This window comes from Indicator indicator, chromosome 22 (assembly GCF_027791375.1).
Source record: "Indicator indicator isolate 239-I01 chromosome 22, UM_Iind_1.1, whole genome shotgun sequence".
Lineage (NCBI taxonomy): Eukaryota > Metazoa > Chordata > Aves > Piciformes > Indicatoridae > Indicator > Indicator indicator.
The window spans coordinates 18489165-18557609 of record NC_072031.1 but is presented as its reverse complement, the minus strand read 5'-3'; the positions used below and the strand labels follow the sequence as shown (position 1 = coordinate 18557609).

Below are 68445 nucleotides of genomic sequence, written 5' to 3'. Positions count from 1 at the left end.
GTGAGAGTGGAGAGGAGGAAGAAATTGTTTGCAGTGAGGGTGGGGAGACACTGGCACAGGTTGCCCAGGGAGGCTGTGGCTGTGCCCTCCCTGGAGGTGCTGAAGGCCAGGCTGGATGAGGCCCTGAGCAGCCTGTGCTGGTGGGAGGTGTCCCTGCCCATGGCAGGGGGTTGGAGCTGGATGAGCTTTCAGGTCATTTCCCACCCAACCCACTCTGTGATTCCCTGAGGTGCTGGAGCAGTAGCTCCTGGTGCTGAGCTGTGGCATGGAACCCCTCTGCCCCTGGAGGAGGGAAGCATCCTGGGAAGACAGCACCATGGCTGTGTGCTCACAAGCTGGGGTAAAGAGCCTCTCTTTACCTCTTCTAGCTGAACAGCAGCAGACATTAATGACCCTCCCCCAAACCCCACTCCCCACCTTGCTTTGTTCCCACCCTGCCAACCAGGAGCCCAGCCTGGCCTGGCTGTGCCACCCCCACACAGCTCTGCTTGCTGCCTGCCCTTCCAGTGCCCTGTGCTCCCCTGGCAGGTGTGATCTGGGGTGGAAAGATGGCATAAAGCCTGTGCCAGGGTGCCTGCTTCCCCACATCATGCCTCAATATGACTTGCCCCTCATGCTGCTCTTCCAGTGCCAGGGGAACCCCAAACCCTGCCCCCACTGACAGCCTCCCCTGGACTTCCTCCCTGGCAGTTTCCCCCCAGCCCCTCACCCCCTCCCCCATGAATGCATTCAGCTCATGCCCTGTTTCTGCCAGAGCCACCCAAAGGCCCTTTCAACCCTAAGCAGGCTGCCAAAAGGAGGAGCTGAGGGTTTGCTGCATCCCAGCTGGGAACAGGAACAGCTCCGGAGCTGAAACTTAAAAATAAAGCTATGGATCCTTAAAATAAACCTGACATGAGCTCCTGCTCTCAGCTGGCATGGGAGGGGGTGGCTCCTGCTGCCTGCCTCTCAGCTGCACAAGCTGGAGGTGGAGCTGCTTGGGTGAGGTGGGGCTCTGAGCTCCCCTCCCCAGGGTTCCCAGCCCCCAGTCCTCACTGGGATGGTGGAAACCCTCATTGCCCTCTCCCTGTCATGGAGTCATGGAATTGTCAGGGCTGGAAGGGACGCCAAGGCTCAGCCAGTTCCAACCCCCTGCCATGGGCAGGGACACCTCACACCACAGCAGGTTGCTCACAGCCACATCCAGCCTGGCTGCAAAAACCTCCAGGGATGAGGCTTCCACCACCTCCCTGGGCAACCTCTGCCAGTCTCTCACCACCCTCCTGGGGAACAACTTCTTCCTAACATCCAATCTGAATCTCTCCACTTCTACTTTTGCTCCATTCCCCCAGTCCCATCACTCCCTGACACTCTACAAAGTCCCTCCCCAGCTTTCTTGTAGCCCCTTGAGATCCTGGAAGGCCACAGGAAGGTCTCCTGGGAGCCTTCTCCTCCCCAGACTGCACAACCCCAGCTCTCTCAGTCTGCCTTCCTGTGGCAGCTGGGGTGGGTGCAGTGGTGACAACCATTTCCTGTCCCCATGGGAGCAGCTCTGCCTGCTCCCCTCTCCCACCAGCAGGAAGGACCTGGCCAGCTCCCAGAGAAGGGCACAGGATCTGGAGCTGGGGCATGCACCAGAGGGCCTCACACATGTCACAGCTCAGGGCTGTGCTCTGCCCTTTGGCCCTGCTGAGCAGAGGAGCTGGGGAGCAGCTGTGGCCAGAGGCAGAGGTGCCCCTGCCCATGTGTGGCTGTGCTGCCCCTGGGCACCTGGGCAGATCCCCACAGCCCAGCTGCCTGATGCCAAAAGGCATCCACCTGTGCTGCTGGGCTGGCAAATTCCTGGCTGGGAGAAGTGAAGCTGCTCTCCCAGTTGGAAGTGGAAGCCCAAGCAAGCCATGGCCCTGCTGCCAGCCCAGCCTGACACGCTCCTGGCTACCCCAGGGAGGAGCAGAGAAGCCTCCACAACCTGAGGCACTCCTCCCTGCCAAACCCACTGCAGCAAAACACTGCCTGGCTCCACTCCCTGCTCTTCAACAAGCCCAGGGGAGGGCCAAGCTCAGCTCCATGGCTCCAGGCCAGAGCTGCCAGCAGAAGGATGAGTAACTCCCAGGCAGCTGGGCTGCAGCCAGGGCTCACAGACTGGGTTCTGGACTCACCTTGCAGGGATGCATTCTGCAGGGATGCAGTTTGTTCCCTAGCTGTGTGTGGAAAGCTCTGGCTTGCCAGGGTGAGGACGTGGGGCTGAGTGCCCCGCACTTCCTGAGGAGCAGCTGAGGGCTTCTTCAGCCTGGAGAAGACTGAATGCCCTCTACAGCTCCCTGAGAGAAGGCTGGAGCCAGCTGGGGCTTGGGCTCTGCTCCCTAGGCTCAGAGGCAATGGCCTGAAAGTGTGCCAGGGGAGGGTTAGGTTGGAGAGGAGGCAAAATGTCTTTGCTGCAAGAGTGGTCAGGGACTGGAAGAGGCTGCCCAGGGAGGTGGTGGAGTCCCCATCCCTGGAGGTGTTCCAGAACCCTGTGGCCATGGCACTTGGGGACAGGGTTTGGTGGCCATGGTGGTGGAAGTTGTCCCTTGCCCATGGCAGAGGACTTGGAACTAGATGGTCATTCAGGTTCCTTCCAACCCAAACCATTCCATGACCCTAGGTTGGATTTAGTTACTCCTTGACACCTCCCCCTGTTCCCTGCACAGTCCCTGCCACACCTGTGAGACACCTGTGAGGTGTCAGAGAGAGGTGACAGGGCACTGATGTCTGCAGGCATAGATGATCTGGGAGCCCACTGCAGGCTGCTTGTCACTCAGACATGGAGTGGTGGCAGCCCCAGGCAGTGGTGGCAGCCCCAGGCAGTGGTGGCAGCTCCAGGCAGTGGTGGCAGCTCCAGGCAGTGGTGGCAGCCCCAGGCAGTGGTGGCAGCCCCAGGCAGTGGTGGCAGCTCCAGGCAGTGGTGGCAGCCCCAGGCAGTGGTGGCAGCTCCAGGCAGTGGTGGCAGCTCCAGGCAGTGGTGGCAGCTCCATGATGCTCAGCCCTGCTGTGGTCTCCAGCACAGTCACAGAACTGTCAGGGTTGGAAGGGACCTCAAGGCTCAGCCAGCTCCAACCCCCCTGCCATGGGCAGGGACACCTCACACCACAGCAGGTTGCTCACAGCCACATCCAGCCTGGCCTTCAATTCCTCCAGAGGTGAGGCTTCCACCACCTCCCACAGCTTTGCTGTGAGCCTCTCTGAGACCAGTCTGCTCTGCCTGGAACCCCCTTGGCCTTTCCCCCCCCCCCCTGGATCATCTGCTGGCAATCTGAGACCTCTTTGCCACCCCCTGGGGGAAGCTGCTGCTGTGGGGAGCCTGGGGCCAGCTGCAGGTCCCCAGCAGAGCCCCCACTGCCCCATTTCATTCCCCACTGTGGGCACTGCTCTGCCCCAGCAGGTGTGCCAGCAGTGCCTCACTCCCCTGGCTCATGTTCAAGGTGCCCTGACCCAAACCCACCCCTGGGCTCCCACTGAAGTTCCTCTGCCATTGGTAATCCCTCCCTGGAGCAGGGCTGGGGGAGAGCAGCTTCTCCCTGTGCCACCCTGGGCAAGAGGCATGGACCAGGCCAGCATGCAGCTGGCTGCAGGAGGGCTCCTCCTCCAGCCTGCAGTTCATTAACCTTGTTTGTCTCCATGGCATCAGAGCACATCTTCAATGAGAGGCTCCTGAGGAGCAGCTGAGGGAGCTGGGGGTGTTGAGCCTGGAGGAGAGGAGGCTGAGGGAGACCTCATTGCTCTCTGCAGCTCCCTGAGAGGAGGCTGGAGCCAGCTGGGGCTTGGGCTCTGCTCACATGCAACAAGTGACAGAAGAGCAAACAGCCTCAAGTTGTGCCAGGGGAGGGTCAGGTTGGACATGAGGAACAATTTCTTCCCATCAAGGGCTCTCAGGCTCTGGCCCAGGCTGCCCAGGGAGGTGGTGGAGTCCCCAGCACTGGAGGTGTTTAAAAGCCTCCTAGAGGTGGTGCTGAGGGAGGTGGTGCTGAGGGAGGTGGTGCTGAGGGAGGTGGTGCTGAGGGAGGTGGTGCAGTGGCAGTGGCTCAGCAGCAGTACTGGGAGCTCTAGGTGAGAGGTTGGACTGGATGAGCTCCAAGGTCTCTGCCAACCTCAGCAGCTCTCTGGTTCCACAGTTATCCTCCTTGCAAAGCACTGTGCCCACACTTGGCATCTTCTGTCAGCTGCCAGGAGCAAACCTGTGGTGGCACTTCCTGGCAAACAGGGCTCCAAAGCAGTGCAGGTCCTACCACAACACTCCCAACCCCTTTACAAATGTCCCTGCTGGCAGCCAGCTCTCTGGGGCTGTGCCCAGGGACTCAGCCAGCCTTGGGCAGCCCTTCTGCCAGGTTCTGATGCTTAGAAGGGCACAGGAAGGGGGGGGGGGGAGGACACGACACATTTTCTTCCCCTGGCAGAAAGGAGCTGAGGCACAGAACCTGAGGATTTGGTGAGATGCTCACAGTGCTGTTTGCCAGAGCTGAGGCTTGAGCTCAGCTCTTCTGTGAGCTACAGCTTCACAGAATGCATCAGGCTGGAAGGGAGCCTCCAAGGGCATCCTGTCCAACCCCCTGCAGGCAGCAGGGACACCCCCAGCCAGAGCAGGCTGCACAGGGACACAGCAAGGCTGAGCTTGAATGCCTCCAGGGATTCTTCCACATTCCTGGGCAGCCTGATCTGGATTATTTCCACTCTGACTGCAAAGAGCTTCCCCCTGATGTCCAACCCCAATCTGCCCTGCTTGAGCAGGTGGAGAGGTGAGCAGAGGACCAGAGAGGCCAAGTGCAGCCTGGACACCAGGTGCTGCCCATGCAGGGGGTGGATCTGAGTCTGTCTGTCCCTGAAGTGTGCTGGAAGCTGGCCCATGCCCTAGCCAGGGATGGCACAAGGCAGGGAGGGTGGGCAGATGGTTTCCAATGCTGGGCAGCTACAGCTCTCACCTGGCAGCATCCCCCTGTGATGCCCAGCCAGAGCCCACCTGCTTGTAGGGGGCAGGGGGGCAAACCTCTCCATCTTTCAGTGGGGCTGGAGGAGAGGGCAGCCCCCAGCACACTGTGGTGGCCTCAGTCCTCCCAGCAGCAGATGATCTGGAGTGCTCAGCATCCTGTGTCACAGCAGGGCCTGGCCAGGGACAGGTGGCTCCTTCCACCAGGCTGGGAGCTGTTCCTGCAGGGGGCTGGGGGATGGCCAGGAGGCTGTCCCCACCCAGAGCAGGCAGACTGGAGGCTGGGGAAGGAGCTGGTGAGACCATGGGGGAGACAGGAGCATGGCCATGGGGGAGAGAGGAGCAACCCCACAGAGCACTCTGCCCCCTGTGAAGCCCTCCTGCATCATGGCCCCACAGGAGCCTGTGGGGTGGAGGAGACCTTGGAGGTGACTGAGTCCAGCTGTGAACCCAGCACTGCCAGGGCACCACTGAGCCATGGCCCTCAGCACCACAGCTCCATGGCTTTGAAACCCCTCCAGGCATGGGGACTCCACCACCTCCCTGGGCAGCCTCTTCCAGTCCCTGACCACTCTTGCAGCAAAGACATTTTGCCTCCTCTCCAACCTAACCCTCCCCTGGCACAATTTCAGGCCATTGCCTCTCCTTCTGTCCCCTGAGCCTAGGGAGCAGAGCCCAAGCCCCAGCTGGCTCCAGCCTCCTCTCATGGAGCTGCAGAGAGCAATGAGGTCTCCCTCAGCCTCCTCTTCTCCAGGCTCAACACCCCCAGCTCCCTCAGCTGCTCCTCCCCAGCCCTAGTGGGCAAGAAGGGCAGCAGCAGCAGCCTGGCCTGGAGCAGCAATGGGGTGGCAGCAGGAGCAGGGCAAGAATTGTGCCTCTGGAATGGGCACTGGGGAGGACACAGCTCAAATCCGGACTTCAGTTTTGGGCTCCTCACTCCAAGAAGAACTTTGGGGGCTGGAGCAGGACCAGGAAGTGGCAACCAAGCTGGGGAAGGGTCTGGAGAAGAGGGCTGGGGAGGAGCAGCTGGCCAGGTCTGAGACTGCCCCCCCCCCCCCCTCCATTCTCCTGCTGGCATTAGGCCTAGTCAGGCCTAAGAGGCCTGAGATACCCCCCGCCCCGGCATTACCCGATAAGAGAGGACATCTCCCATGGGAGCAGAGAGTGAAGAAGAGAGGAAGAGAATGACTTTGCAGATGGCTTTATAGGGCACAGGACTTATGGGTAGAAATATTGGGTGGGCACCCAGGACACCAGAGGTGTATCTCATGCAGCAGTGGCAGGGGGCACCCAGCCCAAACTGCCACATCCCACCCCTTATTTCATACCCATAATTCCTGCACCCAAAACATATCATCAGATCAGAGACAGTTCTTAGATGACATGTCTGGCAAAGTCCAGGTCCTCATCTGGGCGTCCTTCCGAAAGGTCTGTCCCTCGGTGTGATGGTTTGAAACTGTCTTTTTAATTTTTCCTTGCAAAGTTCAGAACAGAGAAAGTGAAAGAATGTAAATAAGTCACTATTGGGTGTAAGAAAGCAAAATACTGATTGTTCTAAACACTTCCATTGGATAGATAGAAATGTTTAAGAACTATTACCCAAAACAAAGTAGGCATTCTGCACATTCTGCGTTCGGCAGTGGGGGCAGTTGCTGGGCTGTCTGGCTGCTGTTTCTTCTTCTCTTCTGGCTGAAGATAACACACTGACCTTGGCAGCTAAGTTAACAACTTTCTGCTTAACTAACTCTGCTTCTCTGTCCAGGGGGGTCTGGGGGGGAAGCTCCTGGGAGAGGGAGGCCCCTTTGGGAGGGTCCCCTTGGGGGGAAGCAAAGGGAGATCGATTGTGCTTTTTCTGTTGATTGTATATATTTGTGAATGTTGTGAATTTTGTATATTTGTACATATTCATTGCATTTCATTGTAGATTTTAGACTCTGCTTGTAAATACAGCTTTTCATTTGCTTCCAGACTGAGCTAGCCTGGTTATTGTTGGTGGGGGGGGAATTTCAGCTCACACCGACACACTTTTTATTTTTGGCGCCCAACGTGGGGCTCGATTGCTTGTTTGATTTATTTCTGCTCAGATTAGGAAGCAAAATGAAGCTGTTTTGGATTCTGAGTCATTCTATTTCATCTATTATCAGTGTGATTGTCTACAGATGGGCCATTTCTTGCATGATAGACAAGATTGTGAGATATGTGGCATATAAGTCGTTTCTTTGGGTTAAGAACAAGTTACTGAATGTTGGTGAATTCTGTTGTGGTCTTATTGGGCTAAGAAGCTATGGTAACTCAACTATGGATCTGCTAGCAGACACATATGAGTTTGTTACTCCTCTTACAACTACAGAGGGTCTTTGGAACCAGTGGTACCCTAGATATCTTGTACTAGCCTTAATCTTAATTTTGTTGCTTCTTGGAATAATCATATGGCTACTGATAGCACTGTGTCAAGAAAGACATAAGGCTACTTGCTCTTCCAACTCTGCTGTGAATGTGAAAACCAAGCCAGTAAATTTGGTGGCCACTGTAACCAGAAAGCGTAAAGGAGATGCAGATGCTGCAGGAGATGGTGCAGATGGAGATGAGGGTCCTTCTACTCAGGGTCCCTCTCTTAAGAAAGATCCTTCTGATGAGGAAGAGAGGGTTAGCCTTAAAACTCTGGTAGACCTCTTGAGACCCCACATGGATGATGGAGATGTAGGTCAGGATGTAGACCCTGGTAGATTAGCAACTGCTGGTAGTGCCTCTGAACTCAAAGAAATTCAACGGAGGATTAAAATAGGATTATGGGGACAGCGACCTCAGGATGATGATGATGATGATGATGAGGATGACATACAGTCAGCTAATGCACCCAGACAGGAAATTAGACATGTGAGGAAGGATTACATCAGAGGAGATAATGAGCCAGTCCTGTCTTGGCTAGCCAGGTGTTTTGATATGGGAGCCCCAGCATTGGTGGTAGGTGACAAGTCGGCCTCTCAGTTGGGGATGCTCTCAAAGGATACAGGCATAGACAGGCACCTAGGCAAGTGCATTGGTAAAGTTTCTCTGTGGGCACGCCTCCTACTGGCAGTCTCGCTGAGGTACCCCAGCAGAGATGATTTACCATGGAACCCTAAGCCTTGGACCACAATAGCTGAGGGAATCAAGCGTCTGAGAGAGTTTGCTGTGAGAGAAGTAATGTATGGAGATCATAAGACTCTGAATCCTGATGAAATTCCTGTTGGAACAGGCCTTGCCAAAAAGCTCATTAAGCTTGCTCCTCCTAATTATGCTACTATTCTGGCAAGCAGGATTGTGGCAAGAAATTATGGTGGAGTGCCTCCTACTGTTGGCCATTTCACTGACCAAATGAGGCAGTTGGAGGATAGTCTTGCACGTACTTCTTTGGTTTCAGCCATTGAAACTTTGTCTGGAGAAATGAAGAATTGCATGAAAGAGCTGAAGGAGGAACTTAAAACCTCCATATCCAACTTGATGAAGGGGGATGATTCTGATTCCTCTTCCTCCAGATGGATACAAGTTTCAGCTGTTAGGAACAGACGTGCTCCAAGAAGGCCATTCCAGAATAGGTCAAACCAAAACAGACAGCAGAGGCAATCACGTGGCAGTATCTGGATAACTCTGCGTGATCAGTTTGGTGAGAACATGAACAGATGGGATGGTCAACCAACTTCTGATCTTTTCAAGAGGTTACGGGAGCTGCAGAGGGGCAGATCCCGAGGTAGCAATACCAGGAGGGTAGCTGTCGCTTCCTCAGCTTTTCATTTGCTTCCAGACTGAGCTAGCCTGGTTATTGTTGGTGGGGGGGGAATTTCAGCTCACACCGACACACTCGGGCTCAGGTCACAGTTCATTCCAGCTCTTCTCCCTCATCCTGTGGAACCTCCCAGCGACGCAGAGTTCATTCTTCTGCACGGTGAACTCTTCATGGATCCGATGGACATCCTGGCCACCTGGAAACAACCTCACAACTTCTCAATCAAACATCAATCTCCATCCACTCAAGCGGCATGTCTCCACCCCTTGGGGCAATCGAGTCAGAACAATCAGGCTCCTCGACTCGACTCCTTCCACCCCTTGCAGGCAACAGCACGCTGAGATTTTTTTTTTCCAAAGCTGCACGGACCTTTCCCAAGCCCAGTGCTGACCGCTTCCAGCCGCGGCCCAAGCTAATACGGATGCACACCGCGCACAGGCACACCGCTCCCCCTGAGCGTACGCATGCCGAGGCATGGAGGCATCCGGCTACACAGCCCTCCCCCGGAGAGGGAGTGGCTGCACTGCAACCAGCCGAGAAGAGAGGCGGAGCCAGGTGCTAGGCGCCATTTTCGGAACGCGTCCGAGAATCAGGGGAGAGATAACAGCGAGAGCCGCCGTCACCTCTGCAGCCGCGGTACAGATCCAAACCGCCGCCACCCCTCGGGCCACACCAGCGGCTTTTCCAGCCAAAGCTACCGTCGCTCCCTGGGCCCTCGGAAGCAGCCTTTGAACTGGAGCCACCGCTCGCCTTCTTGATTACGGGAGCCACCGCTCACCTCCCGCTGCGGCTAGCCCCCACCGCCGCGGGACAAGCCGACCCTGGTCTGCTTCCGACTGTCCCTCCCCCTTCCTCGGCTCCGCGCCGCTCTGCTCGCCGCTGGCGCCGCGGGGAACAAAAGGGAAAGGGACAGGCACCGCATTCTTAAGCTTTTCCCCCGAGGCAAATGGCTACAAAATCACCGCTGCAGCTTGGAAGGGCAGACAGGATTCTACGCCATGGCTATGCACCAGGACGTCCCCTTGGAACCCATAAAACACCCACACGATCGCCCCAGCACAAAGCCTTGAGCCCAGCCACCAAAACCAACAACGCCCAGATATCCATTTCAACTTTTCCACCCCTGCACTTCTCCAGTCCAATTCACAGAGTTCCGCAGCAACCATCCTCTGCTACCAAAAGATCTGTGCTGGTTTGAGGCCAGCCAGAACACCTCTTGCCCCGAAAGGGACAAAAGAATGACACACACAAACGGATTGGAGAGTGGTGGAAAGTTTAAATGGAAAAGCAATTGGTGAAGCTACAGAAAAACTACACAGCATAGTGGCAAAGAACATCCCAAAGCATACAGAGTCCCCCACACAGTACCCAGAGGTTTCCCAATCCTTCCCTCCTCCCACCTGTGGGTCTACCCAATCCCTCAGGGCTCTTCCTTCCCCCCCCCACCCCCCACTGCTAGGCAAGTCTCAGGCTGGCCAGGTCTGAGACTGCCCCCCCCACCCCCTCCCTCCATTCTCCTCCTGGCATTAGGCCTAGTCAGGCCTAAGAGGCCTGAGATACCCCCCCGGCATTACCCAATAAGAGAGGACATCTCCCATGGGAGCAGAGAGGGAAGAAGAGAGGAAGAGAATGACTCTGCAGATGGCTTTATAGGGCACAGGATTTATGGGTAGAAATACGCTGTTTCCTGTGTCCACTCCTATTGGGCGGGCACCCAGGACACCAGAGGTGTATCTCATGCAGCAGTGGCAGGGGGCACCCAGCCCAAACTGCCACACTGAAGGACTCTGTCCTTTCTGACTTTGATTCTGATCCATGAGGTCCTGAATCCAGGCCCAGAATCTGGCTCCTGATGATTAAGGTACTGGAGGAAAGGCTGAGAGCCCTGGCCTGAGAGCCTGCAGAAGAGCAGCCCCAGAGGGCAGCTGAGCAATGCTCAGCAAGAGCTAAAGGAGCTGTGGGGGGCAAGAGGCTGGGGCCAGACTCTGCTCAGTGGTGTCCAGGGACAGCACAAGGGGCACAAAGTGTCAGGCAGGAGGTTGGATGTGAGCAGGAGGAGAAAGTTGTTTGGTGTGAGGGTGCTGGAGGGCTGGAGCAGACTGCCCAGGGAGGTTGTGGAGCCCTTTTTGGAGGCTGCTGGTGCTCAGTGAAGGTTGCAGCACTGCAGACCCTCAGCAACGGCCCTGGGGCCCTCTGCAGCCGGCAGCACTTTGCTCATTCTGCAGCCAGCCCCAGCTGTGGACTGCAGCCGCAGGAGGAGGAGCAGAGCTTTCCCTCCCCACCCTCACACACAGACATCCTCCCAGCCTCAGCAGGGCCTGGCCCTGTCCTCATCTCATGGCATTTTGATCATGCCTGGCTCTGATCTTTGGCCTTTCAGCCTCCAGCTCCTTGGCCAGCAGACAGGAAGCTCCTAAGAAGCTTTTTAATTGTGTCTGCAGCCAGGGCTGTGCTGGGAACTGCTGGCCCCAGCCCTGCAGGGATCTGGGGGCAGGCTGGGTGAAAAGAGCTCTGCACAGCCCAGCTGGGATGGCATTACAGCTTGTGTCACACCAGAGCTGAGTCATGCCAGGGACAGACACTGACTGACTCAGCAGCCTGCCCAGCTCATCCCTAGCCCTCCACTGCCCAGCTCCCAGCCCAGCACCCAGCCCAGCACCCAGCCCAGCTCCCAGCCCAGCACCCAACCCAGCACCCAGCCCACCTTTCAGCCCAGCTCCCAGCCCAACACCCAGCCCAGCACCCAGCCCATCTCTCAGCCCAGCTCCCAGCCCAGCACCCAGCCCAGCACCCAGCCCAGCTCCCAGCCCAGCTCCCAGCCCAAAACCCAGCCCAACACCCAGCCCAGCACCCAGCCCAGCACCCAGCCCAGCTCTCAGCCCAGCAACCAGCCCAGCACCCAGCCCAGCTCTCAGCCCAGCTCCCAGCCCAGCAACCAGCCCAGCACCCAGCCCAGCTCTCAGCCCAGCTCCCAGCCCAGCACCCAGCCCAGCTCTCAGCCCAGCTCCCAGCCCAGCACCCAGCCCAGCACCCAGCCCAGCTCCCAGCCCAGCTCCCAGCCCAAAACCCAGCCCAACACCCAGCCCAGCACCCAGCCCAGCACCCGGCCCAGCTCCCAGCCCAGCTCTCAGCCCAGCTCCCAGCCCAACACCCAGCCCAGCACCCAGCACAGCACCCAGCACAGCACCCAGCCCAGCTCCCAGCCCAGCTCCCAGCCAACACCCAGCCCAGCTCCCAGCCCAGCACCCAGCCCAGCTCCTAGCCCAGCATCCAGCCCAACACCCAGCCCAGCACCCAGCCCAGCAGCCGGCCCAGCTCCCAGCCCAGCAACCAGCCCAGCACCCAACCCAGCACCCAGCACAGCACCCAGCACAGCACCCAGCCCAACACCCAGCCCAGCACCCAGCACAGCACCCAGAACAGCTCCTAGCCCAGCACCCAGCCCAACACCCAGCCCAGCACCCAGCACAGCACCCAGAACAGCTCTCAGCCCAGCACCCAGCCCAACACCCAGCCCAGCACCCAGCACAGCTCCCAGCCCAGGTCCCTTGCAGCACTCAACTCCAGCCTCAGATTCTGCAGATGCCCTCACAGCTCCAGCCACCCAGATGCCATCTCTTGGTGCGTGTCCTTGAAGCTTCCTTCAGCTCACAGGTGAGGAGATGCTTGGCAGAGGCAGCCTTGCCCCAAGGGCATTGGTTCCTCTGGATCCAGCTGGGCAGAGGCAGCCCAGTAGGTGTAGCTGGGACCTGGGGAGGACAAGTGCAAGGAGTAATTTGTTGATGGTCCATCCTCCCCCAGGAGATCCAGAGAGGTGACAGCCAGCCTGGGCAAGCAAACAGACCCCCACACACCTAGAGATGTCATCATGAGGAACATCCACTGCTGTCCTCCATCATGACAAGGACTGCACCTCCCAGCAGCCCTGAACAGCAGCACAATCCTGCTGCCAACCATGAGACACTGCAAGGGGAAAGTGCTGGTGGTGCTGAGCCCAGGAAAGCAATCCTCCATCACTGAAACAGAATACCAGACCTGCAGAAGCCCAGCATGCTGGGGATAAAGGGACCTCTGGGATCACCCATTCCAGGCCCTGCTCCAGCAGGGCACCCACAGCACAATGCCCAGGAGCACAATGCCCAGGGGGGGTTGGAAGCTCTCCACACAAGGACACTCCACAACCTCTCTGGCCAGCCTGCTCCAGCCCTCCAGCACCCTCACACCAAACAACTTTCTCCTCCTGCTCACATCCAACCTCCTGCCTGACACTTTGTGCCCCTTGCCCCTTGTGCTGGCCCTGGGCACCACTGAGCAGAGTCTGGCCCCAGCCTCTTGCCCCCTACCCACAGCTCCTTTAGCTCTTGCTGAGCATTGCTCAGCTGCCCTCTGGGGCTGCTCTTCTGCAGGCTCTCAGCCCCAGGGCTCTCAGCCTTTGCTGCTCACAGAGCTGCTCCTCAGCAGCTCTGCAGCCTCCCCTGGACTCTCTCCAGCAGTTCCTGGCTGAAGCTTTTCCTGTCAAACCTCCTCGGCTAAGAGCATCCCTGGCTGCAGCTGCTGCAGGGACTGAGGGAGGTGCTGACCAGGAAAGCTTTAAGCTCATTAGCATCCACTGGAATGGGTAATTAGGTTGGTGAGTGCAGGAGGCACGGCAGGAGCAGGCTTCCTTCTGTAAGCAACACCAAGAGAGAAGGGAGGACCACCTCCACCAAGGGAGGACTCCCATCACCTCTCCAGGGGTGGATTAAGGAGAAGGATTGAGGAAGAAAGATCATCTGGATGCCAGCACTGCTGGGGAGAGCTCAGGCACACTCCAGAGTCCTCCAGGAGATAGGATAGGAGAGAAGCACAAAAGGTTGGGTGGTCTCCAGGTCCACAGGTGAAGAAGGACATTCAGCAGGAGCAGGGCAGGGATTGTGCCTCTGTACTCAGCACTGATGAGGCCACAGCTTGAATCTTGGGGACAGTTTTGGGCCTCTCACTCCAAGAAGGACATTGAGGAGCTGGAGCAGGTCCAGGGAAGGGCAACAGAGCTAGGGAAGGGTCTGGGGAAGAGGGCTGGGGAGGAGCAGCTGAGGGAGCTGGGGGTGTTGAGCCTGGAGAAGAGGAGGCTGAGGGAGACCTCATTGCTCTCTGCAGCTCCCTGAGAGGAGGCTGGAGCCAGCTGGGGCTTGGGCTCTGCTCCCTAGGCTCAGGGGATAGAAGGAGAGGCAATGGCCTGAAAGTGTGCCAGGGGAGGGTTAGGTTGGAGAGGAGGCAAAATGTCTTTGCTGCAAGAGTGGTCAGGGACTGGAAGAGGCTGCCCAGGGAGGTGGTGGAGTCCCCATCCCTGGAGGTGTTCCAGAACCCTGTGGCCATGGCCCTTGGGGCCAGGGTTTGGTGTCCATGGTGGGGTTGGGTTGGTGTTGGACTGGATGCTCTGGGAGGGCAGCCTTCTCTTCTCCAGGCTGAACAGCCCCAACTCTCCCAGCCTGTCCCCACAAGGGACGAGCCACGAGGATGATTTGGGGACTTGAGCACCTGCCCTGTGAAGAGAGCCTGAGAGCCCTGGGGATGTTTGGTCTGGAGAGGAGAAGGCTGAGAGGGATCTGATCAATATCTATCAATAGCTGAGGGGTGGGGGGCAAGGGGAGGGATCCAGGCTCTTTTGGGTGGTGCACAGTGATAGGACAAGGAACAATGAGTTCAAACTTGAACAGAGAAGATTTCAGCTCAACATGAGAAGAAACTTCTGTACAGTGAGGGTGACAGAGCCCTGGAGCAGGCTCCCCAGGGCGGTTGTGGAATTTTTTTCTGCAGACTTTCCAACCCCACCTGGATGCATTCCTGTGTGGACTACCCTAAGTGCTCCTGCTCTGGCAGGGGCTTGGACCTGATGATCTCTGGAGGTCCCTTCCAACCTCTGATATCCTGTGGGACTGTGATCATCTTGGTGGCCTCCTCTGGCGCCTCTGCAGCAGCTCCAGGTCCTTCCTGTGCTGGGGGCCCCAGAGCTGGAGGCAGTGCTGCAGGAGGGGTCTGAGCAGAGCAGAGCAGAGGGGCAGAATCCCCTCCCTGTGCTGCTGCTCTCCTGCTCTGGCTGCAGCTCAGCACACAGCTGGCTCTGGGCTGCCAGGGACCATTGCTGGCTCCTGGGGACTTTGTCACCAACTGACACCCCCAAGGCCTTCTCTGCAGGTGGGGTCTGAGCAGAGCAGAGAAGCAGAATGTGCTCATTCTTCTTCCAAGCCTGGCTTGGAGGTGTCTGTGGTTTATATCTTTGTTCCTTGGAGGCTCACTGTGATGGGAAAGGCTCATGGTTCATGCCTGCAGGAGGAAGAAGGTGCTAACAGAGCAAACCCCTCCAAGGAGCCTGGGTGATCCAGGGAAAACAAAAGTCTGAGGTGAGTTCTGCCAGCAGAAGTTTGCAGTCAGCAGGTGTGCTTGGCCTGCAGCCTGCTGAGCTTCTGAGCCCTCAGAGAGGCACCAGAAACCCAGAGAGCTTCTTTATTCAAACACCAGCCCAGGGAGAACTCCCTCTCAGCTGGCATGGATGCTGTCCCTCTTTCAAAGAGCTTGGAGCTTGCTGTGACCCTGACTGCTGCAGGCAGTGGAACATCTCCTGGGAGGCCAGGCTGAGGGAGCTGGGAGCAGAGGAGCCTGAGGGCTGCCCTCAGTGCTGGGGATAAAGATGTGCAGGGCTGGAGCCAGGCTCTGCTCAGGGATGGCCAGGGACAGGCCAAGGGACACTGGGGGTAAGCTGGAGCAGAGGAGGTGCCAGGGGAACAGGAGGGAAAATTTTGTCCCTGACCCCAGCACTCAAACTGTGCCCTCCCCAGTGCCCAGTCCAGGGGCACAATCCCTGCCCTGCTCCTTCTGCCACCCCATTGCTGCTCCAGGCCAGGCTGCTGCTGCCCTTCTTGCCCACCTGGGCACTCCCTGGCTCCTCTTCAGCTGCTGGCACCCAGCACCCCCAGGCCCTTCTCTGCTGGGCACTTTGCAGCCACTCTGCCCCCAGCCTGGAGCCTTCCTGGGGTTGTTGTGACCCCAGGGCAGGACCCAGCCCTTGGCCTTGTTGAACCTCATCCCATTGGCCTCAGCCATGGAGCCAGCCTGGCCAGGTCCCTCTGCAGAGCCTCCTGCCCTGCAGCAGATCAACTCTGCCACCCAATTTAGTGCCATCTGCAAACTGCCTGAGGCTGCCTCCATGCCCTCACCCAGAGCACTGCTGAAGACATCAAAGGGAGCTGAGCCCTGGGGAGCAGCACTGCTGAGTGGCCACCACCTGCAGTTACCTCCATCCCCACCACTCCTCAGCCAGCACTGGTGGCCTTACAGCTTGGTTTGCTGTGCAGGAGAGCAGAGGGAGCCCAGAAGAGAGCAGCATCCTGAGATCCATAGAGGAAATCAATGGCAGTCAGTTGGCAAACCACAGCTGGGGATGCAGAGCTGTGAGTGAGTGGCCATCAAACCTCCCTTAGCTGAGAGGCTCTGCAGAAACAGAGCTGATGAAGTTGTTCACTTGGTAATGAAAGCTCCTGAACAATCCAGAGGTGTTCCCTGGAGCTGGGCATGCTGCATCCAAGCACCTTCTGCAGGTGGATCCCTGCTGGCAGCTGTGCCCCAAGCATGGCCCAGATCTGCTTTTGGGAACACACAAAAGGAAAGGATCTGCTGTGCTCTGAAGCAGCCTGGGGAAACTGTAAAAGTGGGATGGGAGCTCCATTTAGACCTCCTGCTCTGGTGCTGGTGTAGAGTGCTGCTACACACCAGAATAAAAACATCAGCTGGTGTTGGTCAAAGCCAGATGGCTCAGGCTCATTCAGGACATCACCATGGCTGTGGGATGGCTCCAGAAGACACCAAACCCAAGCACAGCCCCATGGCAATGAATCTGAGGAACACCAACTCTACCCCAGCCCAAAGAGGTGGTGGAAGCCTCACCCCTGGAGGTTTTTGCAGCCAGGCTGGATGTGGCTGTGAGCAACCTGCTGTGGTGTGAGGTGTCCCTGCCCATGGCAGGGGGGTTGGGACTGGCTGAGCCTTGAGGTCCCTTCCAACCCTGACAATTCTGTGATTCTATACCAATGAATCTGAGGAACATCAGCTCTGCCCCAGCCCAATCCAGCATCCCCTCAGGACATCAGCAGCACTCTGGGGATAGTCCCAGTGCCTCAGACTGGTCACACAGTCACAGGGTGGGAGGCACCCCAGGGATCACCTGCTCCAGGCTTGCCAGGTCATAGCCTAGTTGAAATGAGCTGGCCCAGCACCCTGCCAAGTTGGAGCTGAAGAGAATCCCCTTTGGAATGGAGCCTGCCTGGCCCCAAGGACACAGCACCTCCTGGGGGTGCAGAGCATGAGTAGGACAGACCGACCGACCTCAGCAGGAGGCCATTCCTGCTCTTAGCAGCCTGCACTGCTGCTCCCCTTCATGTTTTGATGAGAGGAGGCAGGGCCCAGCAGGTTGCTGTGTGCCTGCTGTGAGCTGTGTTGGAGTGCAGCAGGATGTGGCCATTTTTCAGCCCATGCAGGTGTGGGAGCTGAAGGCTGAGTTGTGGTTAAGGTACTGTCAGATGGAAGGACTCAGCCTTGGGGTTCCCTGGCTGTTTACACCCCATGCTAGGCTTGCAGAGATGCTCCTCTGGACATTTCCTTTGCTTTCCCTCTGAGCACAGGAATCTTTCCACCCTCTTGCTCAAGCATCGTGCAATATTTACCCAACCCCCAGGTGAAAACCAGCCCCTGGCTAAGAGAGAGAAAGAGCTGAGGGCCTGAGATGGAAGTTCTGCTCTCTGACAAACCAGGCTGCTGTCCCCTGGCTGCTTGGGAAGGCTCTCATTTCTCCCTCATCATCAGAAATTCCAAGCAAAAGCCTTTCCTGTTGGGGGCAAAAGATGGCCTGAAGGTCAATGCTTTGCCTTCAGAACTGGACATCTGACATTGGTTCCCATTCACCCTCTAGGTCCCATCTGTGACTTAGCCAAAGGGCTCTGCTCTCATCCCACCACCCCCTGCTGAAGCTCTGAGCTGTGGGGCAGCAGCTGGGCTGCCTTGGGGCAGCAGATGATGGTTTAAAAGGCTGTGATGAGGCTCCCCACCCCCCAAACCCCCCCCCCCCACCCCCTGCCCCGAGGTGATTCATCACAAATGGAAGCCCTGCTGGTCTCCTGCTCTGCCAACCTCTGCTCTCTACCAGCCAGGAGTGGCATGGAGCAAGCTCTTGTGGCACAGCCCTCCCTGGCAATTTGGGAAGGCTGGGAAAGGCTAAAATTAGCTCTTTGAAAGCTTTCCACTGCTCCTTTATCACTCTTCTGTGATGCTCTGCAGCTGGAGGAAGGAGAGGGCAGCTGGGAGTCTTTCTCTCACTGGATGGCCCAGACCTCAGAGAGCTTCATCCTCGGGAGACCTGCACAGAGTCATAGCTTTCAGTGGATTGGAAGGAACCTTCCAAGGGCATCCTGTCCAACCCCCCTGCCATCAGCAGGGACACCTCCAACCAGAGCAGGCTGTCCAGGGACACATCCAGTCTGATCCTGGCTGTCTCCAGGGATGGAGCCTCAAACACCTCCCTGGGCAGCCTGTTCCAGTTGTCTCCCCAGCCTCGCTGTGCAGAACTTCCTCCTGATGTCTCCAGAGGTCCTGCCTTTGTCTGAAGTTTGTCTGATGGGGTCTGAGACAGCTTCCTCTGGGAGAGGGGAGGGATGGGCTGCAGGTGTCCTTCATGTGAGGGTCAGCTTGGAGCAGCTCAGCCTCCTACTGCTTGTTCTGGAGGTTGCCTTCCTCTGGTAAACTCTACAGCAGCATCCAATTGAATCCACAGCAGCATCCAATTGAATCCACAGCTGCATCCAAATGAATCCACAGCTGCATCCAAATGAATCCACTGAACCTCCAGTTCTGCAGACAAACAGCTTCCCACCTGGGATGAGCTGCAGAGATCCATCAGATCTGTCTCCAGACTGTAGAGATCCATCACATCTGTTTCCAGGCTGCAGAGATCCATCAGATCTGTCTCCAGGCTGCAGAGATCCATCACATCTACTTCCAGGCTGCAGGGCTGATGGTGCTGAGTGGTGCCTGGCTAAACAGAGTGGGAGCTGGAGCTGGGATGAGTGATCAGCTATGGAGCTCATCTGGGTACCCAACCTGCTGCCCATCCCACACTCCCAGCAGGGTGAGGTGGGAAGGGAGCTCTGGAGCTCACCCAGCCCAAGCCCTGCTCCAGCAGGGCACCCACAGCACAATGCCCAGGAGCACAATGCCCAGGGGGGGTTGGAAGCTCTCCACACAAGGACACTCCACAACCTCTCTGGCCAGCCTGCTCCAGCCCTCCAGCACCCTCACACCAAACAACTTTCTCCTCCTGCTCACATCCAACCTCCTGCCTGCCACTTTGTGCCCCTTGCCCCTTGTGCTGGCCCTGGGCACCACTGAGCAGAGTCTGGCCCCAGCCTCTTGCCCCCTACCCACAGCTCCTTTAGCTCTTGCTGAGCATTGCTCAGCTGCCCTCTGGGGCTGCTCTTCTGCAGGCTCTCAGCCCCAGGGCTCTCAGCCTTTGCTGCTCCCAGAGCTGCTCCAGGCCCCTCGGCAGCTTTGCAGCTTCCTGTGGACTCTCTCCAGCAGTTCCCTGTCTTGAACTGGGAAGCCCAGAACTGGACCCAGGACTCAGATGTTGCCTTGTTAGGGCAGAGTAGAAGGGGATGAGAACCTCCTTTGCCCTAGTGGCCACACTTTTCCTCATGCCCCCAGGACACCATTGGCGTTCTTGACCACAAGGGCTCATTGCTGGCTCCAGGAGGACTTGAGGTGAAGAGATCAGAAGTGGAGAAGTGAATCTCCCTCTGCTTGAGTCTTTCCTCGGATCTGCTAGCGAGCTGCTGGGCTCCATGTGCTCTGCCCCCTCTGGGGCTCCTGCCTCTTCCCAGCCTCCCCCTTGTTGCCCTACAACCCAAACCCCAGAACACCCTGAAGGAAAATCATCTCCTGGGCACCTGGCAACAAAGCTGGGAGGTCAAGCTGTGCCGTTCTCCTCAGTGCCAACCATGACTCTGTCATGCTCCTTCCACACAGCTCCTGTGCTCAGCCACAGCGCTCTGCCTACCTCTGCCCTACTCTAATGGCACTCAGGAATCCTTCCAAGGAGATGAGAGCTGAGGAAATGGAGCAGCTTGCTGCAGCAATTGGAGCAGGTATCCACTGGGACAGGACTGATCTGATTACAGAGAGCCCTGAAGTGTAAGAGAACAGCAGCAGCAGCAAAGAGCCTGTCTGGGGAGAGATGAGGCAGGAGAGAAGCAATCTGGCTGCTGGCTGGCAACACAAAGCTCTGCTGGGGCTGTGGAGATGCAGAGCTCTGCAGGGAGCTTAGGAAGGACCAGACCATGACAGTTCTCCTGGAAACACACCACCACCTGCCAACACCTTCTGGTATTCTGCAGGGCTCTGAGGAGCCACTGCCTGTGCATAACAAGTTCTTGAGAATCAGAGAATGGGTTGGGTTGGAAGGGAGCTTCAAGATCATCCAGCTCCAACCCCCTGCCAAGGGCAGGGACACCTCCCACCAGCACAGGCTGCTCAAGGCCTCATCCAGCCTGGCCTTCAACATCTCCAGGGAGGGCACAACCACAGCCTCCCTGGGCAACCTGTGCCAGTGTCTCCCCTCCCTCACTCCAAACAATTTCTTCCTCCTTTCCACTCTCACTCTCTCCTCTCCCAGCTCAAAGCCATTGTCCCTCATCCTGGCACTCCCAGCCCTTGTCCCAAGTCCCTCCCCAGCTCTCCTGGAGCCCCTTCAGGTCCTGGAAGGCTGCTCTGAGGTCTGCCTGGAGCCTTTTCTTCTCCAGGCTGCACAGCCCCAACTCTCCCAGCCTGTCCCCGCAGGGGAGGTGTTGGCTATAAAGCTGAGGGACCCCTGGGGACAGCAGGTCCTCACAACCTCTTTGGCGATTCCACGAGATGTCAATTGAAGCTGAGGAAATCAATCAAGGGAGAACAACGGTCCCTCAGGTGGATGAGAGCTCAGGTAGGAGAGGTTGAGAGGAGAGCAGATGGCAGTTTGCATTTCTGCCTGGGTTTAGAATGATACAGTCATGGAGTCATGGACTGGGTTGGAAGGGACCTGCCTTCAAATGTCTTCCAATCCAGCCCCGTTCACCCAGCAGGGACATCCCCAACAAGAGCAGGTCACTCACAGCCCCAACCAACCTGACCTGCACACCTGCCAGCCATGGGGCAGCTCCCAACTCTCTGGGCAGCATGGGCTAGCCCAGAATTGCAAGCTCCATTTAGACTCTCTCCTCATGAGAGACCAAATAGAAAAGGAAATTTGGTGCTAGGAGGTTGCCTTCATGTGCTAGTCCCCAGTGCTTTTGTTTGTCTCTGTGCGGCTTGTAAAGCAGCTTTTTTCCACATGCTTAGACATGGCTGTAACTGGTGACAGGAAAGAGCTAGGCCAGAATTGCAAGCTCCATTTAGACTCTCTCCTCACGAGAGACCAAATGGAAAAAGAAATTTGGTTCTAGGAGGTTCCCTTCATGTGTTAGCCCCCAATGATTTTCTTTGTGTGGCTTGTAAAGCAGCTTTTTTCCACATGCTTAGACATGGCTGTAACTGGTGACAGGAAAGAGCTAGGCCAGAATTGCAAGCTCCATTTAGTCTCTCTCCTCAAGAGAGCAAATAGAAAGGGAAATTTGGTGCCAGGAGGTTCCCTTCATGTGTTAGCCCCCAATGATTTTGTTTGTCTTGGTGCGGCTTGTAAAGCAACTTTTTTCCACCTGCTTAGACATGGCTGTACCTGCTGCCAGGAAAGAGCAAGCCCAGAATTGCAAGCTCCATTTAGTCTCTCTCCTCAAGAGAGACCAAATGGAAAAAGAAATTTGGTGCTAGGAGGTTGCCTTCATGTGTTAGCCCCCATGCTTTTCTTTGTCTCTGTGCGGCTTGTAAAGCAACTCTTTTCGACATGCTTAGACATGGCTGTAACTGGTGACAGGAAAGAGCTAGCCTAGAATTTCAAGCACCATTAAGTCTCTCTCCTCAAAAGAGAGCAATGGGAAAAAGAAATTTGGTGCTAGGAGGTCCCCTTCATGTGTTAGCCCCCAGTGCTTTTCTTTGTCTCTGTGCGGCTTGTAAAGCAGCTTTTTTCCACATGCTTACACTCTCCCCATCCCCACAGGGGAGCTTCTCCAGCCCTCTGATTCTCTTTGTGGCCTCCTCTGGCCCCTCTCCAGCAGCTCCAGGTCTTTCCTGTGCTGGGGTCCCCAGAGCTGGAGGCAGTGCTGCAGGTGGGGTCTGAGCAGAGCAGAGCAGAGGGGCAGAATCCCCTCCCTGTGCTGCTGCTCTCCTGCTCTGGCTGCAGCTCAGCACACAGCTGGCTCTGGGCTGCAAGAAGGGAAAAGAAGGAGAGGATGAAAACTGTTCCCCACAAATGCAGGAGCAGGCAGCCCTCTTGACAGCAAATTGAAGTCATTCCTGTGTGCTCTGGGTGCCTGCATGGTCCTTGAAGCCTGACAGAGTGCAGTGCCGGGCCCTGATGGAGAGGAACTTGCTGCTTCCCCCACCCAGGGAAGGGTAACTTCCTCACCCAACCTCCTGCTAATGACTTCAGCACACTCCCATGACCACAGTGGTGCTGAGCATGGGGAGAGTGTGCAGTGAAGTGAAAAGCTGCTTAATAGAGTTGCTGCTCCCTGTGTGCATCCAAACAAGGTTGGAAAGCACTTCTCAGGAGGTCCAGGCCACTGGAATCAAGCTGGGTACTCTGTCATGGGCAAATGAAGGCTCCTGTGGAGTTCCTTTCTCTTTGGTCCTTGCAGCCTGGGATGGAGGCCACAGCTGCTGTACCAGGCAAACCCACTGGCAAGCTCTGCTTCCTGCACCACTGCCTCCAGCTCTGGGCCCCCCCCAGCACAAGAAGGACCTGGAGCTGCTGGAGAGGGGCCAGAAGAGGCCACCAAGATGATCAGAGGGCTGGAGAAGCTCCCCTGTGGGGACAGGCTGGGAGAGTTGGGACTGTGCAGCCTGGAGAAGAGAAGGCTGCAGGCAGACCTCAGAGCACCCTTCCAGTACCTGAAGAGGCTCCAGGAGAGCTGGGGAGGGACTTTGGAGAAGGGCTGGGAGTGGCAGGATGAGGAACAATGGCTTGGAGCTGGGAGAGGGGAGATTGAGAGTGGAGAGGAGGAAGAAATTGTTTGGAGTGAGGCTGTGGAGACACTGGCACAGGTTGCCCAGGGAGGCTGTGGCTGTGCCCTCCCTGGAGGTGTTGAAGGCCAGGCTGGATGAGGCCTTGAGCAGCCTGGGCTGGTGGGAGGTGTCCCTGCCCATGGCAGGGAGTTGGCACTGGATGGTCTTTAGGGTCCCTTCCAACCCAACCCATTGTGTGAATGGCACAGAAGCACAACAGAGTTTTCAGTCTGACTCTTCACCCTCCCTGGTGCCATCAGGGTCCAGAGTCTGGGAAGAAGTCTGGGTCATAGATTCTTAGATTCACAGAATGGTTTGGCTTGGAAGGGACCTTCAGGATCATCCAGTTCCAAGCCCCTGCCATGGGCATGGACAGCTGTTAACAGTAATGACTGAGTCTGAAGTTATTTTCTCTCTCCTTCCCACTGTCTGCTCCTGTCTCCTCCTTCAAAGAATCACAGCATGGTAGGGGTTGGAGGGGACTCTAGTCCAAGCCCTGTGCCTGGGACAGGTCACAAATGAGAGCATTCAGTTGGGCTTTGAAAGTCTGCAGGGCAGGAGACTCCACAACCTCTCTGGCCAGCCTGCTCCAGGGCTCTCATGTAAAGAAGTTTTTCCTCATGCTGAGGTGGAAGTTTCTGGTTTCCAGCTTGTACCCACTGCCCTTTGCCCTATCACTGGGCACCACTTCAGAGTCTGGCACCTTCCTCTTGTCCCCCACCCCTCAGCTATTCATTGCCATGGATGAGGTCCTCTCTCAGCCTGCTCTTCTCCAGATTCAACAGCCCCAGGGCTCTCAGCTTTTCTTCACAGCAGAGATGTTCAAGTTCCTCAGCCCCCCTCATAGCCTCCCTTGGACTCTCTCCAGCTGATCTCTCTCTCTCTTGAATGGGGCAGCCCAAAGCTGCTGCACTTCCTTTGCAGTCCTTCAACTGCCCCTCCTCCACCCTGTGGAGGCATTCCCTATCTTGCAAAGCCTTCCACTATGCTTTTCACTTCTACATCTGCGTTTATTGCTCTTCCCTTCCTTCCTCTTGCAGACACTCTCCCCTTCCTCCCCAGCCACGTCCTGGCTCTGAGTCTGCTGGGCTTGGGTTGCAGATTCCTTGGTGGAGGCTCGGAGCTGGCAGTGCTTTGGAGTGCTCCTGGCCAGCTGTCTGTGACATGTTACAGAGGCTGAGCCCAGGGCAGCCCCTGGACTGCATTCCCCTCTTGTCTCTTTGGCTTTGCTTGCCCAAGCTGCTTCCCACGCACCCACAGCCCCCCTGCAGTAGTCACTTCTCATGGAGTCCTCTGGAAAGCCAGAAACCACAGAGAGGCTCAGGTGGGAAGCGACCTCAGAGGGCACCTCAAAGAGCCATGGGACAGCTCTCAAACTGCCCAAGGCCTCACCCAGCCTGGTCTTGAACACCCCAAGGAGGAGGCATCCACAGCCTCCCTGGGCAACCTGTGTCTCCCCACCCTCACTGCCAAGAATTTCTTCCTCCTCTCCAATCTCAATCTCCCCTCCTCCAACTATTTCTCAGATTTGTGATCAATACTGAGCAAGAGCTAAAGGGTGAAGGGCAAGAGGCTGGGGCCAGGCTCTGCTCAGTGGTGCCCAGGGCCAGCACAAGGGGCAAGGGGCAGAAAGTGGCAGGCAGGAGGTTGGATGTGAGCAGGAGGAGAAAGTTGTTTGGTGTGAGGGTGCTGGAGGGCTGGAGCAGGCTGGCCAGAGAGGTTGTGGAGTGTCCTTGTGTGGAGAGCTTCCAACCCCCCCTGGGCATTGTGCTCCTGGGCATTGTGCTGTGGGTGCCCTGCTGGAGCAGGGCTTGGACTGGGTGAGCTCCAGAGGTCCCTTCCCACCCCACCCTGCTGGGAGTGTGGGATGGGCAGCAGGTTGGGTACCCAGATGAGCTCCACAGCTGATCACTCATCCCAGCACCAGCTCCCACTCCCCTCAGCCAGGCACCATTCGGCACATCCAACCCCTCCCATGCTGGGACTCAGATTGTGACCAACCTTGGCTGCACACCTGATGAGCTGAGTGTAACAAAGGGGACTGAGGGTTGCCAGGAGCACAAACAGAAGGGTGAGGGAAGGTTGGAAAGCAAACCAAACCCTAGGCTGGATTAGCAGCAGAGATTGCTGTGGATCTTTGTCTGCCTTTCACTTTGCTTTCTCTTGATTCTGAATGCTGTCAGCCATCAGCTACATCAGCTCAGGGCTGAGCTGCTCAGCTACTGCCCCAACAGAACCATGGAGCTGTTCTTATGTCCATGAATGGGCTGGAAAACCCAGAGCTGGCTTTGCTGAGTCAACAGCACCAACCCTCAGCACCTCTTCCTTTGCAGATGAGTGTTCCTCTGCTCCTAAAAATCCTGCTAAGGACCTTCCTCCCTGGAGTTCTGCCAGGCCCTCAGTGGGGAGGGAAGCAGCTCAGCTCTCCAGGGAGTGTCACTGGCAGCCAGAACTCACAGGGAGCCACCCCAAGCCCCAAGGCAGCCACCACCTGCAGAGGGATTATTCATGTGTCAGACTGAGAGGCTGATGCCTGTGCCAGCCAGGAGCTTCCAAACCCTCTCCACTGTGCTGTGGTCGCTCAGGCAGGACAAAGGCAGAGCAGGCACCAAAGAGATGGAGTGGAAGAGAGGGCATCACAGGAGGCAGGGCTGCACTTGCAATGCCAACAGGCCCACAGGGCATCAGAGCAGAGGGCTCCTGCTGCACCTCTTGGCACTGAGGAGGTGCAGAAGCCAGGTGAAGATAGCTGTAGTAGTAGGGTGGCTGCCAGGAGGATGGAGCCTGCCTTTGTCCAAGGAGTCCCATGGCAAAGCCAAGGGCTGATGGGTTCAGGGTACTGCTGGGGAGATTCCCATTGGGCTCCAGAAGGAAATCTTTCCCCACGGGCACAGTCAGACACTGGAATCATCTCCCAAGGGCAGCAGGGGAGTGCCCTGCAGTGGGCACTTTGAAGGCTCAGCTTGGCAGGGTGCTGGCCCTGCTCATTTCAGCTGCACTGGGACCTAGAGAGCTTGGAGCAGGAGGTCCTTGGGGTCCCTTCTGTGTGAGGCTGTGTGTGAAATCATGACCCCTGCTCCCACCTCCTCACCTGATGGAGTTCACTTTCCTTACCAGAGGCTGCACAAATGTTTGTCAGCCTTCCCAGGTGGGCAGAGCCACTCCTGCTCTGCTTGTGCCCTGTGGGAAGCTCCCACTGCAGAAGGCTAAGAAATAGCAACTGAACAAGGAACCAGCTCTGGGCTGGAGGGTTGGGCAGGGGGAAATGGAATGAAATGCAACAGGGCCAAGGGTAGAGTCTGGCACCTGGGGAAGAACAACACCAGGGAGCAGGACAGGTTGGGGACTGAGCTGTTGGAGAGCAGCTCTGGGGGAAAGGATCTGGGGGTCCTGGTGGCCAGAAGGATGCCCACAAGCCAGCAGTGTGCTCTGGTGGCCAGGAAGGCCAAGGGCATCCTGGGGTGGATGAGAAGGGCTGTGGTGAGTAGGTCAGAGAGGTTCTCCTGCCCCTCTGCTCTGCCCTGCTGAGGACACCTCTGGAATATTGTGTCCAGTTCTGGGTCCCTCAGGCCAAGAAGGACCTCAGGGAACTGCTTGAGAGAGTCCATCCCAGAGGCACAGAGCTGCTGCAGGCAGTGGAACATCTCCTGGGAGGCCAGGCTGAGGGAGCTGGGAGCAGAGGAGCCTGAGGGCTGCCCTCAGTGCTGGGGATAAAGATGTGCAGGGCTGGAGCCAGGCTCTGCTCAGGGATGGCCAGGGACAGGCCAAGGGACACTGGGGGTAAGCTGGAGCAGAGGTGCCAGGGAAACAGAAGGGAAAATTTTCTCCCTGACCCCAGCACTCAAACTGTGCCCTCCCCAGTGCCCAGTCCAGGGGCACAATCCCTGCCCTGCTCCTGCTGCCACCCCATTGCTGCTCCAGGCCAGGCTGCTGCTGCCCTTCTTGCCCACCTGGGCACTCCCTGGCTCCTCTTCAGCTGCTGGCACCCATCACCCCCAGGCCCTTCTCTGCTGGGCACTTTGCAGCCACTCTGCCCCCAGCCTGGAGCCTTCCTGGGGTTGTTGTGACCCAAGGCAGGACCCAGCCCTTGGCCTTGTTGAACCTCATCCCATTGGCCTCAGCCATGGAGCCAGCCTGGCCAGGGCCCTCTGCAGAGCCTCCTGCCCTGCAGCAGATCAACTCTGCCACCCAATTTAGTGCCATCTGCAAACTGCCTGAGGCTGCCTCCATGCCCTCACCCAGAGCACTGCTGAAGACATCAAAGGGAGCTGAGCCCTGGGGAGCAGCACTGCTGAGTGGCCACCAGCTGCAGTTACCTCCATCCCCACCACTCCTCAGCCAGCACTGGTGGCCTTACAGCTTGGTTGTTTGCTGTCCTCATTAAGCTGATTAGCAAAGTGTTAATGATTCGTTCTCCTTGCAGGCTGAGGCCTCAGCTGAGCTCTTTGCCTCACTCCTGCAAAGTTTGCTGTGCAGGAGAGCAGAGGGAGCCCAGAAGAGAGCAGCATCCTGAGATCCATAGAGGAAATCAATGGCAGTCAGTTGGCAAACCACAGCTGGGGATGCAGAGCTGTGGCTAATTCATGACATTAACCACTGCAGGGGACAAAAAGGCACAAGGGAAAGCAGCTTCCTTCTGCCTACAGAGAGCTCAAAAGATGCTCTTCAGCCTTTCATACTCCACTGCTCTTTGGTATTAAAGATCCAGGTCAATAAAGATCCCCCTGGTAAAATTGCCTCTGAAGCATAATGGGAGGCACAACCAGATCCTGGCTCTGTGGGAGGCAGGGAAATTAATTCCCAGTGTGCCTGAAAGGAGTTGGAGTCAGGCTGCTCTTGGTCTCTTCTGCCAAGTAACTAAGGACAGGACAAGAGGATAGCCTCAAACTGCACCAGGGGAGCTGCAGGGTGGAGACCAGGAAGACTTTCTGCACTGCAAGAGTGGTCAGGGGTAGGTCACCAGGGCTGGGGAGGAGCAGCTGAGGGAGCTGGGGGTGTTGAGCCTGGAGAAGAGGAGGCTGAGGGAGACCTCATTGCTCTCTGCAGCTCCCTGAGAGGAGGCTGGAGCCAGCTGGGGCTTGGGCTCTGCTCCCTAGGCTCAGGGGATAGAAGGAGAGGCAATGGCCTGAAATTGTGCCAGGGGAGGGTTAGGTTGGAGAGGAGGCAAAATGTCTTTGCTGCAGGAGTGGTCAGGGACTGGAAGAGGCTGCCCAGGGAGGTGGTGGAGTCTCCATCCCTGGAGGTGTTCCAGAACTGTGTGGCCATGGCACTTGGGGCCAGGGTTTGGTGTCCATGGTGGGGTTGGGTTGCTGGTGGGACTGGGTGCTCTGGGAGGGCTTTTGAAGCCTTAATGATTGGTGGAACACTGCAACAAGTTGGCCAGGGACGTGGCTGAGGCCCATTCCCTGGAGATATTCAAGGTGAGGCTTGAGAGGGCTCTGACCAACCTGATCTGGTTGAGGTTGTCCCTGCTGACTGCAGATGGATTTGGACTGGATGAGCTTTGGAGGTCCCTTCCAACCCAAACCTGTCCTGGGCAGGTTGTTCCAGGGCTTGGACATCAATTCCAACACTGCCCTGGGCAGGTTGTTCCAGGGCTTAACCACTCAGTGAATAAATTGTTCCTCCGCCTTCCTGGAACAACGTGAGGCTCTATCCCCTCATCTCATCATCTGTTCCTAGGGAGCAGAGCCCAAGCCCCAGCTGGCTCCAGCCTCCTCTCAGGGAGCTGCAGAGAGCAATGAGGTCTCCCTCAGCCTCCTCTTCTCCAGGCTCAACACCCCCAGCTCCCTCAGCTGCTCCTCCCCAGCCCTCTTCTCCAGACCCTTCCCCAGCTCTCTTGCCCTTCTCTGGCCCTTCTTCAGCTCCTCAATGTCCTTCTCGGAGTGAGGAGCCCAGACCTGACCCCAGCACTCAAGCTGTGTCCTCCCCAGTGCCCAGCCCAGGGGCACAATCCCTGCCCTGTTCCTGCTGCCCACACCACTGCTGCTCCAGGCCAGGCTGCTGCTGCCCTTCTTGCCCACCTGGGCACTCCCTGGCTCACCTTCAGCTGCTGCCAACCAGCACCCCCAGACCTTTCTGTGCTGGGCAGTGCTCCAGCCCCACTGCTCCCACCCTGGAACCTTCCTGGGGTTGCATCTCTGTGTTTGGGTATAAAGATGAGTATCAAACCATGGCAGATCATGCTGCAGCTGTAATGAAGCTCTTCAGGATCTCATTCCAATACTCCACATGAAGCGTGGGCCAGAGCTTCCCAGGGACCCAGGCTGCTGGCAAGCACTGAGGGGGAGGCTCACGTTTCACTCCTCTTTCCTTTTTCTATTTGTACTTACAAAACACAGAGTAGAGAGCTTGGGGCTGTGCAGCCTGGAGAAGAGAAGGCTCCAGGGAGACCTCAGAGCAGCCTTCCAGTACCTGAAGGGGCTCCAGGAGAGCTGGGGAAGACCTTTGGAGAAGGGCTGGGAGTGGCAGGATGAGGGACAATGGCTTTGAGCTGGGAGAGGGGAGAGTGAGAGTGGAGAGGAGGAAGAAATTGTTTGGAGTGAGGCTGGGGAGACACTGGCACAGGTTGCCCAGGGAGGCTGTGGCTGTGCCCTCCCTGGAGGTGTTGAAGGCCAGGCTGGATGAGGCCTTGAGCATCCTGTGCTGGTGGGAGGTGTCCCTGCCCATGGCAGGGGGTTGGCACTGGATGGCCTTTAAGGTCCCTTCCAACCCAACCCATTCCATGATTCCAGTGGAGGTTTTGCCTTTGCACATAGTGCCCCAGGTTTTGCAGTGGAGAAGCTCTGGAGTCTGTCCCAAAGGAAACCCACAGCCTGGATGCTGTGCACACAAGGGAGCTGAGCTCAGTGATCCAGACATCCCTCCTCATCCCATGTTCCCATGCCATCCCAGCAGGAGCTGGGTTTGTGCTTCCCTGGTGCACAGCAGAGAAAGCAAACAGCTCCCTCATGTCCTTTGGAGAAGGAGAGGGAAATGGAAAGATTGGGCAGCCTGTGGTGGAGGGATGACAGTGAGGGTGTCCCAAGGGAGGGAGGCAGAGAGAAGTCCTCTAGGGATGGATTCAGGCACAGAAAGGATTCTGTGTGTTCAGCCTTGCCAGCAGCCATCAGTTTCCTTTCAGAGGAGGAGACAGTGTGAAAGACATGATGGAGGGATCCAGGAGCTTTTGCCTCTCAATATTTATCCCTGGAATCATAGGGCCCAGATCTCTTCAGTGGCATTTAGGGACTCCTCGGGAAAGAATCATGGAATGGTCTGGGTTGGAAGGGACCTCCAAAGCTCCTCCATTCCAAGCCCCTGCACTCAGCAGGGACATCCTCCACCAGATCAGCTTGCCCAGAGCCCTGTCCAGCCTCACCTTGAATATCTCCAAGGATGGAGCCTCAACCACCTCCCTGGGCAACCTGTTCCAGTGTTCCAGCAGCCTCCTGGTGCAGAACTTGTTCCTCACATCCAATCTCAATCTGCTCTGCTCTGGTTTGAAGCCATTGTCCCTGGTCCTGTCCCTGCAGGCCTTTGCAAACAGTCTCTCTGCAGCCTTCTTGTAGCCCCCTTCAGGTCCTGGCAGGCTGCTATTAGGTCTCCCTGGAGCCTTCTCTTCTCCAGACTGAACACCCCCAGCTCCCTCAGCCTCTCCTCAGAGCAGAGCTGCTCCAACCCCCTGAGCATTTCCATGGCCTCCTCTGGACCCTCTCCATCAGGTCCATGTCCTTCCTGTGTTGATGGCCCCAGAGCTGCTCACAGCACTGCAGGTGAGGTCTCAGCAGAGCAGAGCAAAGAGAATGCTCACACAGACAAGAACCCAGCTTGCTGCTCACCTTTCCCAGCAAACACCAATGGCTTGGACCCATCCTGGCACCTCAGCCTGCTGAGGAGCTGCAGGACCTCTTCTGAATGCCTTGGTTGGGTGGTAGGTAAACTAAAAAGCTATAAATTGAAGGCAAGAGCCTCCAGAGGAGACATTCAGGTGCAGGGAAGAGCCTTTGGCTTGCTGCTAGGACACCAGTGCTTGTCTGGCAGATAAAGCCCTGCTCTGTCTGCCTGCCTTGGGCAATGCTTTCTCTGGCTCCACTCCAGCACCTCCTTCCCTCCATCCCTCCCTCCTTCCCTCTCACACAAGGGTGCTCCTGTAAGAAGCAATCCTCCCCAAGGGTTTGAAATGCAGGAGCTCAAAGGCCATCAGCCATTGTTTGGGAGGGGTCGGTCAAGTTCCCTGGTTACTGCTGGGTGGGTGGGAAGTTGTCACTTGAATGGTGTGGGGGAAAAAGGTGCCCCACTGAGGGTCCTGGAAGGGAAGCTTTGCAAGCAGCCAGGGGCTGGGAAAGGCACAGGATGATTGTGAGCCTGTGCCTGGAACCTCTGGAGATCCTTCACAGCTCTGTGGCCTTTCCTGAGGCTGAGCATCATAGAATCATAGAATGGTCAGGGCTGGAAGGGACCTCAAGGCTCAGCCAGTTCCAACCCCCCTGCCATGGGCAGGGACACCTCACACCAGCACAGGCTGCTCAAGGCCTCATCCAGCCTGGCCTTCAACACCTCCATGGAGGGCACAGCCACAGCCTCCCTGGGCAACCTGTGCCAGTGTCTCCCCACCCTCCCTCCAGGCTGTCAGGAGGGGATGTGCACAGCCCTGGGACCGCAGGATGTGGGCATCATCCGGCTGCAGTGTGCCAGCTCCCAACCTCAACCCCCTGTGCCACCCCTTCCCTGGAGGGGACAGGGCAGAGGGGGGCTGGCTGCCACCCTGGGTGTGGCTGCAGTGTGCCCAGCCACACACAGCCCTTACTGGCTTGTACTCAGGCAGCCACTGGGGGCTGCTGAGGTTGTTGATCTCAGAGGTGATCTCCTTCCTGGGCCCCAGCTTGCTGACAGTGATGGATGGCAGGTCCTGGGGCAGAGAAGGGGCTCAGTGCCACCCTGCACCAGCTGTGCCTCCCTCACCTTGGCAGTAGCCAGCCCCATGAAAGGGTTCTCAGGGTGCCCAGGGAGGTGGTGGAGTCCCCACCCTTGGAGGTGTTTAAAAGCCTCCTGGAGGTGGTGCTGAGGAAGGTGGTTTGGTGGCAGTGGCTCAGCAGCACTGCTGGGTTGTGAGCTCTGGGTGAGTGCTTGGACTGGAGGAGCTCAGAGGTCTCTTCCATCCTCATCAGTCCTGCTTCTGTGGTTCTATGATTCATGTCCATCTGCTACCATGGAGCAGGTACTGCTCATGGCAGGGTGGGAAATCACACACAGCAGTACTGGGCACTCTAACCACATGGAAGGCAAGAAGGTTATCAGGAGTAGCCAACATGGATTTCCCAAGGGGAGATCCTGTCTGACTAACCTGATAGCCTGCTATCAAGGCCTATCAAGGTCTTCTATCAATTTCTATGAAGTTATGCCCAAGTGGGTAGCTGAGGGCAGAGCAGTGGCTGTCATATATCCTGACTTCAGCAAAGCTTTTGGTACTATCTCCCCTAACATCCTCATAGAACAGCTCAGGAGTTGTGGCACAGATGGGTGCCAAGGAGGTGGATTGCAAACTGGCTCCACAACAGATCTCAGAGGGTTGTCAGCAGTGGCACAGAGTCACCTTGGAGGCCTGTGGCCAGTGGTGTCCCCCAGGGATCAGTACTGGGTCCAGTTCTGTTCAATATCTTTATCAACCACCTGGCTGAGGGCATTGAGAGTACCCTCAGCAAGTTCCTGATGATACCAAACTGGGGGGGTTGGCTGACACCCCTCAGGCTGTGCTGCCATCCAGAGTGACCTGGACAGGCTGAGAGCTGGCTGCAGGCAAACCTCATGGAGTTTAATAAGGACAAGTGCAGGGTCCTGCATCTGGGGAGGAATAACAACAGGCACCAGGACAGGTTAGAGGCTGCCCTGCTGGAGAGCAGCTCCACAGAGACAGACCTTGGAGTGCTGGTGGACAGCAAGTTCTGCATGGAACAACAATGTGCTCTGGTGGCCAAGAGAGCCAATGGGAGCCTGGGGTGCAGCAAGAAAGGTGTCCAGCAGGGCTAGGGAAGTTCTTCTACCTCTCTACCCTGCCCTCCTGAGACCACAGCTGCAATCCTGTGTCCAGTTTTGGGGCTCCCCAGTTCAAGAGAGACAGAGCCCTGCTGGAGAGAGTCCAAGGGAGAGCCACGAGGATGATTTGGGGACTTGAGCATCTCCCCTGGGAAGAGAGACTGAGAGCCCTGGGGATGTTTAGTCTGGAGAGGAGAAGGCTGAGAGGGATCTGATCAATATCTATCAATAGCTGAGGGGTGGGGGGCAAGGGGAGGGGGCCAGGCTCTTTTGGGTGGTGCAGTGATAGGACAAGGAACAATGGAGACAAACTTGAACAGAGAAGATTTCAGCTCAACATGAGAAGAAACTTCTGTACAGTGAGGGTGACAGAGCCCTGGAGCAGGCTGCCCAGAGAGGTTGTGGAGTCTCCTTCTCTGGAGACTTTCCAACCCCACCTGGATGCATTCCTGTGCAGACTACCCTTAAGTGATCCTGCTCTGGCAGGGGGTTGGACCTGATGATCTCTTCAGGTCCCTTCCAGCCTCTGATATCCTGTGAGACTGTGACACTGGGCACGAAGAAGATTTGTAAAGGCAGAGCTTCTGCTCCTAAAACATCAGTGCGCTCCTTCTGGGTGAGGACTTCTGCCTTGAGATGTCCTCAGCACGGCAGACAGACCCCCGGAGCTGAAGTGTCCGTGCCCACACCATATGGGTTTGATGCCATCTCGTGGCAGTTCCCTGTCCTGCTTTGCAAGGGAAGGTTTCCTCTGAGGCTGCTTCCCGAGGCTGTTCTTTGCGACAGAGGAATAGAGTCTGGAGAAAAGGTCACAGAGATACAGAATCACAGAACGGTAGGGGCTGGAAGGGACCTCTGGAGGTCATCCAGTCCAACCCCCCCTGCCAGGGCAGGAGCACCCAGGGCAGGGCACACAGGAACCCAGCCAGGGGGGTTGGAAGCTCTCCACACAAGGAGACTCCACAACCTGTCTGGCCAGCCTGCTCCAGTGTTTGGTCACCTTCACAATGAAAAAGTTTTCCCTTCTGTTCCCCTGGCACCTCCTCTGCTCCAGCTTACCCCCAGTGTCCCTTGGCCTGTCCCTGGACATCCCTGAGCAGAGCCTGGCTCCAGCCCTGCACATCTTTATCCCCAGCACTGAGGGCAGCCCTCAGGCTCCTCTGCTCCCAGCTCCCTCAGCCTGGCCTCCCAGGAGATGTTCCACTGCCTGCAGCAGCTCTGTGCCTCTGGGATGGACTCTCTCAAGCAGTTCCCTGAGGTCCTTCTTGACCTGAGGGACCCAGAACTGGACACAATATTCCAGAGGTGTCCTCAGCAGGGCAGAGCAGAGGGGAATGAAGGTATTAAAGATGTAGTAGGAGACTGAGTGCTAAGAGAATAACAAAGGGTTGAGTTACATCAGCCTTGCAACAGTGGGACAGAAGATGCAAGGGGTGGTACCACTGCTCCAGCTGAGGACTGACAGGACAGGATTTGCTCAGCTGCCTTCTCACTATTTTAGCTTTATGACAGCAGAGGATGATTTGTGTCCCTCACTCCAAGAAGGACATTGAGGAGATGGAGCAGGTCCAGAAAAGGGCAACAAAGCTGGAGAAAGGTCTGGAGAAGAGGGCTGGGGAGGAGCAGCTGAGGGAGCTGGGGGTGTTGAGCCTGGAGAAGAGGAGGCTGAGGGAGACCTCATTGCTCTCTGCAGCTCCCTGAGAGGAGGCTGGAGCCAGCTGGGGCTTGGGCTCTGCTCCCTAGGCTCAGGGGATAGAAGGAGAGGCAATGGCCTGAAAGTGTGCCAGGGGAGGGTTAGGTTGGAGAGGAGGCAAAATGTCTTTGCTGCAAGAGTGGTCAGGGATTGGAAGAGGCTGCCCAGGGAGGTGGTGGAGTCCCCATCCCTGGAGGTGTTCCAGAACCCTGTGGCCATGGCACTTGGTGTTTAGTGTCCATGGTGTGGTTGGGTTGATTTTGGACTGGATGCTCTGGGAGGGCTTTTCCAACCCAACCATTCCATGATTCTGTGATTTGGCAGGAAAACTCAGCACATTTCAGCCCTTCATCCAGTAATTGGCCTGGATTGCTTTCCTTTGCCCTTTGAACTGTGGGAAAGAGACCACTTCAGAGCTGCCTGCAGGCATTCCTCAGCTGTCACAACATCAAAAACATCATTTGGGGATTGAATAATCCCAGAGTTTGCAAAAATAGCAGCAAACCCACTCGCTCCTGAAGGCTCTTTTCCTAGCCTCAGGCATCCTTACATTGGCAATGGCATCACACCAGAGCCAGCTGGATGCTGGATCCTGAAGGCAGCAGAGCTGGGAGGTTGCTGCAGATGAGTTAATTACTGCTGGGCTTCAGCTTGGCTAATTGACTCCCATGGAGCTCTACAAGATCACAGGCACTTGGGTTGCAGTTCTGGAGCTGGCTTGGGCAGTGTCTGCAAAGCACAGAGCCCAGCTGTGCACTGCAGGCTGAGGGTGGCAGGTTTGCAGACTCCACCCAGCTGAGTGGTGTGGCTGATGTGCCACAGGGAAAGCAGCCAAAAGGACCTGGACAAGCTGGAGAGGTTCAACAGGACCAAGTGCAATGAAGTTCAATATGAACCTCATTCATGAACCTCAGGGATAGAGATGGTGGAGTCCATATGCCAGAGGGACAAGCTGGAGCAGTGGGATTACAGGAACCTCATCAAGTTCAACAAGATCAAGTGTAGGCTCCTGCACCTGGATAAGGATCAGGATAATCCTTGATATCAATCCAAGCTGGGGGTGAGGAGGTTGAGAGCAGCCCTGCAGAGAAGGCCTTGAGGGTTCCGGGGGGGAGAAGCTGGACAGGAGCCAGCATTGGGCACTGGCAGCACAGAAGGCCAAGGGCAGCCTGGGCTGCATCCAAAGCAGTGTGGCCAGAGCTGGAGAGAGAGGATCCTGCCCCTCTGCTCTGCTCTGGGGAGACCTCACCTGCAGGGCTGGGGCCAGATATGGGACCAAGCACAAGAAGGACCTGGAGATGATGGAGAGGGGCAAGAGGAGGCCAACAAGATGCTCAGAGGCTGGAGAAGCTCTGCTGTGGGGACACGCTGAGAGTTGGGGCTGTTCAGCCTGGAGAAGAGAAGGCTGCAGGGAGACCTCAGAGCAAGCTTCCAATACCTGAAGGGGAGAGCTGGGGAAGGACTTTGGAGAAGGGCTGGGAGTGGCAGGATGAGGGACAATGGCTTTGAGCTGGGAGAGGGGAGAGGGAGAGTGGAGAGGAGGAAGAAATTGTTTGGAGTGAGGGTGGGGAGAGACTGGCACAGGTTGCCCAGGGAGGCTGTGGCTGTGCCCTCCCTGGAGGTGTTGAAGGCCAGGCTGGATGAGGCCTTGAGCAACCTGGGCTGGTGGGAGGTTCAATGACTCAAGGAGCATCTCCTGTTGCTATTTCAGCTTGCCTGGGGCTGATTCTCTGTGTTCTGTTCTCTGGTTCAACTTATTTTTAGTTGACAGAAACAGCTGTGAGGGGGAGGAGGAATCAGGAACAAAAGCTGACAGCATGATTAACTTTGTAACTCCAAACACTTCTCAGCTTAAAGAGCAACTACATATCCCCTGTGGTCCTGCTGCTCCTCTTCCAGGCCAGCAGATGCCGTGCCCCCAGGGATTACAGCATCTCATGGCTGGAGGTGCTGGTGGCTCTGCCTGTCGCCTGTGTCACTGCACAGGGCTCTGGGTCAGTCACAGAGTGCAGTCCTAGAAAGGCTCAGGTTGGAAAGGACCTCAGAGATCATCTGCTCCAACCTCCCCACCATGCCCAGGGACACCTCCCACCAGCACAGCTTGCTCAGGGCCTCATCCAGCCTGGCCTTCAACACCTCCAGGGAGGAGGCAGCCACAGCCTCCCTGGGCAACCTGTGCCAGTGTCTCACCACCCTCACTCCAAACAATTTCTTCCTCCTCTCCACTCTCACTCTCCTCCCTGCACTGCTTGCTTTGTTTGCCACCCATTTTGATGACTCCCTACCTTCTGAAGATCAGGGCTCTCCTCTGACTCCTTGCCTCAGCCTTTGAACTTTGACTCCCAATTGTCTTCCTAATTCCCCCTCACCTTCATGCAAGGCTATGAAGGGGACAGAGCAAGGCTCTGTGCAGTGGGGGGATGAGATGCTGCAGTTCAGGATATGTCCTTCCTGCTCTTCTTGCTTCAGGACTGAACACACTTAGGCTCTGGATACTCAGGGTGGAACTACATTAGGGGTTCAGAGGGCTGGAAGCCTTCTGCTGTGAGGCCAGGCTGGGAGAAGAGAAGGCTCCAGGCAGACCTTAGAGCAGCCTCCCAGTAGCTGAAGGGGCTCCAGGAGAGCTGGGGAGGGACTTTGGACAAGGCCTGGGAGTGCCAGGATGAGGAACAATGGCTTTGAGCTGGGAGAGGGGAGACTGAGAGTGGAGAGGTGGAAGAAATTGTTTGGAGTGAGGGTGGGGAGACACTGGCACAGGCTGCCCAGGGATGTGTGTGAGAAATTCAGTGCTGAAAGAGGCCAGAAGAAAGCTGGGGACAGACTTCTTCTCAAGGCCTGTTGGAACAGGACGAGGGGGGATGGTTTGAACTCAGAGAGAGAGATTCAGAGTGAAGAGAAGGGAGAAATGTTTGCCAGTGAGGGTGGAGAGAGCCTGGCCCAGGCTGCCCAGAGAGGTGGGAGCTGCCCACCTGGTGGTCATGAGTAGGGGTCTTAGGATGGCATAGAAGCATAGAATCAGTCAGGGTTGGAAGGGACCTCAATGCTCATCCAGTTCCATTCCCCCTGCCATGGGCAGGGACACCTCACACTAGAGCAGGCTCGCTAGAGCCTTAAATACCTTCAGAGATGGGTCCTCAGCCACCTCCCTGGGCAACCCATTCCAGGGTGTCACCACTCTCATGGTGAAGAGCTTCTGAGCCTGAATCTCCCCACTTCCAGCTTTGTTCCATTCCCCCTAGTCCTGTAACTACCTGGTATCCTAAGTAGTCTACCTCACAGTTGTACTTTTCACCTTGTACCTCTGAACTGGTTTGGCTGCTTGTCCTTCCATCATCTTCTTGCCAGCTGTCAGAGCCCCCTGTCCTTGGACAGATGCTTTCCTTTATATGGTAGTTGATGATGAGCTATTTTGTCAAGCCTACATCCTGATAATGAGCTACTTTCTCAGGCCTACTAGTTCTCATTTTAAAAGAATTAAAATAGTTTACCAAACACCTGCAAGGTCAGATTCAAACAGCTACAAAGTCAGATTCTAAAATGATTTTGCTATTATATTCTGCTACACATATTTATCTACTAATATTTAGTCTAATACAAAGACCTACTACCTATCCTCATACTAATACCTAGTCTAATACATATATTTATCTACCTAATCTAATGCCTATATCAGAAGGAAGAATAAACTGCAGCAGGACAGGTTGGGAGGGGATCTGCTGGAGAGCAGCCCCAAGGAGAAGGAGCTGGGGGTGCTGGTGGGCAGCAAGTTCTGCAGGGGACAGCAATGTGCCCTGGGGGGCAAGAAGGCCAAGGGAGTCCTGGGGGGCATTCAGCAGAGTGTGGCCAGCAGAGCCAGGGAGGTTCTCCTCCCCCTCTGCTCTGCCCTGCTGAGACCTCCCCTGGAATATTGCATCCAGTTGTGCTGCCCAGGTCAGGAGGGACAGGGATCTGCTGGAGAGAGTCCAAGGGAGGGCTGCAAGGATGCTGAAGGGCCTGGAGCACTGCCTGGGGAGGAGAGGCTGAGAGCCCTGGGAGTGTTCAGTCTGGAGAGGAGAAGGCTGAGAGGGATCTGATCAATGTCTGTCAGTAGCTGAGGGCTGGGGGTCAGGAAGGAAGGGACAGGGCCAGGCTCTGCTCACTGTGCCCTGGGATAGGCCAAGGGGCAATGGATGGCAACCACAGCACAGGAGGTTCCAGCTCAACATGAGGAGGAACTTCTGCACAGGGAGGGTCCCAGAGCCCTGGAGCAGGCTGCCCAGAGAGGTTGTGGAGTCTCCTTCTCTGGAGCCTTCCCAGCCCTGTCTGGATGTGTTCCTGTGTGACCTGCACTGGATTCTATGCTCCTGCTCTGGCAGGGGGTTGGACTGGAAAATCTCCAGAGGTCCCTTCCAACCCCTGACATCTTGGGATCCGTGATCCTGGATCCTGTGATCCGTGATCCTACGATATCGGTGCCGGGCCCGGGGCTGAGGCCGGCGAGGACAGGCCCGGCCTGAGGTATCGGCCGCGCGCCGCTGCCATGGCAACAACGCGGGGGGGTGGGGGGGATGGGCGCAGGCGGGGAGATGGAGGAGGGCTCGCTCCATGCGCATGCGCCATGCCCGCGAGAACCGCCAACTGTCCCAATTCGAATTCGCATCTTAGGCTTCCAATCACAGCTCGCGGGTCGAGATGGGCTCCCGCCCCCCCTCGGCCCTTCTGGCCAATCACGACGCCTACTGGTTTTAAAAAAAAAGTGCGCGCGGCCGGAGGGCGTGGCCCGGACGAGCTTGGCCAATCGCGAGAACGATACCTGCCCCTGTGGGCGGGGCTGGGGCCGGGGCGCGCGGCCTGCGCCTTCTCTGTGACCCGCGCTGGGCGCCACGGGGGCGGAGCCGACGGATGGGGCGTGGTCTTGTGCGCTAAGCCACGCCCCCCGCCGGCCGGTGCGGGCCCGTCCCCTCGCCGTGCCGCTCAGTCGGAGCCGGTCTGGGCGCGGTGCAGGTGGTCCTCGGTCGCTTCCCGCTACGCGCCGCGATGAAGGCGGGAGGTGAGTGCGGGCTTGCTCTGAGGGTGCCGCGTCCTTTCTCTCTCTCCCTCTCCCGCCCCTCAGCCCTGAGCAGTGCCAGCCGACGCTAGGCGGCCTCTGCCCGCAGCCCCGCTCCGAGCCCCTCTTGAGGAGGCTCTAAGGTGGCATGGAGCCGCGCACTGGGCAGCGGGACCCTCCCGGGCTAGGCCCCCACGGGGACAGCTCCGCTGCGGAGCTCGGCGCCGGCTCGGCGGCGCTCTGGCGGCTGCGCGCCGAAATTCAAACGGTGGCGGCCGCGGGGGGCGGCGGGGCCGCGGCCCGCAGCGGGGTTGGGGCGGCCTGGGGAAGAGGTACGGGGAGTCGGTATGGAGGCTTCTCGCTTCCCAGCGCCCCGCGGAGCGCTGCCTGCCGCCACGGCGGGGCTCGAGGCATCGCTGCCGTGCCCCAGGCCGTTCTTTAGCTTTTCTCTCCCCGAGGACCCCTGGCTGTAGCTGGTGGCTGGGTCTGGGCGCTCCTTGCTTCTCGCTCGGAAGCCAGGCGTTAGGAAGTGATCATCGCGTGTGGAGTAACCTTTAGGACACCTTCACCTTCTCCAGGTGCACGCTGATGTATGGCAGACCTCTTCCATACAGGACGAGAAGTGGATTTGGCTCTCGGGATGGCTGGCACAGGTTTGCCCAGAGCAGTCTGAGGGCTCTCCATCCTCAGAGACCCAAACTGACTGTCCCTGGTCTGACTACAGCTGTCCCCACTGGAGCCAAAGCAGCTGGACTGAGAGGTCTCCTGTGGGCTCTTCCAGCCTGAACCCCTCTGGTTTTGTGAAGCAGCAAATTGCGGGTTTCCCTTTGACTTCCTGTCTTTTGAAATTGAATTTCCCCTGCCCTGAGCTGCCCGGGTACCCCACGCTGCAGGGGCAGTCACATCTGCATTCAGGTTTAAGGGATGTAGCAGTGCAGGAGGCCAGATCTCTTGGGTGGCAATGCTAATGCTGAAGAGCCCCAAAAGTGCTCCATGGAGGGGAAGAGGATGCAGAGGATCACAGTGTTCTGCCCTATGCACACCTAAAAGGTTTTACTTCCATAGGGACAGGTTTTTCATGGGACAGGTAGCAGGTAGAGGCTTCTGGTGAGGTGTTGGCTGCTGTTTTATATAGTGAGGATGATGAAGGGACTGGTGAGGAAAAGGCTGAGAGACCTGGAGCTGGTTGAGCTGGAGAAGAGAAGGCTGAAAAGGGATCTTATGAAAGTCCATAAATATCTGAGGGATGGGGGGCAAGAGGAAGGGGCCAGGCTGTTTCCAATGGTGTCCTGTGACTTCCCTGCCCTCTCACTGAAGTTGTCTGGGAAGAGCTGGAGAGGAATATGAGATCTTTGAGGTTCCCCTAGGGAAGGTTAGAACCAGGAGATGTTAAACACCTAAAGCAGAGGAACAGATGAAAGGGGAGGAATATTCATGGTGAAAAATACTTAACTCTCTTTAAAGTCTGTCTTCACCTTGACCTTTCAGCCACATTCTGCTTTGTGGGGGAAAAAAAAAAAACAACAACAAAACAAACAACTTGAGAGCAGCTTTGTCATAAATGTGGTGCTAAGGGCCACAGATGAGCAAGGGACTTGGTAGTGTTGGTTGGACTCAATGATCTTTTCCAGTCCTGAATGGTTTAAGGTTGGAAGGGGCCTTAGAGATGATGGGCAGGGACATCTCCCAACTGGACTTGGTTGCTCAAGGCCAACCTGGTCTTCAGCAACCAAGTTTAGTGATCTTTATGATCATTCTATTCTCTCAGCTTATGCCTTTCACCCTCTAACCTAGGAAGACCTCACAGCTCTGATTTGGGTCTCTTCAGAGTTATTATGGGGTGGCTTGGGGTGTTTGTTGGTACTACTATTTTGGCCTTGCTCTTTTTGTTCGAATCAAAAATCTTCAAGCTAAAAATCCAGGCTGGGTGCAGAGTAGGTTGAGAGCAGCCCTGAAGAAAGAGCCTTGGGGGTGCTGGGTGCTGAGCAGTTCCCCAGGAGCCAGCAGTGCCCTCCTGCAGCCCAGCAGGCAGCTGTGTGCTGCCAGAGGAGTGTGGGCAGAGGGCAGGAGAGGGGATTCTGCCCCTTGGCTCTGCTCTGCTCACAGCTCACCTCCAATCCTGCCTCCAGCTCTGCTGTCCCCAGCAGCAGAAGGACTCAGAGCTGTGGAGTGAGGCCAGAGGAGGCCACAAAGATGCTGCAAGGGCTGGAGCAGCTCTGCTGTGAGCACAGGCTGAGGGAGCTGGGGGTGTGCAGCCTGCAGAGGAGAAGGTTCCAGGGGCACCTCAGAGCTGCCTGCCAGGACCTGAAGGGATCCTGCAGGAAGGCTGCAGAGAGACTTTTGCTGAGGGGGTCTGGAGCCAGGCCAAGGGGGAATGGTTTGGAGCTGAGGCAGAGCAGGGTTAGAGTGGAGCTGAGGAAGAAGTTGTTGAGTGTGAGGGTGGAAAGGAAAACTTGGGCTGTGGAGGAAGTAAATGCAGTTGTAGCATTTTACCTGCCCACAGTCAGATGGTGAGGTTAGGGCATAGAGGGGTTCTCCCTCTTGAAGCACAGCAATGGTCCCTGGCAGCCCAGAGCCAGCTGTGTGCTGAGCTGCAGCCAGAGCAGGAAAGCAGCAGCACAGGGAGGGGATTCTGCCCCTCTGCTCTGCTCTGCTCAGACCCCACCTGCAGCACTGCCTCCAGCTCTGGGGCCCCCAGCACAGGAAGGACCTGGAGCTGCTGGAGTGGGTCCTGAGGTGGTCATGAAGATGATCAGAGGCTGGAGAAGCTCCCCTGTGGGGACAGGCTGGGAGAGTTGGGGCTGTGCAGCCTGGAGGAGAGAAGGCTCCAGGCAGACTTTAGAAAAACCTTCCAGTACCTGAAGGGCTCCAGGAGAGCTGGGGAGGGACTTTAGACAAGGCCTGGGAGTGGCAGGATGAGGGACAATGGCTTTGAGCTGGGAGAGGGGAGAGTGAGAGTGGAGAGGAGGAAGAAATTGTTTGGAGTGAGGGTGGGGAGACACTGGCACAGGTTGCCCAGGGAGGCTGTGGCTGTGCCCTCCCTGGAGGTGCTGAAGGCCAGGCTGGATGAGGCCTTGAGCAGCCTGGGCTGGTGGGAGGTGTCCCTGCCCATGGCAGGGGGTTGGCACTGGGTGAGCTTGAAGGTTCCCTTCCAACCCTTTGTATGAAGAGGACTTGAGCAGGAGCCATCCCTTGTGAGCCTCTTGGCTTAACTGACTCAAGGGAATGAGTTACTGCCTACTTTGTGGCTTCACCTCCCAGCATTCGGTGTCCTGTGCTCCTCCTCTCCATGATTAACATGTCTGAAGTGTCCCAAGCTGCAGCTGAGAGGTGCTCAAGTTCAGCCATGTTTGTGTCCCCTCTGTGGAGCCTTTTCCCTCTGTGCTGCTCCATCCCTGACTGAGCTGTCTCCTCTTTTTCTTTCCCAGTGATTCACTGCAGATGTTCCAGGTGCTTTGCTTTCCCCTCCAAGAGGAGGATCAGGAAGAGACCTCGTGTCCTGACGCTCTTAAGCCTGCCTGAGGATGTCCTCTTTCATGTCCTGAAAGGTCTCCCTGCTGAGGACATCCTCTCAGTCAGAGCTGTGAGTCTGATGCTGCTTCCCCTGCCATGCACCATGCCTCAGCCCTGCCTTGGGGGCTGGCTGCTCCTGCCAGGATAAAGCTGAAAGCCTCCAGCTGTGCCAAGGGAGGTTCAGGTTGGGTGTTAGGAAAGCTGCTGAAGGGCCTTGGGCACAACTCTTGTGAGTAGAAGGGGTTGGGGGTCAACAGCTTGGATGTCCAGATGGAGATGAGTGACAAGTGAGGTCCCTGTGGGGACCAGGGCTGCTCGGTGTCTTCATCAGTGAGGCAGACAGAGAGGTTGAGGCACCCTCAGCAAGTGTGCAGGTGACACCAAGCTGAGTGGTGTGGCTGATGAGGGTGAAGGATGGGATGTAGGCCATCCAGAGGGACCTGGAGAGGTGAGCCCAGGTGAACAAGGTTCAGCAGGACCAAGTGCAATGAGGTTCAACAAGACCTGCACCTGGGTCAGGATAATCCTTGATATCAATCCAGGCTCTTGGTGAGGAGAGTGAGAGCACAGAAGGCCTTGGGGGTGCTGGGGGGGAGAAGCTGGCCAGGAGCCAGCAATGGGCACTGGCAGCACAGAAGGCCAAGGGCAGCCTGGGCTGCATCCAAAGCAGTGTGGGCAGAGCTGGAGAGAGAGGATCCTGCCCCTCTGCTCTGCTCTGGGGAGACCTCACCTGCAGGGCTGTGTCAAGCACTGTCCTCAACATAGGAAGGACCTGGAGCTGCTGGAGAGGGTCCAGAGGAGGCCACCAAGGTGATCAGAGGGCTGGAGAAGAGAAGGCTGCAGGGAGACCTTAGAGCAGCCTTCCAGTACCTGAAAGGGCTCCAGGAGAGCTGGGGAGGGGCTGTTCAAAAGGGGCTGTGGGACAGACTTGGGGGCAATGATTTGAAACTGGAGCAGGGCAGGTTTAGGTTGGACATCAGGAGGAAGTTCTGCACAGTGAGGGTGGGGAGACACTGAAAGAGGTTGTCCAGGGAGGTGGTTGAGGCTCCATCCCTGGAGGCATTCAAAGTCAGACTGGATGTGTCCCTGGGCAGCCTGCTCTGGAGATGTCCCTGCTGCCTGCAGGGGGTTGGACAAGATGCCCTTGGAGGCTCCCTTCCAACCTGATGCATTCTGTGATTCTGTGAAACCAAATACAGACAGCACTTAAATTTTTGTGTCCCCCAGCAGCAGCTTCATTTGTAGCATCTCAGCTCCAGAAGATCAGCAGCAATGCTGGAGTGCTCCATGCATGTTCCCTGCAGGAGCTGTGCTGCTCCAGCCCTGAGGCTCAACCAATTAGTTTGATTAGGCAGGTAATGAGCTGTAATCAGCTTGTGATTAGTCAGCTAACTGTCTATAATTAGATCAGAACTGTTTCCCTGTTGGTCCCTCTATTTCAGTCCTTATTTATCCACCTTGCAGGTGCACTCCCATCTCCAATACCTTGTGGACAACCATGCCAGTGTGTGGGCCTGTGCCAGCTTCCAGGAGATTTGGCCTTCTCCAAACAACCTGAAGATGTTTGAAAGGTGAGCTTGTAGGAGAGGCTGTTTGAAGGCAGATGTCTACCTGGAGGCCTCTGCCTGGTGGAGTCCCTCAGGGGTCAGCACTGGGACCAGGACCTTTCAGTGCGTTCATCACCCTGGGTGTGGGCACAGAGGGCACTGCCAACCAGTTTGCTGTTGACCCCAAACTGGGAGTAGTGGCTGACACCCCCTCAAGCTGTGCTGCCATTCAGTGAGCTGGGTGGGGAGAAATGGAATGAAATCCAGCAGGGCCAAGGGTAGAGTCTGGCATCTGGAGAAGAACAACACCAGGGAGCAGGACAGGCTGGGGACTGAGCTGTTGGAGAGCAGCTCTGGGGAAAAGGATCTGGGGGTCCTGGTGGCCAGAAGGATGCCCACAAGCCAGCAGTGTGCTCTGGTGGCCAGGAAGGCCAAGGGCATCCTGGGGTGGATGAGAAGGGCTGTGGTGAGTAGGTCAGAGAGGTTCTCCTGCCCCTCTGCTCTGCCCTGCTGAGGACACCTCTGGAATATTGTGTCCAGTTCTGGGTCCCTCAGGTCAAGAAGGACCTCAGGGAACTGCTTGAGAGAGTCCATCCCAGAGGCACAGAGCTGCTGCAGGCAGTGGAACATCTCCTGGGAGGCCAGGCTGAGGGAGCTGGGAGCAGAGGAGCCTGAGGGCTGCCCTCAGTGCTGGGGATAAAGATGTGCAGGGCTGGAGCCAGGCTCTGCTCAGGGATGTCCAGGGACAGGCCAAGGGATACTGGGGGCAAGCTGGAGCAGAGGAGGTGCCAGGGGAACAGGAGGGAAAAGTTTGTCCCTGTGAGGGTGGCAGAGGCCTGGAGCAGGCTGGCCAGAGAGGTTGTGGAGTCTCCTTGTGTGGGGAGCTTCCAACCCCCCCTGGCTGTGTTCCTGTGTGCCCTGGACTGGATGATCTCCAGAGCTCCCTTCCAACCCCTGCCATGCTGTGAGTCTGGGGTTGGAGATCACCATCCCCACAGCCTGGCCTCTGCTTGAGGTGTCTTGTTGGAAGGTGTGGGCTTGGAGGCTCCTACAGATTTCAAGCTCCAAGTGTCTTCTCTTTCCCACCCAGGGCTGCTGAAAGGGGCAACTTTGAAGCTGCTGTCAAGCTGGGCATTGCCTACCTGTACAACGAAGGCTGTAAGTGGGGAAAGCTTCTGCTTGGGTCTGTTGTCTCCTCACCCTCAAACTGTGATGCTGTTGTACCCAGGGAAGTGCTGTGCCAGCCTGCTGCCTTCAGTGGCTGCTTCTGTTTCATTGTCTGTGAAAAGGAGGCTGAGAGGAGACCTCCTGGCTCTCTACAACTCCCTGACAGAAGGGTTGGAGCCAGCTGGGGGTCAATCTTTCTTCTGATGAGGAACAAGTGACAGGATGAGAGCAAATGGCCTCAAATGGCCTCAGGTTGCCCCAGGGCAGGTTTAGGTTGGTCATGAGGAGCAATTTCTTCCCCAAAAGGGTTGTTAAGGCCTGGCCCAGGCTGCCCAGGGCAGTGCTGGAGTCCCCATCCCTGGAGGGGTTTCAGAGCTGTGGAGATGTGGTGCTGAGGGCCAGGGTTTAGAGGTGACCTGGCAGTGTTCATGGTTGGACTTGGGTGGTCTTAAAGGTCTCTTCCAACTAAAGCTATTCCATGGTTCTCTGCCTCTGCAGTTTCACCTTTGGGTGCCACTGCCCTGCTGGCTGTGCCAGCACAGAGCAGAGCTCTGCCAGAGCAGCCAAAGCATAGCTTGGGAATTCAGGCTTAGAACTTACCCTTGGCAAACCTCTGCCTGGCAGCAGCACAAGGGACACAAACTGGCACCCAGCAGGTTCCAGCTGAGCAGGAGGAGAAAGTTGTTTGGTGTGAGGGTGCTGGAGGGCTGGAGCAGGCTGGCCAGAGAGGTTGTGGAGTGTCCTTGTGTGGAGAGCTTCCAACCCCCCCTGGGCATTGTGCTCCTGGGCATTGTGCTGTGGGTGCCCTGCTGGAGCAGGGCTTGGGCTGGGGGAGCTCCAGAGGTCTCTTCCAACCCCACCCTGCTGGGAGTGTGGGACTCTGACCAAACTTGGCTCCATACCTGATGAGTGTAACAAAGGGGACTGAGGATTGCCAGCAGGAGCCTCCTTGCAGAGGGCAAGGTGGGTGGTTTGCAGAGCCTTTTGCTGCCACCCTGACAAGAATTAACCTTGCTTTGAGTGTTGGCATTGGCAGAACACTCCCCAGAACCCCCCAGCTCAGACTAATACATTCCTAAAGACCAACTGTAGTAAGAATTTTCTCCTCTCTTGCCATCTCCATGATTTTTTTTTTTTTAAGGCTCTTGAAGGAAGGTTTGAAATTAGGGAAGGGCAGATTTAGATTGGATGTGGGGAACAAGTTCTGCACCAGGAGGGTAGTGGAACAGGTCACCCAGGGAGGATGTTGAGGTCCTATCCGTGGAAATATCCAAGGTGAGGCTTGAGAGGGCTCTGGGCAGCCTGATCCAGTGGAGGATGTCCCTGCTGAGTGCAGAGGGGTTGGACTGGATGAGCTTTGGAGGTCCCTTCCAACCCAACCCATTCTATGTTCAGTCTCTCCCTGCCTGTCCCCTGCTGTCTCTAGGTGCCAGGCTGTCCCTGTGCCCCTGCCTGAGCTCTGTCTCTCTCTTTGCTCAGTGTCCATCTCTGAGGAGGGGCGTGCAGAGGTGAATGGACTGAAGGCCTCTCACTTCTTCAGCCTGGCAGAGAGGCTGAATGTGGCTGCAGCCCCCTTCATCTGGCTTTTCATCCGTCCTCCCTGGTCCTTGAGTGGAAGCTGCTGTAAAGCTGTGGTCTATGAGAGCCTGAAGGCAGAGTGTCAGCTGCAGAAAGTAAGATTCTCTCCTGCCCTTGGCTTCAGCAGAGCCTGCAAGCTCTTGAATCTCCAGGCAGGACTGGTGTTTCCCCAAGGGGCTCCTGTGCTGCTGGTGCTTCAATGGGTGTGGATCAATCCCTGGAAGGAATTTCTTGCTACTCTCCAGTTCAATTCTCATGAGTGCCAGAGGCTTCTACTGACCCTGCTGAGAGATTCAGCTCTGGCTCAGAGTGCAAAGCACTGAGAAAAGGGTCCAAGGAGAAGGACCTGGCAGTGCTGGAGGACAAGAAGTTCCCCAGTAGCCAGCAATGTGGCCAAGAAGGCCGATGGGGTCCTGGGAGGCATGAGGAAGAGTGTGGCCAGCAGGGCAAGGAAGGTTCTCCTCCCCCTCTACTCTGCCACAGCTGCAGTACTGTGCCCAGTTCTGGGCTCCCCAGTTCAGGAGAGACAGAGAACTGCTGGAGAGAGTCCAGGGGAGGCTGCAAAGCTGCTGAGGGGCCTGGAGCAGCTCTGGGAGGAGCAAAGGCTGAGAGCCCTGGGGCTGAGAGCCTGCAGAAGAGCAGCCCCAGAGGGCAGCTGAGCAATGCTCAGCAAGAGCTAAAGGAGCTGTGGGTAGGGGGCAAGAGGCTGGGGCCAGACTCTGCTCAGTGGTGCCCAGGGCCAGCACAAGGGGCAAGGGGCACAAAGTGGCAGGCAGGAGGTTGGATGTGAGCAGGAGGAGAAAGTTGTTTGGTGTGAGGGTGCTGGAGGGCTGGAGCAGGCTGGCCAGAGAGGTTGTGGAGTGTCCTTGTGTGGAGAGCTTCCAACCCCCCCTGGGCATTGTGCTCCTGGGCATTGTGCTGTGGGTGCCCTGCTGGAGCAGGGCTTGGGCTGGGGGAGCTCCAGAGGTCCCTTCTGATCCCCACTCTGCTGGGACTCAGATTGTGACCAACCTTGACTGCACACCTGATGAGCTGAGTGTAACAAAGGGGACTGAGGGTTGCCAGGAGGAGAAACAGAAGGGTGAGGGAAGGTTGGAAAGCAAACCAAATCCTATGCTGAATTAGCAGCAGAGATTGCTCTGGATCTTTGTCTTTAACCTTGCTTTGTCTTGGTGCTCTCTTCAGGCTCAGAAAGGATCTATCCTCCACTGCCTGGCTAAGGTCTTGAGTCTCTTTGAGGTGAGCAGTTATGTGTTGGGGTTCTGGCTTTGGTGATGCTGATGCCCTCCTACCTTTGATGTCATCAAACCCAGCCCAATGCTCTGGTGGTCCTCAGGGGGCTGAGGGATTTCTGTCCTCAGGAGCTTCCCTCACTGCGTAGTTTGTTGAATTTCCCAAGCTGAAATGAATCTTGGCTTGCAGTGTTGTGTGTCCAGCTCTCAAAGGAAGCCTTCCACTCGTGGTGCACCTCCAAAAATCAAAGCCCTCAGTGACCAGCAAGCCAAAAAGCTTTGGTGTGGCTGCTTGCTGAGCTTGGATCTTCCAAGAGCAGCCCTGAGTGGATATGGGGAGCAGCTCTGAGAGCCCTCAGGGGACTGCCAGCTGCTTGGATTCTGCTCTGTAGCTGCTGTGCAGCTCTGAAGGGGGTGGTGGGAGCTGGCATCCATCTGGCTGGGCAGCAACCACCACCAGCATGCCTTCTCCCCACAGGATGAAGAGAAGAGGAAAGAATCCCTTGAAATGCTTGAAGAGTCTTCAAAGCAGGGTTGTTTAAACAGCTCCTACCTCCTTTGGGAAAGCAACAGAAAGACTGCTGTGAGTAGGGTTTGTCTCAGAGCATTTGCACTCTGACTTCTGGACCTCTGTTACCTGTGGTGAAGGCACACAGGGAAATGGCTGCTCCTCAGCTGACCTCCCTCAGAGCCAGGAGAGCTCTGAGCAATGACTGCTCCTCAGCTCACCTCCCTCAGAGCCAGGAGAGCTCTGAGCAATGACTGCTCCTCAGCTCACCTCCCTCAGAGCCAGGAGAGCTCTGAGCAATGACTGCTCCTCAGCTGACCTCCCTCAGAGCCAGGAGAGCTCTGAGCAATGACTGCTCCTCAGCTCACCTCCCTCAGAGCCAGGAGAGCTCTGAGAACTCTCTCAGATGAGCTTTGGTGTCTGCCTGGCTGTTCAAAGTGAGTCTCCACACTCCTGCTGACAACTGCTGCCTGCTGACCCTGTGGGAGGAGGAGGAGGCTGACAGTAATTCCCAGGTTGCTTTGGGTTGGAAGGGACCCTCCAAGCTCAATCTTGTCCAACCCCACTGGAGGCAGCAGGGACACCTCCAGCTGGAGCAGGCTGTCCAGGGACACAGCCAGTCTCACCTTGAATGTCTCCAGGGATAGGACCTCAACCACATGCCTGCGCAACCTGTGCCAGTCTCTCCCCACCTTCACTCCAAAGAATTTCTTTATTCCTTTCCGCTCTCAATCTCCCCTCTCCCAGCTCAAAACCATTGTCCCACTCCCAGCCCTTCTCCAAAGTCCCTCCCCAGCTCTCCTGGAGCCCCTTCAGGTACTGCAAGGCTGCTCTAAGGTCTCCCTGCAGCCTTCTCTTCTCCAGGCTGCACAGCCCCAACTCTCCCAGCCTGTCCCCATAGCAGAGGTTCTTCAGCCCTCTGATCATCTTTGTGGCCTGTTCTGGACCCTCTCCATCAGCTCCAGGTCCTTCTTATGCTGGGTGCCCCAGAGCTGGAGATGACAAATCTGCCAGAGCTATCTGTTGGAGACCCAGGTGACCTCTCTCATGTCCTAAGAGACCTTGGGCAAAAACTGAAGGAAGTTTCTTAACCAGAGCATTGCTCTCATGATGAGGCAAGGGGCAGAAAGTGTCAGGCAGGAGGTTGGATGTGAGCAGGAGGAGAAAGTTGTTTGGTGTGAGGGTGCTGGAGGGCTGGAGCAGGCTGGCCAGAGAGGTTGTGGAGTGTCCTTGTGTGGAGAGCTTCCAACCCCCCATGGGCATTGTGCCTGTGTGAGCTGCCCTGGGGGCTTCTGCTCTGGCAGGGCCTTGGGCTGGGTGATCTCTGGGGGTCCCTTCCCATCCTGTGACTCTGAGAAGCAGCCTGGCTGCTGTGCTGATGGCTGTGCCCCCAGCAGGGCTGTCTCTGGCTGTTGGTACTCCAGGCCTGCTGGTGATGGAGTAAATCTGTTTGCAATTCCTCTCTAGATGTCAGATCCTGGCAGATACCTCCAAAGCCTGAGGAAGCTACGAGACTATGCAGCCAAGGGCTGCTGGGAAGCACAGGTAAGACTGACTCTTTTTTTTTTTTTTTTTTTTTTTTTTCCCCCAGGAAAAAGACCCTTTTGAGCCATTTCTTTGCTGCCTTGGGAAGTTTAGCCTCCTGCCTTCAGAAGCAGGGCCTAAAGTGCTGAGGTGTATCTCCATATGCATCTGTGTGGTGCTCTGTGGGGCAATCATCTGCTGTGGGTGCCCCTGATTTAGCAGGGGGAGGGGAGGGGTGGCCTAGATGATCCCCAGAGCGTCCTTCTGACCCCCTCCCTATGCTGGAATCTGTGTGAAGAATCATCTCAGAATGGTCTCAGCAGCCTGCCCCCAGAGAATGTCTGTGCTCAGCATTTCAGCCAAACTAAGGAGCACTGATTCAGGCACTTCCTGTTCACACAGTCATGGAATGGGTTGGAAGGGACCTCAGAGATCATCTGCACCAACCCCTCTGCCATGGGCAGGGACACCTCTCAACTAGACTTGGTTGCCCTTATTCAACCTGGCTTTAAACACCCCCAGGCAGGAGGCAGCCACAGCCTCCCTGGGCAGCCTGTGCCAGACTCTCACCACCCTCACACTGCAGAACTTCTTCCTCAGCTCCACTCTAACCCTGCTCTGCCTCAGCTCCAAACCATTCCCCCTTGGCCTGGCTCCAGACCCCCTCAGCAAAAGTCTCTCTGCAGCCTTCCTGCAGGATCCCTTCAGGTCCTGGCAGGCAGCTCTGAGGTGCCCCTGGAGCCTTCTCCTCTGCAGGCTGCACACCCCCAGCTCCCTCAGCCTGTGCTCACAGCAGAGCTGCTCCAGCCCTTGCAGCATCTTTGTGGCCTCCTCTGGCCTCACTCCACAGCTCTGAGTCCTTCTGCTGCTGGGGACAGCAGAGCTGGAGGCAGGATTGGAGGTGAGGTGTGGGCAGAGCAGAGCCAAGGGGCAGAATCCCCTCTCCTGCCCTCTGCCCACACTCCTCTGGCTGCAGCCCAGCACACAGCTGCCTGCTGGCTTCTGCTGCCCTTGTTTGAGTCTGCTAACAAAAAAATCTTCACTTTTCTTTTGTGTTCTCTCTCCTACAGATTGCTTTAGCCAAAGCCTGTGGGAATGGAAACCAGCTAGGATTAGAAGCCAAAGCTTCCAGTGAAATGGTCTCTCAGATCTTTCAAGCCTCCCTGCCTGTCAGCAAGCAAAGCATCTTCACTGTGCAGAAAGGAATGAATGAAACCATGAGGTAAGAGCTTGGACCCAGGAGTGGAGCTGCACAGCAGAAACCTTTGCCTCTTCCCTTTACAGAGACTCAGAATCCTAGAAGGGTTTGGGTTGGAAGGGACCTGAAAGCTCAGCCAGCCCCAGCCCCCTGCCATGGGCAGGGACACCTCCCACCAGCCCAGGCTGCTCAAGGCCTCATCCAGCCTGGCCTTCAGCACCTCCAGGGAGGGCACAGCCACAGCCTCCCTGGGCAACCTGTGCTAGTCTCTACCCACCCTCATGCCAAACAACTTCCTCCTCTCCACTCTCACTCTCCCCTCTCCCAGCTCAATGCCCTCATCCTGGCACTCCCAGGCCTTGTCTAAAGTTCCTCCCCAGCTTTCCTGGAGCCCCTTCAGGTACTGGAAGGCTGCTCTGAGGTCTCCCTGGAGCCTTCTCTTCTCCAGGCTGCACAGCCCCAACTCTCCCAGCCTCAACTAATCTGTAGAGGGGAGGGAGGAAGAGATCCAGGATAAGGTCTGCTGGCAGATGGAAGTTTTTGCTTTCCTCTCCTGTGAGAGGCTCTGCACAGGCAGATAAGCACAGGGATTCTCAGAGGAGGCCTCAGAGCTCTTATTTCAAGCCCTGAGGGACTGAAATGAGGTGTGAGAGGCTTCTGTGTCCACTTGGAGTTAAGTTTAAGACTAGCAAGTTGTTAGAGAGCTGGAGGCCCTGTTTGACTTTTTGGAGCTGTAGTTCCTCCCTAGTTACCTTAGGTGGCCTTTCAACTCCTATTTATCTAATCCCAGACCAGAAGGGATCTTCAATCTCATCCAGTCCAACCCCTGCAGCCAGCAGGGACAGCTGCAGCCAGAGCAGGCTGCTCCCAGCCCCAACCAACCTGCCCTGCACTGCTGCCAGCCATGGGGCAGCTCCCACCTCTCTGGGCAGCCTGGGCCAGGCTCTCCCCACCCTCACTGCCAAACATTTCTCCCTTCTCTCCACTCTCAACCTCCCTCTTTGAGTCCAAACCATCACCCCTTGGCCTGTCCTAACAAGCCTTGCTCCAAAGTCTGTTCCCAGCTTTCTTCTGTGCATCCTTTAAGCCCCAGAAGGTCTCCCAGGAGCTGGTACCAAGGTCTCCCTACCCTCAGAGTCAAACATTTCTTCCTTCCCTCCAACCTGAGCCTTCCTCTTCTAGTTTGAACCATCACCTCTTGCTCAGAATTCTGTCCCCAGCTTTCCTCTGGGCTCTTGAAGCACTGCAAGGCCCCCAGAAGGTCTCCCTGGAGCCTTCTCCTCTCCAGGCTGAACAACCCCAACTCTCCCAGCCTGGCCTCCCAGCAGAGGGCTTCCATCCTCCCAGCACTGCTGTGGCCTCTTGGGGTCGTCTGCTTGGCCTCTCTTGGGGTCCTTTGCTTGTGCCCAATGCCTGTTCCAGGGCACTTTCTTCTCCCATTTCTCAGACACCCAAAGGACTCTGTTAACCCTTTAGGGATCAAAGGCCTCTGCTCAGAGCAGCAGGAGCTGCTTCTGGGAAGCCTTGGGCTTGAACCCTCTTGGGTGGGAGCTTTCCATTGTGGCAGGGCTGTGGTCAGCAGGCCTGGGGAGGGGGCTCAGTGGGCTGGGGGTGGCTGCCAGCTGCACAGCCCCTGTCTCTCTCTGCTCTCCAGGTACATCCTGATCGACTGGCTGGTGGAAGTGGCCACCATGAAGGACTTCTGCAGCCTGTGCCTGCACATGACTGTGGGCTGTGTGGATCGCTACCTGACGCTCAGAGCCGTGCCCAGGGCCCAGCTGCAGCTGCTGGGCATCGCCTGCATGGTCATCTGCACACGGTAGGGCCCTGCCTGGCTGCTGCTCCCCCCCCACCCCAGCACTGCAGCCAGGCCTGTGCTTCCTGCCCCCCTTGCTAACAATCAGACTGGAAAGAATCTTTGCCGCCCCTCTCCTTGCCCTGCCCCTCTCGCCCCTCTCCTTGCCCTGCCCCTCTCGCCCCTCTCCTTGCCCTGCCCCTCTCGCCCCTCTCCTTGCCCTGCCCCTCTCGCCCCTCTCCTTGCCCTGCCCCTCTCGCCCCTCTCCTTGCCCTGCCCCTCTCGCCCCTCTCCTTGCCCTGCCCCTCTCGCCCCTCTCCTTGCCCTGCCCCTCTCGCCCCTCTCCTTGCCCTGCCCCTCTCGCCCCTCTCCTTGCCCTGCCCCTCTCGCCCCTCTCCTTGCCCTGCCCCTCTCGCCCCCTCTCCTTGCCCTGCCCCTCTCGCCCCTCTCCTTGCCCTGCCCCTCTCGCCCCTCTCCTTGCCCTGCCCCTCTCGCCCCCTCTCCTTGCCCTGCCCCTCTCGCCCCCTCTCCTTGCCCTGCCCCTCTCGCCCCCTCTCCTTGCCCTGCCCCTCTCGCCCCCTCTCCTTGCCCTGCCCCTCTCGCCCCCTCTCCTTGCCCTGCCCCTCTCGCCCCTCTGTCCACTACCTACCTGGGCTGTGCTTCCATTCAAACACAACCTCTGCAAACAAGTCCCAGAATAAGAGTCCTTCAGCATGTTTCTCAATGCCCAAATGCTGCCCAGTGCTGGACTGCTCTCAGTGCATTCCATCAGCCATGGAAGGCTCTCACCCCATGGTTAGCAGGAGAAAGCCTGTCAGAAACAGCTGCAGTGGTGGTGTCCCCCACTTCAGTCTACCAGCAGCAGCAAGGTGCTGTAGGAAATCATTCTCCTGAGTTAGCTTCTTAGGGTCTTGCATCTTAGCCTGGGAGGGTTTCCTAAACAGGGAACTGGGAATGTTCTGTTGGGTGCAGAGTGGGTTGAGAGCAGCCCTGAAGAAAGAGCCTTGGGGGTGTTGGGTGCTGAGCAGCTCCCCAGGAGCCAGCAGTGCCCTCCTGCAGTCCAGCAGGCAGCTGTGTGCTGGGCTGCAGCCAGAGGAGTGTGGGCAGAGGGCAGCAGAGGGGATTCTGCCCCTTGGCTCTGCTCTGCCCACACCTCACCTCCAATCCTGCCTCCAGCTCTGCTGTCCCCAGCAGCAGAAGGACTCAGAGCTGTGGAGTGAGGCCAGAGGAGGCCACAAAGATGCTGCAAGGGCTGGAGCAGCTCTGCTGTGAGCACAGGCTGAGGGAGCTGGGGGTGTGCAGCCTGCAGAGGAGAAGGCTCCAGGGGCACCTCAGAGCTGCCTGCCAGGACCTGAAGGGATCCTGCAGGAAGGCTGCAGAGAGACTTTTGCTGAGGGGGTCTGGAGCCAGGCCAAGGGGGAATGGTTTGGAGCTGAGGCAGAGCAGGGTTAGAGTGGAGCTGAGGAAGAAGTTGTTGAGTGTGAGGGAGGTGAGAGTCTGGCACAGGCTGCCCAGGGAGGCTGTGGCTGCCTCCTGCCTGGGGTGTTCAGGCCCAGGCTGGATGAGGCCTTGAGCAATCTGGGCTGGTGGGAGGTGACCCTGCCCATGGCTGGGGGTTGGTACTGGATGATCTGGAAGGTCCCTTCCAGCCTAAGCCCTTTTGTGTTTCTAGGAGCTGGTTCCAGCTTAAAGGAGACATAAGGAGGAGTTCCTGGTCTGTACCTGGGACAGTCCTTCTGAAGCTGTTTCCCAAGTCTCTCAAGGAGTTGTTTAACCCTTTGGGCACCTTGGGTGCCTTTCCCTGCCATAAAAACCTTAATACTGAGGTGCACACCTTCTCTCTTCTGGGGCTGATTGTCCCTGTTGAGCTGCCTTGGCAGTATTGGGTTGGTGGTTAGACTCAATCAGCTTGGAAGGGCTTTTTGAGGTCTAAAATCCTCTGTTCTTTAATATCAAAGCAATGTTGGATTGGTGCTTGGACACAATCAGCTTGGAAGGACCTCTCCAGGTCTAAAGTTCTCTGTCCCTTAATGTCACAGCAGTGTTGGGTTTGTACTTGGACTCAGTGAGCTTGAAGGGACTTTTCCTGGTCTGAAATCCTCTGTCCTTTGCTGTCACAGCAGTGTAGGGTTGGTGCTTGGCTTGGAAGGACTTTTCCAGGTCTGACCCCCTCTGTCCTCTGCTGCCTCAGCTTCATCAGCAAGGAGATCTTGACGATCCGGGAGGCTGTGTGGCTGACAGACAACACCTACAAGTATGAAGACCTGGTGAGGATGATGGGGGAGATCATCTCTGCCCTGGAAGGGAGGATAAGGGTGAGTTTGGATGGACTCTTTCACCCCTTGGGCTCCCTGGAGGTGTTGAAGGCCAGGCTGGATGAGGCCTTGAGCAGCCTGTGCTGGTGGGAGGTGTCCCTGCCCATGGCAGGGGGTTGGAGCTGGATGATCCTGAAGGTCCCTTCCAACCCAGCCCATTCCATGATTCTGTTGGGATGAACACTTCTCCTGCCCTAAGATGTTGAGGTTTTGTGCTCCAGAGCACGCAGGCACAAAGCCCTCTGTAGAGGCTCACACTTAGGCTTGCAGAGGCCATTTTTGTCCTTTACCTGGAGAATGCTTCAGGGTCAGTGTAGCAGTGGGGAAAAAAAACCCAAACCAGCAGAGCTGCCCAATGGAGTGAAAACATCTCTGCTCCTGGGGAGGCTGCAGAGCTGCTGAGGGGCCTGGAGCAGCTCTGGGAGCAGCAAAGGCTGAGAGCCCTGGGGCTGAGAGCCTGCAGAAGAGCAGCCCCAGAGGGCAGCTGAGCAATGCTCAGCAAGAGCTAAAGGAGCTGTGGGTAGGGGGCAAGAGGCTGGGGCCAGACTCTGCTCAGTGGTGCCCAGGGCCAGCACAAGGGGCAAGGGGCACAAAGTGTCAGGCAGGAGGTTGGATGTGAGCAGGAGGAGAAAGTTGTTTGGTGTGAGGGTGCTGGAGGGCTGGAGCAGGCTGGCCAGAGAGGTTGTGGAGTGTCCTTGTGTGGAGAGCTTCCAACCCCCCCTGGGCATTGTGCTCCTGGGCATTGTGCTGTGGGTGCCCTGCTGGAGCAGGGCTTGGGCTGGGGGAGCTCCAGAGCTCCCTTCCCACCTCACCCTGCTGGGAGTGTGGGATGGGCAGCAGGTTGGGTACCCAGATGAGCTCCACAGCTGATCACTCATCCCAGCACCAGCTCCCACTCCACTTAGCCAAGCACCACTCAGCACCATCAGCCCTGCAGCCTGGAGACAGATCTGATGGATCTCTGCTGCCTGTCCCAGATGGGAAGCTGTTTGTCTCTGCAGCCTGCAGAACTGGAGGTTCAGTGGGTTCCTTGGGGTGCAGCTGTGGAGCAGCATCTCCTCCAAACACCTGCTCCACACACTTGGTGCTTGTGTTGTGCTTCCAAGCTTTGCTCTCCTCTGCACTAGATCCCTACCATTGTGGACTACAAGGAGGTGCTGTCAAACATAGCCTCCCTGGAGAGAAGAACTCTTCACCTTTACAGCTTCATCTGTGAGCTCTCAGTCCTCAACACCAGCCTCTGTGTGTACTCCCCAGCTCAGCTGGCTGCTGCTGCACTGCTGCTGGCCAAGATCCTGCACAGGCAAGGTGAGGAACCTTTTTGTCCTTAGCTGGAGCTGCAGCAGGGCAGGTTGGGCTGCCTGGGCCCTTCAGGGAGCCTTTGGGGTGGGTTTTTGGCCAGCCTCATGAAGGTCAACAAGGCCAAGTGCAAGGTTCTGCACCTGGGGCAAGGCAATCCCAAGCACAAATCCAGGCTGGGGGTGAAGGGCTGGAGAGCAGTCCTGTGGAGAAGGCCTTGGGGGTGCTGGGGAAGCAGAGCTGGCCAGGAGCTGGCACTGAGTGCTGCCAGCCCAGCCTCAGCCTGTCCTGGGCTGATCTCCAGCACTGTGGGCAGCAGGGGCAGGGAGGGGATTCTGCCCCTCTGCTGTGCCTGCTGAGACCTCCCCTGCAGTGCTGGGGCAGCTCTGGAGTCCTCAGCACAGACAGGGAGCTGTGGGAGCAGGGCCAGAGGAGGCCACAGCAGTGCTGGAAGGCCAGGCTGGGAGGGTTGGGGTTGTTCAGCTTGGGCAGGAGAAGGTTCTAGGGAGACCTTAGAGCAACCTTCCAGTACCTGAAGGGGCTCCAGGAGAGCTGGGAGAGGACTTTGGAGAAGGGTTGGGAGTGCCAGGATGAGGGACAATGGCTTTGAGCTGGGAGAAGCTGAGCTTAGGTGAGACACTAAGAGGAAATTCTTCCTCATGAGGGTTGTGAGGCACTGGAACAGGTTGGTCAGAGAAGTTTCAGAGGCTCCAAGCCTGGAGGTGTTGAAGGCCAGGCTGGATGAGGCCTTGAGCAGCCTGGGCTGGTGGGAGGTGTCCCTGCCCATGGCAAAGGGTTGGAGCTGGATAGCCTTGAAAGTCCTGCTCAGCCCAGTCTGATTCCATGCCTCTGGCTTGCCTGGAGGGGCTGAGGGGTGAAGAGAAGGGAGGTGGGACACGGGTGTAAGGCCTCAGCAGGAGCTGTGGAGCTGAGCCTCTCTCCCCTCTCAGTAATGCTGCTGAAGGGGACCCCATCAGCACCAGCAGCCTGTGCAGGCTTTGTGCTGAAGGGAGGCTGAAGCCCTCTGGGCACTCAAACCTGTTCCTGAAGCTCCCTGTGAGTGAGCTGTGTGCAGATTCACCCAAAGAATCTCCCCCTGTGTGACTGCTGAGCTGCTGCCACACCTCCTAACCTCTCTTCCCTTCCCCAGCACACCCCTGGAGCAGCCAGCTGGCTGACTGCACTGGCTTCTCCCTGGAAGACCTCCTGCCCTGTGTGCTGAGCCTCTACCAAAAGTGGTAAGGGTTTGGGAGACCTCTCTGGGGAGAGCCCAGAGGGAGGGTTTGGGGTCCAGCTCTTGGCAGACCTGCCAAGGAAGGGGCTGGCTGTGGCAGCTGGGGGTGACCCTGGGGTACAGAAGACTTGCTGGCATGTCTCAGCTTGCCAGACCCCCTGGTTTCAGGAGGGCTGCAGCTGGGTTGGTGGTGAAGCTTCAGGAGGAGTTCCAGGAGTAGCTCCTTTTATAAGGCAGAGATCTGGTTGTGAGCTCCAGGACCAGACATGGAATTAGATGCTCAGAAACCCCCAAGTGTCTGCTGGGCAGCTCTGCTGCCACCAACCTGCCTGGCATGGAGCTCAAGGAGAGGGAGGGAGGGGCAGGGGGGAGCTGAAGGAGAGAGGGAGAGGCAGAGGGGGAGCTCAGGGAGGGGCAGGGGGGAGCTGAAGGAGAGAGGGAGAGGCAGAGGGGGAGCTCAGGGAGGAGCTGAGGGAGGGAAGGGGGAGCAGGGAGGAGCTGAGGGAGGGAAGGAGGAGCAGGGAGGAGCTGAAGGAAGGAAGGAGGAGCAGGGAGGAGCTGAAGGAGGGAGGGAGGAGCAGGGAGGAGCGGAGGGAGGGAGGGAGGAGCAGGGAGGAGCTGAAGGAGGGAGGGAGGAGCAGGGAGGAGCTGAAGGAGGGAGGGAGGAGCAGGGAGGAGCTGAAGGAGGGAGGGAGGAGCAGGGAGGAGCGGAAGGAGGGAGGGAGGAGCAGGGAGGAGCTGAAGGAGGGAGGGAGGAGCAGGGAGGAGCTGAAGGAGGGAGGGAGGAGCAGGGAGGAGCTGAAGGAGGGAGGGAGGAGCAGGGAGGAGCTGAAGGAGGGAGGGAGGAGCAGGGAGGAGCTGAAGGAGGGAGGGAGGAGCAGGGAGGAGCTGAAGGAGGGAGGGAGGAGCAGGGAGGAGCTGAAGGAGGGAGGGAGGAGCAGGGAGGAGCTGAAGGAGGGAGGGAGGAGCAGGGAGGAGCTGAAGGAGGGAGGGAGGAGCAGGGAGGAGCTGAAGGAGGGAGGGAGGAGCAGGGAGGAGCTGAAGGAGGGAGGGAGGAGCAGGGAGGAGCTGAGGGAGGAGAGGGAGGAGCGAGGGAGGAGCAGGGAGGAGCTGAAGGAGGGAGGGAGGAGCAGGGAGGAGCTGAAGGAGGGAGGGAGGAGCGAGGAGGGAGGGAGGAGCAGGGAGGAGCTGAAGGAGGGAGGGAGGAGCTGAAGGAGGGAGGAGAGGGAGGAGCGAGGAGGAGGAGCAGGGAGGAGGAAGGAGGGAGGGAGGAGCAGGGAGGAGCTGAAGGAGGGAGGGAGGAGCAGGGAGGAGCTGAGGAGGAGGAGAGGGAGGAGCAGGGAGGAGCTGAAGGAGGGAGGGAGGAGCAGGGAGGAGCTGAAGGAGGAGGAGGGAGGAGCAGGGAGGAGCTGAAGGAGGGAGGGAGGAGCAGGGAGGAGCTGAAGGAGGGAGGGAGGAGCAGGGAGGAGCTGAAGGAGGGAGGGAGGAGCAGGGAGGAGCTGAAGGAGGGAGGGAGGAGCAGGGAGGAGCTGAAGGAGGGAGGGAGGAGCAGGGAGGAGCTGAAGGAGGGAGGGAGGAGCAGGGAGGAGCTGAAGGAGGGAGGGAGGAGCAGGGAGGAGCTGAAGGAGGGAGGGAGGAGCAGGGAGGAGCTGAGGAGGAGGAGAGGGAGGAGAGGGAGGAGCTGAAGGAGGAGGAGCAGGGAGGAGCAGGGAGGAGCTGAAGGAGGGAGGGAGGAGCAGGGAGGAGCTGAAGGAGGGAGGGAGGAGCAGGGAGGAGCTGAAGGAGGGAGGGAGGAGCAGGGAGGAGCTGAAGGAGGGAGGGAGGAGAGGGAGGAGGAAGGAGGGAGGGAGGAGGAGCAGGGAGGAGCTGAAGGAGGGAGGGAGGAGCAGGGAGGAGCTGAAGGAGGGAGGGAGGAGCTGAAGGAGGAGGAGAGGGAGGAGCAGGGAGGAGCTGAAGGAGGGAGGGAGGAGCAGGGAGGAGCTGAAGGAGGAGGGAGGAGCTGAAGGAGGGAGGGAGGAGCTGAAGGAAGGAGGAGCAGGGAGGAGCAGGGAGGAGCTGAAGGAGGGAGGGAGGAGCAGGGAGGAGCGAAGGAGGGAGGGAGGAGCTGAAGGAGGAGGAGAGGGGAGGCAGGGAGGAGCTGAAGGAGGGAGGGAGGAGCAGGGAGGAGCTGAAGGAGGGAGGGAGGAGCAGGGAGGAGCTGAAGGAGGGAGGGAGGAGCAGGGAGGAGCTGAAGGAGGGAGGGAGGAGCTGAAGGAAGGAGGAGCAGGGAAGAGCAGGGAGGAGCTGAAGGAGGGAGGGAGGAGCAGGGAGGAGCTGAAGGAGGGAGGGAGGAGCAGGGAGGAGCTGAAGGAGGGAGGGAGGAGCAGGGAGGAGCTGAAGGAGGGAGGGAGGAGCAGGGAGGAGCTGTGGGATGGAGAGAGGGGCAGAGGGAGCCCTGAGTGGGGCAGGGGGAGCCCAGAGCAGGGAGAGGCTGAAAGGGGGCAGAGGCAGAGCAAAGGGAGCTCAGAGGGAGAGAAGAGGGTAGCTGAAAGGGGTGGGGTAGAGGGTTGGGGGGAAGAGAGGGAGCTGAAAGGGGCAGGGGGGGAAGAGAGGGAGCTGAAAGGGGCAGGGGGGGAAGAGAGGGAGCTGAAAGGGGCAGGGGAGGAGCTGAAAGGGGATGAGAGGAGTGGGGAGGGAGAGAGGGAGCTGACAGGCGGCAGAGGAGGAGCCGAGAAGCAGAGGGCAAGCAGCTGCAGGGCCCGGGGCGTGTGGGGGTGGGTGCCGGCCGGCAGGCAGGCTGAGCTCTGTCTCCGTCCCAGTTTCCATGACGACATCCCCAAGGATTACCGGCAGGTGTCCCTGACCGCTGTCAAGCAGCGCTTCGAGGACGAGCGATACGAGGAGATCGGCAAGGAGAAGGTGGGCAGGGGGCAGCCCGCGGGGGGCTGCTCTGCTGAGCACTGGCACCCCGGGCAGAGCTGCCACGGGGCAGGAGGGCTTCCAGGAAGGGGCTGAGAGGGCTCCCTGCAGGCCTGGGGAGGAGAGAGAGTCACTGACTGCAGGGGGAGGTGGGAATTGACCTGCAGGGACTGCAGCTGCTCTGTAGCTGGGAAGGACTCACAGGGGGAGATTTGCTCCTGGAAAATACACAGAGCAGGGTGAGGGAGTTCTCCTCTCACAGTCACAGACTGCACTGAACCCAAGGGACCCTCCAAGGTCATCTTGTCCAACCCCCTGCAGGCAGCAGGGACACCTCCAACCAGAGCAGGCTGCACAGGGCCTCTCCTTCTGGAGAGGCAAGGCCACATCTGAGTCCTGGGGCCAGTTCTGGGCTCCCCAGTTCAAGGGAGACAGAGAACTGCTGGAGAGAGTCCAGGGGAGGCTGCAGAGCTGCTGAGGGGCCTGGAGCAGCTCTGTGAGCAGCAAAGGCTGAGAGCCCTGGGGCTGAGAGCCTGCAGAAGAGCAGCCCCAGAGGGCAGCTGAGCAATGCTCAGCAAGAGCTAAAGGAGCTGTGGGTAGGGGGCAAGAGGCTGGGGCCAGACTCTGCTCAGTGGTGCCCAGGGCAGACAGGGCAAGGGGCACAAAGTGCAGGCAGGAGGTTGGATGTGAGCAGGAGGAGAAAGTTGTTTGGTGTGAGGGTGCTGGAGGGCTGGAGCAGGCTGGCCAGAGAGGTTGTGGAGTGTCCTTGTGTGGAGAGCTTCCAACCCCCCCTGGGCATTGTGCTCCTGGGCATTGTGCTGTGGGTGCCCTGCTGGAGCAGGGCTTGGGCTGGGGGAGCTCCAGAGGTCCCTTCCAGCCCCACCCTGCTGGAACTGTAGGAATCTGTGTGATGCTGTAGCCTGCTCCTGGGAATGTGTCTAACTCTGTGGCTCTCTTTGCTTTCCAGGTGATGAGTTACAGCCAGCTCTGCTCCTTGCTGGGTGTCAAACAAGAGGACCCAGAGCCCAGCCCCTTGCACAGGACTGTGGTGGAAATTCAGCCTTTCCTCAGCTCTCCCTGTGGCAAGAGAACTAAAAGGTCAGTCACAGAATCACAGAACTGTTAGGGCTGGAAGGGACCTCAAGGCTCAGCCAGTCCCAACCCCCCTGCCATGGGCAGGGACACCTCACACCACAGCAGGTTGCTCACAGCCACATCCAGCCTGGCTGCAAAAACCTCCAGGGGTGAGGCTTCCACCACCTCCCTGGGCAACCTGTGCCAGTGTCTCACCACCCTCCTGGGGAACAACTTCCTCCTAACATCCGATCTGAATCTTCAGTGTTGCTCCATTCCCCCCAGTCCTATCACTCTCTGACACCCTCAAAAGTCCCTCCCCAACTTCCCTGTAGCCCCCCTTAAGGTACTGCAGTCAGGTCTGGCAGTGCTGCTGAGGATCAGCAGGAGCCTTGCCTCCTCTCTGCCAGGCTGAGCTTTCAGGCTCTAAATGTGATCAATTCTCTGCAATGCCTTTGACAAACCTCCTAAAAAGAGTTGGAGATGAGGAACTTGGCTTCTGATGGATGCCTTCTGCCTTCTCTTGCTGCAGGAGGAGGGAAGACAGCATTCAGGATGACAGAGGCAGCTTTGTGACTACCCCCACAGCAGAGCTCTCCACCCAGGAAGAAAGCCTCCTGGATAACTTCCTGGACTGGAGCCTGGATACCTGCTCTGGCTATGAAGGGGATCAGGAAAGTGAAGGCGAGAGGGATGGAGATGGTGAGAGTTTGATCCTCCTTGGAACAAGGGAATTAAAGCTGTCTGCTGCTCTCCTGCTGCTTTTGGAGCTCTTTCTCAGGCTGCAGAAGCCTCAACTTGTAGCTGGAGAAAAGCTCTTCCCTGGGGCTGTAGCTTTTGGAAGTCTTGCAGAGGTATCTGCTCTGTGCTGCTGCAGAGCATGGGGCAGGGCTCCAGAGATTCATGGAATGGTTTGGAATGGAAAGGACCTTAAAGGTCATCCAGCCCCACCCCCCTGCCATGGGCAGGGACACCTCCCACCAGCCCAGGCTGCTCAAGGCCTCATCCAGCCTGGCCTTCAACACCTCCAGGGAGGGCACAGCCACAGCCTCCCTGGGCAACCTGTGCCAGTCTCTCCCCACCCTCACTCCAAACAATTTCTTCCTCCTCTCCACTCTCCCTCTCCCCTCTCCCAGCTCAAAGCCATTGTCCCTCATCCTAGCACTCCCAGACCTTGTCCAAAGTCCCTCCCCAGCTCCCCTGGAGCCCCTTCAGGTACTGCAAGGCTGCTCTAAGTTCTTCCTGCAGCCTTCTCTTCTCCAGGCTGCACAGCCCCAACTCTCCCAGCTGGGTTTTGTGGCTGCTTTTTGTTTCAAAGTGCCTCTGCCTTCTGATCCTGCTGATAGTGCACTAAAGGTGCTGGTTAGAGACAAACCTGCCCTGTTTGCTCTGCTGGCTCTGGGGCTGGCTGGTTGTGTTCTAAAACACCTCTTGGTGCCCATCAAAACTGTCTGAGGTGGGGAAAAGTTCCTCTTTTAAAGGAGGGTGAGAGCTCAGTGTTCCACCTTCTCCTCCAAGTGGAAGGAGATGGAAGTTTTGTGCTCTTCCTTGCTTTTTTTTTCCTGCTTCAGTCTGTGCTAGAATCAGAATGGGGTGGGTTGGAAGGGAGCTTCAAGATCATCCAGTTCCAACCCTCTGCCCTGGGCAGGGATGCTCCTCCTGGCCCAGGCTGCTCAAGGCCATGTCATAGAATCACAGAATTGTTTGGGTGTGAGAGGCCCTCCAAGATCAAGTCCAACCATCAAACAAACCCCACCATGGCCACTAAACCATGTCCCTAGGTGCCATGGCCACACCTTTCTTGAACACCTGCAGGGATGGGGACTCCACCTCCCTTGGAAGCCTCTTCTGAACCCTTCCATGCTTGGACCCTCCACAACATCTCCAGCCAGCCCCTCTCCCAGTGCCTCCCCACCTTCCTTGGCTTGCTTGGTGTTGCCCAGATCCCACAGTAACCTCTTTGCTTGTCTCCTCCTGCAGTGACAGGTCCCAGTGGGATCCTGGATGTGACAGTGGTGTACATGGACCCTGCAGAGCACTGCTGCCAGGACTCCAGCGACGAGGACAGCCTGGCTGCAGAGTGGGCCCCCTGCAGCCCCCCAGCCTCCCTCCCCCCCAGCCACCCTCAGCTGGAGGCCAGCTCAGGCTACTCCTCTGTCACCAGTGCCAGTCCTGCATCTCCTCTCGAAGGCAGCCTTGGAGCACCTCTCGAACCTACCTCAGTGCTGGCTCTGAGCAGGGGGCCCTGCCTGCCCCCCTCCCTGCAGCCCTGTTTACAGCCCCCCCGGGCTCAGCCCAAGGGGGACAGGAGGCAAGTGAAGAGGAAAAACGTAGCAGGACACAGTGAAGAAAGGGGCACCTCAGGCTTCCTCAGCCTCTGATTCCTGCCTCCTCTTTCCCTTTTCCTGGAAGCAGTGTTCCTGTGCCAGTGGTACAGGGCTGATAGTGAACCAATACCTCCAAGAAGAGTCCTTCCCCTCATCTCTGCCTGTCCCTGGCCTCCAACTCTGTAGCCTCTGGGCCCTTTCCTTCCTCCATAGCTGCCTTTTGAAGTACTCCCTGCTGTCTGATCCTCTGCAAACTAATCTTCCTCTTCCTTCTCCTCTTATGAAATGTTAGAGCTCCTTTCTGTCCTGCCTCTCCTCCCCTGAGGAGAGAGAGAAAACAAAACAAAGAAGCTGTCCTGTGCCTTGCTTTGCTCTGAGGCCCTGGCACCCTCCAGGAGCAAGGAACTGCCTTTGGTGCTGATTGCTGGCTGTGACACTGTGCTTGAATTCTTCCACTTGAGAAGACCTCCCTGAGGTTGTGCTGCCAGCTCCCCTCTCCCTCAGCTGCTCCTTCCCTCTCCCTCTCTGTACCATTTGCTGCACTGACACCAAGGTTTTGAATGGATACAACCAAGAGGTAAATGAAGGCTCCCTGCAGGCCTGAGCTGCTCTCTTACCTACCTCTCAGCTGTGGTTTTAAAGCCCTTTTGCCTCTCTGGCTCTAGCTGCCATGGAAAAAGCCTCCTCCTGTGCCTTAACTGCCTCCTGCCCACTTCTCCAAGACCTCTCTGAACTGTTGCTCTCTGCTGGAACTGCAGCTGAGTGGCCACCTCCAGCCTGTGGCCACCTTCCAGTCCCTGTCCTGCAGAGCCTTCCTTGCTCTTTTCCACTCCTGTCCTGAAGGAAGGTCTCCCTCATTTGAACACTAGCAGCAGGCAGCAGTGCAGGCACTTTGTCCTGCTGGGAGCCCTCAGCTCAGCCTTGCTGCTCTCTCCTGCTCTCTCAAGGGCAAGCAGCTGCTTCTCTGATGATCACAACCCAAACCTGTGCTGCTGCAGTAGGAGTTTGAAGGATCCACCTCCACTTACCTCAGCCTAGCAAGCCTGGGCTCAAGCTCCTTCAGGCCCCAACCCTTCTCCTTGACAGAACAAGGTACCAGCACTGCCTTGAACACTGGAACTGGACTGCCCCAGGGCTTCCTCTGCAGATGGCAGCAGCTCAGCCACAGGCAGTGGAGTGAAGTTTTTATAAAAAGAAAGTTTTGTAATAGAGCTGCCTCCATCTCTTCCTGCTGGGGAGCTGGGGGGGAGGGCAGAGCTTATCTCTGAGCCATGTTCTGCAGCTGAAGTCAGAGCTGGGCCTACCTGGAGGGGATTTAGCTTCCTGGCACAGAACCCTTCTGGGTGGGAGAGACCTGTCAGGGTATGGAGTGCAAACCTTCACCCAGCACTGCCAGGGCACCACTGAGCCATGGCCCTCAGCACCACAGCTCCATGGCTTTGAAACCCCTCCAAGCATGGGGACTCCACCGCTGCCCTGGGCAGCCTGGGCCAAGGCCTTGAGAACCCTTTTAGGGGAGAAATTGTTCCTCATGGCCAACCTCCCCTGGGGCAACTTGAGGCTGTTTCCTCTCACTTGTTCTGTGGGAGCAGAGCCCAAGCCCTACCTGGCTCCAGCCTCCTTTCAGGGAGCTGTGGAGAGCAAGGAGGTCTCCCCTCAGCCTCTTTTTTGCTCCAGGCTGAACCACCCCCAAGTCCCTCAGCTGCTCCTCAGACCCTCCAGCAGCTTCCTTGCCCTAACCTGGCCCCACTCCAGCCCTTCCCTGTGCAAACTGCTGAGCAGCTGGGAGAACACCTGGCTCAGAGGAACCTGGGGCTCACACCACCACCAAACCCAACTCCAGAAAGAGCCTTCAGAAAGGCCTTGAAGGTACCAAACAACCAAGAGCCAGCAGCCCTGGGGCTTGTCCACAAAGTTTATTACAAAACTAGGCCTTGCCAACTAGTTAAAAAAAAAAATCAATCCCTGATTTGGTTTTTCTGGGCCAGGCTTTATCCTTCTGCAGCTGCTTAAGCCTCCCCCTGCAGAAGTTGTCTTCACATTCAACCTGTTCTAGACAAGCTGCTCAGAAAGTGAGCACTGGGTCACATTAAAACTGGAGGGATGGAGGGGGGAAGGAAATAGAAAACAATTCTAAAACCACATAAGTTAAAAGTGAAGCAGCTGTGGGAAAGGCCTCAGGCTGCAGCAAGCTTCTGCCTCTTCCAGTGCAAGGTCCCTGGAGCTGAAAGGCACAAAATGGGAACATTGAGCAGTTCCACTCCTGCCCTGCAAGAGGAAAGAGAGGCACAGGATGGGAGGGGTTGGAAGGGACCCCTGAAGGTTGAGTCCAACTCCCCCTGCCAGGGCAACTCACACAGGAACACATCCGGGGGGGGGCTTCAAAGTTTCCACACAACCTCTCCCTGCTCCACACAACCTGTTCCAGGCCTCCCCCCAAGGAATTTTCTCCTCCTGTTGAAGTGGAACTTCCAGTTTGTGTCCATTGCTCCTTGTCCTGTCACTGAGCACCACTGACAAGGGCCTGGCTCCTTCTTGCCTCCCACCCTTCGGCTAGTGACAGACATTGATCAGATCATCTCTGTTTTCTCCTCTCCAGACTAAGCACCCTCAGGGCTCTCAGCCTTTGCTCCTCACACAGGTCTTCCAGTCCCCTCATCATCCTCATAGCCTCCCCTGGACTCTCTCCAGTCTTTCCCTGCCCCTCTTGAACTGGGGAGCCCAGCACTGGGCACAGCTCTCCAGCTGTGGTCTCACAGCAGGTGAGGAGGAGCCAGCTCCATGTTCCAGGGGCCTGCAGCTTAATCCAGCCACCTGTAGTACAGCCAAGCTCTGGCTGCAGCAAGCCTCAGCCCTGAAGGTGCCTCAGGGCTAAAACTGCACCTGGGCCTGCAGAGCCACAGGCCCTGAGGTGCTAAAGCCAGACCTAGAAGCTGCTTTCTGAGGACAAGCCAAAGCTACAGCCCAGAGCTTCATCTCTCTAAACGCAGCAAAAGGAGCAGCTTGAAGGAGTCTGCACTTTGGTACCACCCCCAGGCCCCTGCAGACCCTCTCCAGCCTCTGCTTCAAGCCCTGTGCTCCTCCATGGCCAGATGCTGAGCAATCATGCGCTGCTCACACAGGCTCAGCCTGGCTTGGGTCTGCACAGGGCCTGCTGAGGGGCTGCCTCCACAGCTCTGCAGCAACCTCTAGGTCCCACAGGCCAGCTCCAATCCTCCCCTCCTGCCTGCAGCACCACCTCAAGGGCTGCCTGCTGATGCAATCCCAACCACTGTGCAGAGGAAGTTAGAATCACAGAACCGTCAGGGTCGGAAGGGACCTCGAGGCTCAGCCAGTCCCAACCCCCCTGCCATGGGCAGGGACACCTCACACCACAGCAGGTTGCTCACAGCCACATCCAGCCTGGCTACAAAAACCTCCAGGGATGAGGCTTCCACCACCTCCCTGGGCAACCTCTGCCAGGCTCTCACCACCCTCCTGGGGAACAACTTCCTCACATCCAATCTCAATCTCCCCACTTCTACATTTGCTCCATTCCCCCCGATCCTATCCCTACCCCACACCCTCAAAAGTCCCTCCCCAGCTTGCTTGTAGCCCCCTGCAGATACTGGAAGGCCACCAGAAGGTCTCCTCAGAGCCTT

The 68445-nt window shown here is 57.4% G+C and overlaps 1 protein-coding gene across 1 annotated transcript; it reads left to right on the top strand.

Moving 5' to 3' along the window:
- Positions 1-39585: 39585 nt before the first annotated feature.
- Positions 39586-64858, top strand: CCNF (cyclin F). Its single transcript, XM_054391035.1, has 17 exons — positions 39586-39598; positions 43024-43178; positions 44573-44679; positions 45746-45813; positions 47302-47495; positions 48586-48639; positions 49111-49215; positions 50608-50685; positions 51735-51886; positions 53517-53681; positions 55849-55972; positions 57100-57280; positions 58422-58509; positions 61304-61403; positions 62371-62501; positions 63010-63179; positions 64458-64858. Exons 1-17 carry the CDS (start codon positions 39586-39588, stop codon positions 64856-64858), a joined length of 2286 nt encoding a protein of 761 aa, XP_054247010.1.
- The last annotated feature ends 3587 nt before the right edge of the window (positions 64859-68445 follow it).

Coding starts and splice junctions, on each gene's coding strand:
- CCNF (XM_054391035.1), top strand. Junction 48,640..49,110: donor AGGTCTTGAGTCTCTTTGAG/GTGAGCAGTTAT, acceptor TTCTCCCCACAG/GATGAAGAGAAGAGGAAAGA. Junction 61,404..62,370: donor AGGAGATCGGCAAGGAGAAG/GTGGGCAGGGGG, acceptor TTTGCTTTCCAG/GTGATGAGTTACAGCCAGCT.